This window comes from Lynx rufus, unplaced genomic scaffold, assembly GCF_022079265.1.
Source record: "Lynx rufus isolate CCGP_SWC_20201006 ecotype Redwood Valley unplaced genomic scaffold, mLynRuf1.p SCAF_19, whole genome shotgun sequence".
Classification (NCBI taxonomy): domain Eukaryota; kingdom Metazoa; phylum Chordata; class Mammalia; order Carnivora; family Felidae; genus Lynx; species Lynx rufus.
In genome coordinates, this window is record NW_025814833.1 from 36,991,701 (window position 1) to 37,063,789 (window position 72,089).

A 72,089-nucleotide genomic window follows, 5' to 3' on the forward strand; every position below is an offset into this window, starting at 1 on the left:
CAAGAAAAAAAGTCTCATTATAAAGACTCAAAAGCCACCAACCACTCTGATCATTTTACATATTGCGTATTATAAGGAAGTTTTCTAGATTTCTATGTATGGCTCTCTTTCAAATGGCTGCATTAAATAGGGATTAGCACACAAAACATCAAAAGTGATATTTCATCAAAGTTCCAGTGGAAACATCTAATGTTCTACTGAATTTTTGGCAGAATTAACAACCTTTACATCTGACATTAAAAATTCATCAGCTCTGACAATTAAATAGGAATAATTTGATCACTTAAAGCTGTCTGCACCATATGACGTGACTTTTATAATCTAAGAATAGTAAGAGACCTTCATTGAAGCACAAGCCATACATTTCAGCTGAAGTTTTCTCTTTTCTTTCTTTGCTAGTATATTGTCTCACGGAGCTTTTTCTAGTTCCTCTTTACCTAAACCTCCACTGATATTCAGTTATTAGCTGTACTCTTTCTTCTCCTCTCATCCTTGGACAGTTTTATCCACTGTTGTGTTTTGAGTAGCATAGAGGTGATGATTCCCCAATATTTATTTGTAGTACTACTCATTCCCCTGAATTCCAGACTCAAGCACTTAACTATCAGCTCTGCTTTTTATTCACGTATCCAGAAATCATCAAAATTTGTCTTTCTACTGTAATTCATCTTCACAACCATCTTAACTTTGTCCAATGGTGAAGCTCCTTAGCAACATAAATAATGTTCCTATCAAAGGAGATTATAAACCTTTCATCCTCCACTCTACATACACTTGCAGTTAGCAAACAAATTCTTCTGGGTCTCTTGATCTGTGCCTCTTTTCTTTCTTCAAAGCTGTTACTCAAATCCAGACATCTTCTCCTGGCAGGTTGCACTAACCCCCTTTCTACTTCCACTCCTTCTTTATGCCATCATTCTTTACATTTCTTTTTGATTGGCCTGCTTAAAAAACACAGATTTGATCAGGTTGCAGTTTTTGTCTTCTTTTTTTAATGCTCGTTAGTGCACATACTCTAATGCGAAACCTCATAGGATATAATACCCATGTATCTTTTCAGCTTTGTTTTTCTTCTAGTCATTGACCTATTTGCCATGCGTGGGTGGAGGAAAAAGCCTCAATTTCGATTTGGGCCCGAGCTCCAGCTCTTCCCATAACCTGGAATTCTATACTCCCACATCTGTGCTCTAACTGCTATAGCTCTCATGATCATGGAAGTTGCAATTCAGATGTTTCTACCTCCAAAAAGTCTTCCGATATCCCCAATAGTACATAATCTCTCACTCTTTCATATAATACTTTTATAACTTGCTGAGAACCTTTTTATTCTTTTTGAAACATTCATTTTGTAAGTTTCTTTGAGTTACTGCTCTGTGTGAAGCATAAAGCGTTGCCCTGGTGAACAGTACAGTCCAGCTGTCTACTCTCAGGAGCCTGGCAGTCTATCAGTGAGATAAATAAATAAGGAACTCAGTTCAGAAGATCCTGCCATGCTGCATGATCAGGGTAAGAGTAGAAGACAACTCCAGGTCAGACCATCAGGGAAAGGCTTCCTGAGGAAATGACATTGGAGCTGAGACCTGAAGGGCTAACAGAAGCTGGACATGTGCAAATAGGAATAAAAAGCATCTCAGAGACCAGAGCAAGTAAAAGCCCCTGAAGAAAGTGAGCAAAAGCATTTGAGGGCCAGAAAAGGACTACCTACCTGAAATGCAGTGAATTGATACTTGGATACGTACCTAACATTTACTATGTACATGGTGCTGAACAAAACAGAGATGTTTCTTGCTCAGATGGTGTCTGTATAACACTGGCCCAACAGTAACACAAATACATAACTAAAATGGTGACAAATGTTATAAAGGCAATGAGTAGGAAGGTACACTTATGTGCTTGCGAGGTAGCAAAATGGAGATTCGTAGCAAACTGTCACATCTGTGGAGGTCAGAGAAGAGGTCTAGACTGAAAATATTCATGTAAGTCCTCAACATATAGGTGAGTAATTGAAGTTTTGGTTTAAAAAGGGCCTCAAGGCCAAGACATGAGAGAACACAATATTAACCGTTAGATTTTTTTTTAATTGAAAAAAATTTTAATGTTTTATTTTTGAGAGAGAGAGTAAGTGGGGGAGGGGCAGAGAGAGAGGGAGACGCAGAATCTGAAGCAGGCTCCAGACTGAGCTGTCAGCACAGAGCCCGATGTGGGGCTAGAACCCACAAACGGCGAGATCCTGACCTCATGAAGTCAGACGCTTAACTGACTGAGACACCCAGGTGCCCCAACCATCAGATTATTCATCTAAAATTAATATTAAACTTCAACAATCAGATAAACCCATCAAAGAACCCAAAAAGGAAAAGCCAGAAAGCTAAGAGGAAAACCAGAGTACCAGAAGCTAAGAGAAGTAAGAGCTTCAACAAGGAGGGAGTTAAAAACTTCAGCCAAAGCTCTTGGGAGGTCAACTCACAAAAGATCTGGAAAGGATCTACCTGACCGTGGAACAAGGAAGTCGTTGGTAAAACTTAGAGAAATCCGTATTGATGGAGTGGTGGGAACAGAAGAGAAGCTGGAGTGAGTTAAGGAGAAATGGGAGGTAATGAAGTGGAGACATGATTTATAGACACTTCTTCCAGGAGCTTGGCTAGAGGCAGTAGTAGAGAATTGGCAATTAGAATAGCGTTAATTAAAGTGATCCCAATATCATTTGGGTAGTTAGTGATTTAAAACTTTTTCCTTCTCTCAATTATGTGTTGTTAGATTGCAACCATTATTTTTATTTTTAACCACTATAAAACAAATGGGTTAGACCCAATGAGTTTTTAAAGGCCTTGAACTCCTATTCAAAGGTCACACAGCTTGGAAATAGCAGAGCTGAGGCTAATGGCCACGTCTTCTGATGGCAAGTTGAGTGTCCTACATGCCACTTCTAGTCCAAACTGGATTCTACATCTGTCCTTGAAGTATAAAGACGTGGGCTGTCTTGGAGGGAAATTTTCACCAACTTCTCAATGAAAGTTAACTTTGGCCTCAGGGAAAAGCTCTTTATTTTGCAGTGATTTAAAATGAGATCCAGCAGCCAGATGAAGGCACCTACTTACACAGATCTTCACCAATCGCCTTATTCTTGGGACTTTCATTACCATCAGATATACAGAATTTGTTTCAGGATGTAAATAATGATGTTTTCCTCAAGAATTTGCTTTGTCTCACACACACACACACACACACACACACACACTTTCACATGTACAAACACAGTTTAAAAAATTATAGCAATAAGTTGTTCATAATCACATTTGTAATTGTCTCTGGTGCTATAAATCCATTATAAGTATGTCTTTGTGTCCTCACCTTGCAGAATGAAAGAGCTAGAACGGCTAGGGATCTTGTTGCCCCATGCTGTCCTTTGAAGACACCAAAGATTTTGCCTAGATCCATGCTAGAAGACATATTGCTGTTAAATACTTTAAGTCCTGTTTACTGGAAGAAAAGACTACTGTGGATTGCTTCTTTTCATAAAGAACGTCTAGCAGTTCCTCCTAAGTCTTTTCCCCAGTTCTTGGATATTATATCAGTATCACAGAATCTACAACATTCTCTGCAGTCCTACTATGCATGCTGATTAGGGAGAATTCTCCCAAGTAATTAATCTCATAATATTTATATGAAAATAAGTTCCCATTTCTGAGTATTTTTAGGGAATTATGAGGAAAAACCTTTTAGTCACAAAGCCACATTAAAATCTTAAACAGAGGAGCGCCTAGGTGGTTCAGTCGATCGAGCATCCGACTTGGGCTCAGGTCATGATCTCCCGGTTCACTTCATGAGTTCAAGCCCTGCATTGGGCTAGCCGCTGTCAGCACAGCCTGCTTGGTGGGAATCCTCTGATCCCTCTCTCTGCCCCTCCCCTGCTTGTGCTCTCTCTCAAAAATAAACAAACATTTAGAAAGTAACAAAATTAAAAGACGGGAAGAAACTCCCATCCCCTTCTGTATATCAAAGAGAGACAAATTTCCAGTGCTGATTTCTCACCGAGCCTCAGAGTGCGAGCAAAGACGAGAGGTTTGCTCCTCTGCATCCCTTTACTATCCTGAAGTCGCTTATGCATTAAGCTACTAGATATGGAGAAACATTCAGATATCTTTTATTTCTTTATATTTTCTCCTTGAGAAAGCACTTACAATGATAGCCAACTGATGTGTTCAACAGACTTTGTCCTTACTGCATTTCCAACCAATTTTTAAAAAATTGTAAGTATTTGTTGAACACTGACTACGTGACCAAAACTATTTGGGAATAGACCTAAGGCTTTTATTTTATTTTATTTTATTTTATTTTATTTTATTTTATTTTTACTTTAGAGAGAGAGCATGCAAGCAGGGGAGGGGGGAGAAGGGTGAGAGGGGGAGGGGGAGAGAGAGAGAGAATGAATATTAAGTAGGCTCTTCGTTCAGAGTGGGCCTGATGTGGGTTTGATCCCACGACCCTGGGATCATGTCCTGAGCCAAAATCAAGAGTTGGACACTCAACTGACTGAGACACCCAGGCGCCTGTAGGCATTATTTTATAATAATCTCCCACTCTTCTGGAAGACCAACACATAGTAATTAGTTCCCTTCCAGGAAGGGGGGGCAGAGATTTTTGAATGAGACAGCTCACAGCAATGCATATTTTGGAGCCTTTTTCAAAGAACATCCAAGATAAGTAGTTATGAGCATATCACATTCCCATATTATAGGTATTCACCGTTTGTCATCATTATGTTCACAGTGAGGTGAGACAGATATACAACAAGATCTTTAGATTTAGCCAACAGATGTCAAGTCTTATGATAACAACGACAAAAGTATTCAGTCACTATGCTTTATTTTACTTATTTGCTGAGGTACTAAAGATATAGTTGTTAACAGTTGTTTCAACTAATATTTTCTAGAAAAAATTTTGAGAGACAAATGGATTTTGGAGGAGACAAAATTCTGCTAACCTTTAATGAATGACACAATTAGCTTGCACAGAACTCCTCCTTCAGAGAGCATTGTGGCTCAATAAAGTTCCACAACTTCTTACCAATAAAGGTAAGATGGCAGGAACTCCAGTAGGCATACAATGCTGATATAAACTTTGGTCAGTTCAGAGAAAGAAAAAATGGAATGTATTTTTAGAAGACTCTATTTTGGAGCTGTATGGATGAATCAGACATGCGTCATATTTCCCTAAAAAAAGCAAGTAGAAGACACATACGATTGGATACCGTTTTTATGAAGTTTAAAAATGTCTTAAACAATGTGATATATGGCTTAGGAATAAATAAATAGGTGGCAGATGTATAAAGAGTAACAAGACAATAATAAACACCAAAATCAGGATAGTGGTCATTTGTGTAGGGGTTGGAGATAATTGGTGCAGGGAATTTTCTCAATTGGCTTTGAGTTCATAAACTGAGTTTGGCTACATAGGTACTTTCTATCACCAAATGTGCTATTAGAAGTTATTTTCAAATGTGAACGTAAGTAGAGGTGCTGGTAAAACGAATTCCCGTATACTCACCTTGGGTAGCAACAGTTATCAAAACGTTGCCGCATTCGCATCATCTTTGTTCTTCTTTCCTGAAATGTAATTTAAAGCCAATTCCAAGCTTGTCATTTTATTTCTGCATTCTGCAGCAACCATATATAAAAATGTGAGCTTTTAAAAAACATTACAATGCCATCACTACTATTAACCTTAGTATCGTGGATACCAAAAGACTATTAAGATACTTTCCCTAATTGTCTCCCAAATTACTATGGGCAGTTAACTTGTTCAAATCAGACCCACATTAGGTCCACACATGACATTTGGTTGTTAGATCTCTAGTCCCTCTTCTTCCGGGCGTTCCTCCCTGCCATTTATCTTTTCATGCTATTGACTTCTTGCAGTAACTGGGTCAGCTTCTCCATGCTGTTTACTCTTCATTCTTTTTTGTATGTCTTGAATATTGCATACTTCTTAATTTATTTAAGACCCTATTATGTTGAAAAGGTCAAGTATGGCATTCAAACAGTTGTTGGTCTTTTGAGGCATGGTAGGATGAGAGAAATGGAAGAAAGTCGATTGTCTGGCACAGTGCTTTGCATCTGTTTTGGATGTGTTTGGATCTTCTTTGACTAAGGAAAGCACTGTGCGGTGGGTGGGCATGCATTTTGACAGTAGTCCATGAGAGATGCCTTACCCGGAAGCGCCAAACAGTGGGAATTTGGGGGGGGGGAATGGCAATTTGTGGATGGCAGATCCCCTACCTGTCCTTCTTCTAATGATAATCTTTTGATATTGACAGGAAGATTTTTTAATTGAAATTCCACAAATATTACTTAACACCTAATATATGCAAGGTGTTGTAATATAACTGGGAGCGGGATGCCTAGAGGATGATTATTTACTAAAAATTAATATTAGGCTCCGAGAGGTGAAGCAATTTAACCAGGGTCTCACAGCTGTTGAAAAACAATTATAGCTGAAATCTGTTTGGTCTGAACCGAGTCCGTCTGATTCCACAATGGAGACTTTTAAGCATTATCCTGTGTTAGCACGAGTATAAGTGCAACTCCTATGTTGACTTGAACTAGGACCCCCTGCTTCATAGTAACCTGCTTAGTTTGGCCCAAACTTCAATTTAACGCCCAGTGCCAGTCAAAAAGCCCATTTCCTTCTTCCTATGGTTTCACATGGCTTGTTTCCACATGCCTCCCTGCTATAGATTCTCTGGTATTTGCAGTTTTAATCAACTATATTTGAATGGCTATATATCTTTTAGCGTTTCATGTACTCTATTTAGATTCTTCTATCCATTTTTGTTCCTGTGGCTACCCTGTCCCTCTTAACTTTGGGAATGCATAGATACAAACGTAGATGATATAGACATAGATTTAAATACATACATAAGCAGTTTCCATTGCGTTCCTATCATTGGGTTTCCTTTTTGTCAAAAGTAAGGAAGATTGGCCAGAGAAAGGGGGCAGGGTTTACAGAGGAAAAAGTACTTGAATGCAGTCAGAAGCTCTGGCATTTAGTCCTGAACCTGCCACTTTATGAGACCTTGGGAACTTCACCTCTCTGATTGTTGGTTTTCTTATGAATAAAGTGGGAAAATTAGAATTCCTACCAAGGCTGTTGTGAGGGTCTTTGAGGAGACAGACTTTGAAGAATTCGAAGCTGTAAAGCATTGCATAATTTTGAAGCAAGTAAATCAATACTATTTGTCACTCCTTTGACTTCCCAAACAGTGAAACGTCTGCTTCAGTAGAGCTAGAAGTAGGATTATTGTGTAAATACTATTAGCTAAGAGTACCTCTCATTAACCTTCAGACTGGGATTAGTGTATATCTCACATTCTACATTTCCCTAATACTGTACATATAAATATGTGTGTATTATATATATATAATATGTATATATTAACATACGTATGCATATATAACATATACATATGTATAAACATGTATATATATGTATATAACATATGTATATATAAACATTATACCATATAATATATATGTTTATACCATTTTTCTCAAATATATATAAATATATATATATATATAATTTCAGGTAAATTGAGAAAATGTCAAGTTAGAAAATAGAATGCACAAGAAATCATAGGCAGAAGAAGGCACTCTTTTATTTTAAATTGCCTGTAACAAAGCAATTTCAACTCATTTAAATAGACAACAGTGTACAAATGTTTTGGTCTTTATCAATTTCCTTGAGGTATAATTTAAATAAAATACAGTGGACACATTTTGAGTGCATACTGTGATGAGATTTGTCAAGAACACCTGCATAATTACCAACCCCCAGGATCAAGATTTAGAACATCTCCATCAGCCTAAAAAGTTCCCTACTGAGCCTTTGTTGTCAACTCCATCTCCTGACCCCTGGGCCAGGCAACCAGAGATTTGCTAGAGATTACTTTTGCTTTTAGAATTTCATGGAGTCGTACTGTATGCCATATTCTTGGACTGGCTTTCTGCACTTCACATAACATTTTTGAGATTGATTCATATTGTATCAATAGGTTTTTTGTCTACCACTGTTTTCCATTGTTTACACACATTGCAGGTCGTTTTCCTACTCACCTCATTTTCTTTTTATTTGGGGTGGGGGGAGTGGCATAGAGAGAGGGAGAGAGAGTCTTAAGCAGGCTCTGCACTGGGCGTGGAGCCTGACACAGGGGCTCGATCTCACCACCCTGAGATCATGACCGGAGCTGAGATCAAGAGTCTCATGCTTAACTGACTGAGCCACCCAGGTGTCCCCCTCCTTATGTAATTGATTGTTCCTGAATTCTCTCCATGTATCAGCTATTATGAATAACCCTGACATGAACAGTTATTTACAAAGATCTATATGGATATAAGTTTCATGTCTTTTGGATAAATACTCATGAGTGAAATTGCTGATTCACAAGGAAGTATGGATAATCTTTGGAGAAAATGCCGGACTTTTTAAAAGCGATTATACCGTGTTATGCTCTCATCAATCATGTTTGAGAATTCTCATCACTCTGATATCTAGCAATTTTCAGTGTTTTTAATTTTAGTCATTCTAGTGGGTATCGAATGATATCCCATCATGGTTTTTAATACATTTCCCTAGGAACAAATGACTATCTTTTCATATGCTTAGCGGCCATTCATATACTTTTTATAAAATATCTGCTTAAATAGTTACTTATTTTTATCTGGGTGTCTACTTATTAATGAATTGTTAGTTATATATTCTGTATATGTGTATATTATTAGATATAAATATTTTCCCTTTGTTTCATATTAAGTAAATTTCTGTCCATTCCAAGGTAGAATTTTGTATTTTTTTAATCTTACCCTTGGACATATAATCCATTTCGAGTTGAGTTTTGTGAGGTAAGGATCAAGGTTCATTTTTTTCATGTGGATCTCATAGTATTCCAGTACCATTTATTGAAAATGGAAGCTTGGTTTAAAATCAATTGAGCATACGTGTGTAGGTTTATTTCTAAACTTTTTATTCTGTTCCTTTTAACTATTTAGTCATCCTTACACCAAAAGTACACCCTCTTGATGACTGTGGTTTAATACTGATTCTTGAAATCAGGCAGATTAGTACTCCAATTTAGTCCTCTTTTTCAAATGTTTAGGCTGTTAGGACCCTCAAATTTTCATCTGAATTTTATAGTCGGTTTGCACATTTCTACAAAAATATTCTTTACAGAATGTTGTAAAATCCATTCAAAGTAATCAATAAACCTGCAGCTTCTTCAGGGACATCTTAGGTATGTGAAGGCCAAAGATTGCAAAGTACTTTTCTAACTTTGCATAGATTATACCCATCAGAAGGGTTTCTAAGTATTTGGCAAGGGTTTTGTAATGATCATTAGGAGACTATGAAACAGATTTTAAATGTCCAAGGGTTGTGTGTGTGTGTGTGTGTGTGTGTGTGTGCGTGTGTGTATGCCCATATGTATATATGTATAGGTAAAGAGTCAGCAGAAAGAGAGAATCTTTATTATTTCAAAGAGTACATTTGAATATAATGCTGAAAGACCAGTCCTGTAGAATTTGTACCGGATGACAAAGGGCCCATGGAAAATCCACTGAAATGTTGGACATTCAAGATTAGTAACACTTGACAGTGAAGGAAACGGTTATGCCTTTGGGCCAAATCTGTATTTCTGTGTGTGACATTGAGTTAAATTTGCCTGTGCTTCATCCTTCAGGAAAAATCACCTTAACTTACTTAAGAATTCTTCCTGAAGGAACACTAAAATTCAATCCTATCATATTAATATATTTCACATGTTCTAATTTTGATAAATTTTCTTTACATATAGGTCACTAGTATTTCTTAGAGTTTAGGCTTAAGTATCCACCATTACATGTTTTTATTCCCTCTCCTACAGGCCCCCTTCACTGACAAATTAGCCAGGAAGAGTCCAATTTGTATTTTTTATGGTTCAAGTTCTGTCAAGATATGCCATAATACTCTCTTAGATACTAGTGGTACAGTGACAGGGAAGATAAAAGCTCTATGCTTTGGATGCTGGGCTTTTTATTATTATTATTAAGAATGTGACCATTTCATGGACTTGGGAAACCTGAAAAGTCACTTCTAAAACCCCTGGATGACACATTCTCTCTGATACAGGATATGTGTATGATGTTTTGGCTCTGAGCCCAAAGACTCGGCACTGTATCACAAAGTAAAGTTACATTTTCGTAATCCTCAGTCTTTTGAAATGTAGCCATGAAACATTTTAAGTGAAGCTTCTATGGCCCTGTCTATCCTGTCATTCTTTCAAAGAGTTTATTCCTACAAGGTGATGTTAAGTCCCGCACAGCAGGTAGACCTCTGGAACAAAGTTGCTCTTGTGAGGGCCAAGGCTAGCTAAGTCACTACTTTATTATGTGAAATCAGCCATTGGCAAACTAGAGGGTGTGCAGAGACCATCACAGGGTGAGAGGCCTGTGCACTGTCGATTGAGGACTATAAGGGTAACTGGGGATGTTCAGCATAGAGAAGACGCATCGATAACATGACGATGGTCTTTACAAATAGGATGCACTTCCATGTGGAAGAATGATTTGAAAATCAATTGGTTTTCAGGCACAACTGAGAAAGATTTTGGGGGGTAATAGAATTATGGAAGGGACTATCTTATAAGGTGATGGTAAGAATTCCATGATCAATGGACAGGGTGTGCAATTTGAAGTTAGGGAAAGAGCACGTGTTATGCACGGATTTCATCATTTACTAAATCTGTGACTTTAGACAAGTCACTTAAAATGTCTGAGCCTCAGATTCCTTGTCTATAAAATGGTCTAACTGCTAGGGTTGTACTGTGAAAGTTATAGGACATAGTGTCTATGAAGCAACTAGCACAGTGTTCAGCTGATGAGGGCTTTTATCTCTGTCACTGAAGGATTTCCAACTGAGTTGAATGCCCATGGGAGGAACTGAAGCTGGAACTTTCTCAGAAAACTGAGGCAGGTCATCTCTAAGGTGTCTTCCAACCCGACCATTCTAACTGTTGTATTTTGATTTGTATTTGATTAGTTTTGTTCTCGAATCAGACAGTGTGATATAATACGGTATATATCTCTGTGCAAAAATATACTCAACTAAAAAGTATTGAATACTCATTAAATGCATAACTGAAGGGTGTCATAAAAAGCTACTCACAAACTCAGGTGATGAACAACACTGATCACATCTCCTCTGTAAATCCACTTTAATAATTTATGCTTGACTTACGAGTTTGGAATGAATGCCAGATTCCATCTGTATTCAGATCTTGCATCCAATTTCCAACTTCAGGAAGTCATAAAGTATGAGGCATGCAGTATTAGGCCTGCTTAATTGTCCATCTGACTATTCTGACAGCAAAAAGATTAGGCATGTGAAGAAAATGCAAGTTGCCCTCATAAGGTTAGGAACTGAGTTTGGGTCTCCTTATTCAGCTATTTTGCATCTTCTATCAGTGAATGGATCTACACCTTTGCTGAGCCTTTCAAAATTTTTAGTCTATAAAACATCTTCATAACCAAAGCCTCCAGTGCAAGGTAGTACTTTGTGTTTTGTTTTCTTTTTTCATCTACAAAGATGGCCTTCTTTCAGAATGTCCCTGGTTCTGATATTAGATTAATATGTGGGTTCCAGTGGGAAAGACTTCTCTTTTTCCCCCTATCTAAGCCAGTTATTGATGCATAGATTTCTGTTTGCCTTTTCAGACTGAGGATTCCAAACCATTTCCGGTCAGGCTATGATTTCTGCATTTTCATGCAACATGTGCTGGGTGGATTGTCCATGAGTTTTGCAAGATTAAGTTTGTCTATTTTTCGTCTCTGGATTTCTTGGCATTGTTCGCTATTTTCGTGGCTTCTTTGCCTGCCTCTGTTGCATTCAGTATTGGCTTCCTGAACATCTCTGCTGACACGTCCTGTAGGAATCTCAGACATCAAATTCAGCAGGCCCAAACTAAATTCAACATCTCTCTGATCTACCCAAAGTTGCTCTTCCCCCTGTATTCTCTTCATGGGTACTCAGGACAGGATGTTGGGGGTAATCTTGGACTACTCCACATATTTCCCCACATATTTATCATTTGTGATGCTCCTCCTTTCTTTTTAAGGATCCAAATTACCATCAGTGTCCTTTCGTATTTTGTGTGAGGCAGGTCTGGTAGTAGTGAATTTGATCTCATTCTTCTTCCCTCTGAAATCTGCTATTGAGACCATATAGGAGATTTTTCTTTTGTGTTATTATACTCCTTTTAACTCCATCTCCTTTTGATTGTGTCCCGCTGATTTTTTATTAATTAAAATGACTGCTGAAGGTTTTTTGGTAATTATCTGTTATTTTATTTGTCCTTACTGCTCATGATTTCTTGCCTTTTAAAAATGGTTTCCATCCCTTCCTTGATCTCTTTGGATGTCCTAAACATAAGGTTTTTTGTGGCAGTTTTGAGATTCTTCCATTTGCACCCTATTGACAGTAAATTTGCTAGACATTTATGCGTGTTGGCAGTTTTTCTCAGTATTGTTTGTGTCCTTTGGAATTCTAGTTTTCAAGATGCATCGTCAGTGGCTTTTCTTTTACGTCCCTGTGTTTAACCATCCCTATCTAGCAGCTTTGTGGTTGCCTCCACCTATGCTCTGAAAACCCAAGGCTCATGGCTCTTCCCTCCCACAGAGATAATGGGAAATTGGCAGATACCATCACTAAGACAATGGAACATTCAGGCCCTTTCTTAGACCCTGAGGATTTCTGTGGTTCCTGTGATGACATGTGTACAAGCTTTATATAAAATCGAAGACTGTGGCAGCACTTTCAGCCTACCTTAGCCTCCTTTCACAGGAAGTTCATTCTGCCGGGACCCCGATCTCATTCAGTTAAATTGACTGAGATTTCCCACAGCATATTCAATATTTTCCTTCCTATTACCCTATAGGCACTTAACTCCCAGCTTCCTTGATCTGTTTGAGGACCTGTATGTCAACAGGGCCAGGATTTCAAGACTGCTTAGTATTATATGTGTTTGTAATGTTTCTCGTCTACAGATAGTTTTATCTTTGATTTTATTTATTTATTTATTTATTTATTTATTTATTTATTTATAGTGATCTTTTCAGAAAGAAATACTCTTAAAAAGTTGTTAAAATGTGTATTTATTTTTGAGAGCACAACAGAGGGTGAGCAGGGCAGGGGCAGAGAGAGGGAGACACAGAATCCGAAACAGGCTCCGAGCTGTCAGCACAGAGCCCTAAGTGGGGCTTGAACCCACGAACCGTGAGAGCATGACCTGAGCCAAAGTTGGACGCTAAACCGACTGAGCTACACAGGGGCCCCATAATTGCATTTATTTTTTAAACCTAACATGAATTTGGACTCAACTCATAAAGCCACTGTACCGTAGAAATTTCCACCCATGGAGCCAAGTGAGGGAAGGGATGATGCTTAAAAGACATTTCTACAGTTCTCCAATGTCCATCTAACCTCCAAGGACTACTTGAACTATTGTTTCTAAAACGCAACACTGTGTTGCTTTACACATACTTGTGAGAAAAATCCAAGCACATTAGCCTGGACTACAAGTTCCTTCACTTGCTTGCCTCGCTTCTTCATGGTTTTATCTTAGTTTCATTTCCAGTGAAAACTTTCTCTATGTCTATACGATGTCTGTTGGCCCCACTGAAATGTTTATTGTCCCATAGCTTTTATGTAATTCCTTTATCCCTGTGATGATGTATCTATCTGAAATGCCCCAGGCTCCATTTCTTCATGTGGAAAAACACTTCCTCCTGGCTCAACTATAACTTATTTTGTAAAAATTTCTCCAACCTCCTCAAGCTGGGTCTTTCTCTCTATTCCTAATATTTTTCCATACCTTTGGTATGATATTTGGCACACTGCAATCTAATTATTTATTCACATGATTATTTGCTCTGCAAATAGGATTTTTTAAAATGTGACGGGAGGTTTAAAATGAACAACCGATTTCTTTCCTCATAAATTTGATAGCCCGTTTTTACCTCAGTGTTTACCTAGAAATCATTACAAGTCAAAACATGATGACAAAGGTCATTCTTTACTTTTAAACAATTGTGTAGATTTACCTTAGCTCACTCCTTGGAAAGACAACAAGATTTCAAACCAGAATGATCTTTGTCATCATTGTATACTGAAGTTGACGACACAAGGAATTCCAGAGCACCATAAAGGTGCATTCAATAAGTAAAATTTACAATTCTATTCAGGTCATTTATTTGGATAATATTTATAGGTAAGCTATGATAAACCCAACCTAGGCATTCAATTAAGGATTATATTATGTTCTGCCTTAGAATTTAAAAGCTGTCAGAAGATTGTTTACATGATTTAAGTCTTCAATGAACTCGTTGATTTTTTACAGAATGTCTATATTTCATGTCCATGGTGAAATTGATCAGAAGCTCAAAAGAATACAGTAGTCATTACCTTGTTTGGAGCCATACTCCAGTTACTTGGTGAGTAAAAAGTGTGTTCTCAGTGATGACAGTGATTACTCATTGAGAAATTGATTCATTCATTCAGCAAATCTTGAGTATGTAGCACATGTCAGAAATTGCTCCAGGTTCTGAGGTGGAAAGAGTAAACAGAAAAGTTCAAAACAAATCCCTGCCATCATGGAGCTGATAGTCTAGTCGGGGAGACAAATAATAAATGGGTATATAAATATACAATGAAAATATTAAATGAGATGGTGGTGAGTGCTATAGAAAAAAGTATAGCAAAGAAGCAGGTGAATCAAATGGAGAGTGGGGGTGAGGATTTGGCATTTTAAAAAGAAATATCAGGGATACTTGCACTGAGAAGATGACCTTAAAGCAAATATGGAAGTCTTTGAGGGTCCTAGAATGGATTTCTGGGGCAAGAACATCCAATAGAAGAAAGAATTGGTACAAAGACCTGTTTTAATTTAATTCTAGCTATTGTTGTGACATAATATACTATAGTTTGCTTATTATCTTCTTCCCACACTGGAAGGAAAATTCCATAAAGGCAGAATATTTGATGTTTCTTTTTTCACTGCTGCATCCTAAGTATCTAAAACAGTGCTTGGCACACAGTAGGCACATGATAAATATTTATTGAGTGAATAAATTAGTTCTTTGTCATCTTGCATAAAATAAAGTGTAATAAGTATTATGATAATAGTTGATATATTCTCTACTTTGTAATAATTTACATTGAATCCATGTAGGGCCTTGGGGATTGATCCTTGTACCCTTATTTTTCTTTTCTGTGACTACTGTCCAGTTGATCTCCTGAGGTCCCATTATCTTAAATGTCATGTATATGTTCTTGGGTCCCAGCTCCAACTTCCGCCCTGAACTCCTAATTCACATTTCTAATCAACTAGTAGACATTTTCGTGTGGATGTCTACCAGACAACTCAAATTTGGAATGTCTATAAGCAAACTCTTGATTCTTCTCAAACATGTTTCTCTCCTAGTAAAGTAGGAACTCCTTTTCTCAGGCCCCCCAAACTGGTAGCATCCTTGACTCTTTCTCTCCCTCCTTGCATCTAATCTAACAGCACATAATGTTGCCTCTAGTTTCAAAAATACTGCAAATCTGAGCCAACAACATTACATTCATAGTTTACTGTTAAAATGACCTGGTGGTGCCCCGAATGGTGCCCTGCTTTCACTCTTATACCCCTAGAGTTCATTCTCCTCACAGAAACTGGAGTAAAAAAAATATTTATTTTGAGAGGGTGTGTGTGTGTGTGAGCGAGCAGAGGAGGGGCAGACAAAGAAGGAGAGAGAGGATCCCAAGCAGGCTCCATGCTATCAGCATGGAGCCCAATGGGCTCGAACTCATGAATGGTGAGATCATGACCTGAGCCGAAACCAAGAGTCAGAGACCTAACAAACTGAGACACCCAGGTGCCTCTGGAGTAAAATTTCTAAAATATAAATAAGCTCATGTCATTCCCTTGCCAAAAACTTGTCAATGGCTCCTCATCTCCCTTAAAATAAAATTCAAACTCTACTCTGGCCTACAAGACCTTGCATGATCTGACCTTTGTCTCCCTTGACCCCCTTCTTACCCTGTTGCTCTGTTCCAGTCATGCTATCCTTCTAACTGCTCCCAAAACACGCCACGTATGTTACTGCCTTAGGGGAACTTTCAGTTCCTTCTGCCTGGAATATGCCTCCAGCATGAATTATTCTTCATGAATTATTCTATTCACCTCTGCAGAGAGGCATACCCTGAGTACCATATATTATAGTCACCGTTCCCCCCATATTCCCAACCCTCAATCACTATCTCCTTGTCCTACTTATTTTACTTCATGACACCTATTAATATCTGAGCTACATGATTTATTTTAGTCCTTTATTGTCTGTCTCCCCAGTTTAGAATGTCAGCTTCATGAAGACAGTTACTTTGTTTTGTTTGTTACTGTATCCCTGGCACCTGAGTCTTTGGTACATATAGTCAATAAATATTTGCTGAAGAGCTGAGTATGATATTATTTCCATATGCTTCCTAACTCACATGTGAATAAGAAACCTAATATAACAGGTATCTTTATGAGTCAGATCCATGTTGGCTAAACAGCCCTCTGTATCCTCGGCACCTCTCTAGCTCAGGGGCCAACAACAAAGATGAACCAAAGCAGTTCTCATCCTCAAATAGCTTACAGGCCAGTGAGAAGGCAAGCACATACACTCGTTGGGACTCTCTTGACTGTGTGTCTTGAGGTCAGAGACCGTGATGATTTTTCTTCTGCATGTTCAGTCCCTACCAGTCAGAATGAGCTAAACATCCTAATCCAGGAGGATACAATACTTTGGGGGGGGGCAAGAGAAGGATTGGTTCATTTGAATGAAATCAGGGCAGAAGAAGGAAACGTCCAAACTGCCTCTCCTTAAAGGCATGTATAAGCTTTTGCTAGGATCAAAGATTTTCAACGGAATTTCATATAGAAGATGAATACTAAGTGAAGGCTTGTAGAAAATGACAATCTAAAGTCTGTCTAACACCTAGGACTAGACCCTGGCTCACAGACTTTTTGCTTGTTTCCATTTCCTTGGCCTCCCATACTTGCATTGAATTTGTACCTGAAACATATCCAAAGTATTGAGTTCCTGGATCAGAACTGTACCCTGTATCACAATTCCTCCATTTCTATGCCAAATGCCCAGATCAGGACCTGTTTCCTTTATGTTGATCTGTCCATCCCTCCATCCTCTAGCTACTATCTAGTTGATGTTTACTAGTGCAGTAAGATACAGAGCAATTCAGTGTGGTAAGGACACAAATACATACACAACTATTTACTAGGTCTTGGGGATACCAAGATAAATGAGGCATAGAATTGGTGAATAAAATAGACACTATTCCTATGCTCAAGACACTCTTGGTCTAAAGGAGAAAACAAACAAGAAATTACTGTTCAATGTGGGAAGTGCTGATATGACAAACAGGGTATTCTGGGAGCACAAAGACAGGTCACCTAACCCAGCCTGCAGTCACAGCAGAGGCTTTTTAGAAGTAAGATGGCTAGAAGTTAGAAGTTAGCCAGGGAGGGGATAAATATTTCAAGAAGTAGAAGAAATATATAAAGAGCTAGAGTTAAGAGAGAATGGCATATTCAGGAAATAAAAGTAGTCCATTGCAAAGAATGCTGACACTTCCTTTGTAATGGGTTTGGGGTTTGTCAAAAGATCAAAACCATGGGCAAAAGAGCTGAAAGATAAGGAGGGAGGTACTATGTGCAGAAATCTGCAGTGACTTGGAAAGTTCCTGTACTCCATGATTCAGCTTTGTTTCAATAGTATGAGCTATTTTCAAATGAGTTAATATTTGGGGCTTATTAAACATCTCAGGTCATACTAACATCTTCTCCTTAGCTCAAAGCAAATATACTTAAAGAGAAACTTATCATTTAGATTTGAAACTGATAAGCATCATAAAAGAAATTCAATCTGTGTTTCTCCTATGTTTACTGTTTTCAAAATGCTGCTTAATGAAAGCTATTTAATATCTCCAGAAGATTTATTAGCTGCTCGTAAGCTTTGGAGAAAAGACACACTGATTTTGTGGGATCAGGCAAAATTGAGTCGGGGATTTAGAGCTCTATTCCTGATCCTACCACTGCCTCACTTCGGGCCTATCTAAACCATCTTCCTGTATGAGATCAAAATCTTTTTCTTACAAAGAGAACAAAATTTGGAGCTTCTTGAAGTGACTGCTTTGTTGATACAGATGGAAATGATCTATTAGGAAGGTTGGACATTCAAATTTCTTACGAATAGAAGTCACTTACAGACTATGAGCTAAGTTCTAACTTGGAAAACTGAGTCAGCAATAAAGGAACTCTGAATAAAGGAACAACTAAGCCCTAGGAGACACATGTGAAAGTCTGACAAACTCAGATAAATATTTATACAGTGAGTTGGCAGTGGAATTTCCAATTGTTTGAGGAGGTTTAACACCCAAGAGATCAAACTATTGTCAAAAGTCTCCATGTACTGGGTTGGGGCATGGGCCAAGGCCCAGTCTTGGAGACAAAACAAAGGAGAAAAGGCCAAACAAAATTCCAATCTTAATGAAGCAAAACTAAAAGGAAAGGAAGGAAAAAAGGAAGAAAGGATGTAAAGAAAGGAAGAAAAGAAGTGAAGAACAAAAATAAAGGGAAATTAAAAATAATAATTTTTTTAAAATGAGGCAAAACTGGGAATGAGGAAATTTGCTGAGAGCAGTGATTTGGTGACAACATAGACATACACTAATGTCCTTTAAAGAAATCAGATTCAAAAGTTTGTCAGTGAGGGAGATTTGGAGAGTAAAATGAGAAATAGTCAAAACAGCAAGGCAGGCAGTTCCTAGATCTGCTAATTTCTGACTTTTGGGCAGGGTATTAGTCAAGGTTTTCCAGAGAAAATGAAACAAGAAAGTCTAAAATCTGCAGGGTAGATCAGCAGGCTGGACACCCAGGAAGAGTCACAGCTCAAGTTCAAAGGCACTCTGCTGACAGAATTCCCTCTTCCCTCGGAGACCTCAGTCTTTCTCTTTTATCCTCTTCAACTGATTGGATAAGGTTCACCCATATTATGGAAGGCATTCTTTTTTATTCAAAGTCTACTGATTTGAATGTGAATCTCATCCAAAAAACACTTTCACAGAAACATCCAGAATAATGGTTAACCAATTATCTGGGCATCATAGCTCAGCCAAGTTGACACATAATCACAGGCAATGACTTGGATTTTAAGGCCCTTCTAAATGGTTAACTAGGACCAGGATAAAAACTTTAGAATCCCTAAACATTGGGGGCGCCTGGGTGGCTCAGTTGGTTGAGTGTCCAACTTCGGCTCAGGTCCTGATCTCACAGCTTGTGGGTCCCAGCTCCACATCGGGCTCTGTGCTGACAGCTCAGAGCCTGGAGCCTCTTCTGATTCTGTGTCTCCCTCTCTCTCTGCCCCTCCCCCGCTCACACTCTGTCTCTCTCTGTCTCTCAAAAATAAACATTAGACTCTCTAAACATTGTAAAAATTATTATGCCTTTACCATATCTAACAGATATTAAAGAATTATGTAACCTTTCTGGTTGATGTAGGTTTCTTGTTTATAGACATAATGGAGATCAAGTGTATCACCCTTTGGCCCTAATCAACCACTAGTTATCAGTCTTTATACATTTTTCTATTGTGGATTTTCATAAGAATTTAATCATATAACATTTGGTCTTTTGTGACTGGCTTCTTTCACTTAGCCTTACGTTTTCAAGGTTCATCAAAGTTGTAGCATATATTATTCATTCCTTTTTATAGTCAAGTAATATTATACTGTATGGATAGACCACTTTTTGCTTATCCATCTGCTTATCATAAGTAGATGATAGACATTTGGGTTGTTTCCAACTTTAGCTATTATGAATAATTCTGCTATAAATACTTGTGTACAAGTCTTTTTTAGGCATATATTTTCATTTTACTTGGGTGTATACCTAGGTGTAGCATTGTTGGGTCATTTGGTAATTCTATGTTTAACCATTTCAAGCATTGCCAGACTGCTTTCCAAAATTTCTGTGCCATTTTACATCCTCACCTTTAGTGTGTGAGGGCTCTAATTCCTCCACATCCTCAACAACATAACACTACTGCACTTTTTGCTTTACTATCTGTTGTTATTTCCTTAGCCCATTACAGCGTTATTCCCATCTACTTCCTTTATTCCCATCTACTTCCTTTATAGTGGTAAACATTACACATATATTGCATTTCTACATGTGACAGGCCCAAAGACACACTGCGTGCATATTATTTTATATAATTGCTTTTAAAATCAATTAAGAGAAGGAAAATGTGCATTTATATTGTCTATTGTAATCACATCATTATCTTTACCAGTGTACTTTTTTCATGTGGCTTTAAATTCCTGCCTCGGATCATTTTTTTTCAAACTAAAATTTTTAATTTTTTTAATGTTTATTTTTGAGAGAGCGAGAGTGAGAAGGGGAAGGGCAGAGAGAGAGGGAAAGACAGAATCCGAAGCAGGCTCCAGGTTCCGAGCTGTCAGCACAGAGACCGACGCAGGTAGCTGAAGTCAGATGCCCAACTGACTGAGCTGCCCAGGTGCCCCTCAAACTAAATTTCTAAGAAATTGCTTTAGAATTATTTGTAAGGCAAGTCTGATCCAACATATGTTTTTCTTTATTTTCTTTCATTTTTGATCAATATTTTTGTTGGATATAGGATTCTTGGTTGGCAGAGTTTTTTCTTAGAGCACTTTAAATACGTTATCTCACTGCCTGCTGACCTAAGTTGTTTCTGCCAGTGTTAATCTTTTCAGGGTTTCTTGGTAGATCATTCATTTATCTCTGGCTGCTTTTAAGGTGTATTCCTTGCTTTTGATGTTCTGTGTTTTTAGTACAATGTGTCTATCTGTGGGTCTCTTTGTGTTTATACTACCTATAGTTTAAGTTTCCTGAGTGTGTACATTATTGTTTTTCACTAAATTTGGAACCTCTCCAGCCATTAATTCTTTTCCTTTTACACGCTCCTTCTGGTACTCCCATTATATGTATGTTGGTATGTTTAATGATGTCTCACATTTCTCTAAGGGTCTGTTCATTTCTCTTCATTCTTTTTTTCTCCCTATCCTTTGGCTTAAAGAATCTCTATTGATCTATCTTCCTGTTTAATTCTTTTTTCTGCCAGTTCAAATGTATTGCTGAGCCCTCTAATAAATTTTTATTTCAGTTATTATCACTTTCAACTCCAAAATTTCCACTGGTTGTATTTTAAAATTTTCTAAGTATTGATATTCTTGATTTGACATCTCATCTACTTCCTTTTACTTCTTATGTTTATCTTTAGTTCTGTGAAAATATTTATAATGGCTGCATTGAAATTTTTTTGTTTAATCTGACATCTTGTGACTCCCACAGATGGTTTTTGTCGCCTCCTTTTATTTCAGTGTCTGGATCACACTTTACTGTTTCCTCGCATGCCTTTATAACTTTTGTTGGAAACTGGATATTTCAGACAATGTTGCAATTCTAAATACTGGTCCCTCACTCTGAGGGTTATTATTATGTGTTTAGTGATGGGCTAGGTTAATTTAGAAAGACCTGTTCCTCCCCCTTAACCCCAAAGACACCCAGTATTAAGCCTCTGCTGTTGCTTCTTTGGGTGGTGTAGCTTTACGTGATGACGGTGGTAGAGATGGAGTCCTCATTTATTCTTTCCTTAAACAGACTTGGTGGTTAAACTCCACTCAGCGCAGGCCAGGATTGCATCATTGTTTCTAACTATGCTCCAGAGAATAAATTTCTTTTAATTGTACATATTTCAAGTGTACCATTGGAAAACGGTTATACATTGTGAAATAACCATAATCAGGGCAAATCATAAGCTTTATAGTGTTGAATCTGTCACCGGGCAATGTATGATTCACCTGGCTTTTGTAGTGTTTTCTAAAGCCCTCCAAACCCTGCCTCCATCACAAACACATGTACAAATAGATTACAGTGAAGATTAACTAAATTTCTACACCTTCCGGAACGTGTAGTGTACTTAGTGTACAATGAGTAACAGCGTTTTGTTCTTCTCCATCTAATGCTTAACAATTACTCTTTCCCGCTCCTCCTACCACTGTTGATATTCGGCTTTTCAGAGGGTTCCACAAAGTGATTTATAAAGTATTGCATCTCAAGTTCCACTCTGACTTTGCTGGCAATTAGAAACGTCACATAAGTGACGCTTGCCCCAGGAAAACACCACGGCCATTTCATTAGCCAGTGCATTATTAAGTGTACAGATTAAAGCAGGGGTCATGGGAAGCCATCATTTCCTATTCACTCCCAAACAGAAAATTTTACCAGCAAATGTTAATCCCTGAACTGCCCTCGTTGTGGGAAGAGAATATAAATGGTGATACTTAGGCAGCTAGTTTGCATATACTTGTTCATCCTGTCTCCATGTTCCACACACCTTCAGCTTCCTCAACCTCTTTGTCAGCCAAATGCACTTTGCTCTATCTTGTAGTTTCTAGTCACTGCTGCATTCTTCCTATTGGCTTCTTTTCCTCATTGTTCAAATTAACGGACCCTCAATGTCTCTTTTGCCCCAGGATATTGGCCTTCCAAGTTGTACTTAGCTCTGCATTAGTAGTATCAGCCTCTGATGATAGCAGTAACCGCAACTAACATTGATTAAGCTCTTAGATTATCAAACTAAGTTCTGGCTCTAATCATGTGGTAGGTACCATTATTCACGCATTTTCACATAAGGAAATGAAGGCCGATGTAGGCTAAATTACTTCTCCAGTGTCTTAGTAGGAATTTGACAAAGTTGAAATTTGAAGATAGGTCTAGATAACATTACATCCTCGTTCTCTTAACAAGTAGCAATATAGACTTTTTCCACCCACCCTTGCTCTTAGGTCTCAAAGCTTCAACCCAGGTGACAATCCTGCACCTCCCGCCATCTTCCTCTCTCCACTTATTCATGACCAACATCCAGGAGAATACTTTTCATACCGTTTGCCTTCATTTGTCAACGAAGGGAATACACAGGGAATGGAAAAGGAGGTGGATATTAGAAGGATTTTCTTCAACCAACTGAGCTCTATGTTTCTAAGCTGAGGAAAGGATAGGGAGAAAGAGATTGAAGACACAGGAAAGAGGATAATTGATGGAATAAGTTACTTTTCCTCTGAAAATTATAATTCTTTGGTTCTGGGAATGTCTTGGGGGGGCTCTTATTAGCACAGTTCTAACATGAAACCAGCTGCAGGCCCAAAAGCATGGCATTCTGATGAAACAAATTTATAAGAGAAAATATATAAAGCAAACTATTTAAAGATGGCTTGTTTGAAATGATGCCAACATTAACTTAATAGCAATTTTAAATGTTAAAGTGAAAGATTGTAAGGATTGTTTTTTAGAACTATTATTGTACTTACTATAATACATCATTTTGCCAAAAATATTCTTGAAGCTGAGCAATTTAAGAAGCTATTTTGGAAACTAATTGCAAAGAGTTTCCATTAAAACAGTTTCATTTTCTTTTTTTCATTGAAATCTCAAGTAAATACATAGTCATACATAGAATATTATTTATCATAAGACACATCACGCAGTACAATAAAACCATAGATGAGACTTTGGCACACAAAATGAGTTTAGTTTCATTATTGAGGATTCTTCCACGTTTTCAAAGTAAGATATCAAGTCTTATTCATTTTGTGAATTATATTCAATGGATAGCCACAAAGCTGTCCCTTCACTGGACTAACATCAGATATGCTGGTTAACCTTTAACCTCCTTTTCTTTCATCAGATGAAGCAAATCCAACAGCCATTCATGTCATACAAAGTGTCAGGAGCCACGACCAGGAACTATTTATATTTCTTGCTCCCTCCCCCTCAACCAGTCATCAGTCTGTAACTGTGCTCTCTTGCAAGCTAATGGTCCTGTCACACCCAAGGACCGGATCCTCTGAGGATGATAAAAGAATAAAAAGTAGCTTTAGATTCTTTCTCAGGAAGAATGGAGAATATGTACATAAATACAGTATTTTGCATAAATTTCAAGGGGGATAAAAATCCATCTGCAGTTGATCCATAAATCTTCTACAAGTCACTTAGGAATTATTATAGAAGGTTCTTGTGACCCTGTCTCTCTGTTTATGTCTACAGTCCAGAATGAGAAAGCAGAAAAAAAAAGGAAGGCAATTGTGATACAACAATGTATCTCCTACTATCAAAGAATAAGTTTTTAGGTTGAAAGGGCCACCAAATGGCTAGCAAAAAGAAGGAATATGAAATTATGAGACATCATCAAGAACTTTCAGGATACTAGTGATAAGGAGAAAAGCTTCCTTGTAGCAGTCAGAATGCTTTGGCCTAGAGAAAAGAAAGGAAATTCTGATTCAAACTTGCTTAAGTAATCAAATTAATTCTCTTACTGGAACCTACCCTACTCCTATACTATATTTTATTAGGAGTATGACCAGAAGCTCAGTTGAGGTCAAGGAACCCAGTTCTGTCTGCCCCTCTCTTCTTCCTTTTGGTCTCCCTAACTCTGATTTCCTTAATGTTCACAAGATAGTTGACAGTGGCAATGAAGGCTACAATTTTTACAAATATTTTAAAGATGTTTATTTTTGAGAGAGAGAGGCGCAGAGAGAGGAAGACACAGAATCCAAAGCAGGCTCCAGGCTCTGAGCTGTCAGCACAGAGCCCGATGAAGGGCTCGAACTCATGAACTGTGAGATCATGACCTGAGCTGAAGTCAGATGCTCAACCGACTGAGTCTCCCAGGGACCCCTTTAGGCAACACCACCTGTTGCAGCTTACAAGTTAACAAAAAACAGGTAACACTGAAGGATGGGGAATCTGAACGGTGTTGGATTTCTCAACAGCAATAGAATTGAAAACGGACAATGACGGCGGAGTAGGAGGATGATCTTATGCTTGCCTTGTCTCTCAAACACAGCTAGATAATTGTCAAATCATGTTGAACATCCACGGAATCGATCTGAGGACTAAGAGAACAAACTGCACGACTCGAGAGAGAAAAGAGGCCGCATCATGGAAGGTAGGTAGTGTGGTGATATGATCTGGGGGAGAAAAGAATCACGAAGGCTGTGGACAAGACGGAGCCCTGATCACGGAGAGAGAGATAAAGCAGCATGCAGGGAAATGCACAAGGGAAACAGTTCTCCAAAACTGTTGACTAGGAAAGTAAGAGAGGGTGATTATTGCCAGTTTTTATAAGCAGTAGATCTGAAAGTCTGAAGTTTTAGAAGTCTGTGCCATCACCGGGGTCGAACCTGGTGGGCTTAGCAGTGCTCCTGTGGAGAATGAGAGGCCCAGGAGTGGACAGTGTGCTCCTTCGTGGAGTGCGTTTAGGAGAGGCAGCGATGCCTCTCAGGGGACAAAATAGCTGACAGGTGCCATAGAGCTGCCCTATTCATTTGCACACAAGCAGAGATGCCTGCTGAGGGTAGCTAACCTGGATCCTGGCTTTTTTTTAGCTTTATGATGAAATCTAAGCCCCTGTGCGGTTGTACCAGCCACAGCATGGGTCTGCACCATGCCAGGTCCCTAAAATTTGGTGTTTTGAAAGGCAGACTTCGAGAACTCAGCAACTCCACAAAGTGTAATAACATTCAAAAGAGTCCCAGAACAAGAAAGTGAAAAGGGGGCAGAAGGTTTATTTGGGCAAATTATAGTTGAAAACTTCCCTAATGTGGGAAAGGAACAGACCTCCAGATCCAGGAGGCACAGAGAACTCCCATCAAAATCAACAAAAGCCAGCCAACACCAAGACATATTGTAGTAAAGTTTGCAAAATATAGAGATAAGGAAAGAATCCTGAAAGCAGCAAAGGAAAAGAAATCCCTAACTTACAAGGGAAGACAAGTCAAGCTAGTGTCAGATGTCTCCACAGAAACCTGGCAGGCCAGAAGGAAGTGGCCTGATATGTTCAACATGCTGAATGGGAAAAATATGCAGCCAAGAATCCTTTATCCAGCAAGGCTGTCATTCAGAATAGAAAGAGAGATTAAGAGTTTCCCAGACAGGGGCGCCTGGGTGGCTCAGTCGGCTAAGCATCTGACTTCGGCTCAGGTCAGGATCTCGTGGTTTGTGAGTTCGAGCCCCACGTCGGGCTCTGTGCTGACAGCTCAGAGCCTGGAGCCTGCTTCGGATTCTGTGTCTCCCTCTCTCTCTGCCCCTCCCCCTGTCTCTCAACAATAAATAAATGTTAAAAAAATTAAAAAAAAAAAAGTTTCCCAGACAGACAAAAGCTAAAGGAGTTTGTGACCACTAAAACAGCCTGGCAAGAAATATTAAAGAGGACTCTTTGGGAAAGATGAAACACAACAAAGACTAGAAAGGAATAGAGAAAATCTCCAGAAACGACCTTACAGGTAATGCAATGGCACTGAATTCATAGCTATCAAAGTAAATAAATGTAAAAAAAAAAATTAAAAAAAAATCACTCTGAATGTAAATGGAGTAAATGCTCCAGTCAAAAGATATATAGTGTCAGATGGATAAAAATGCAACACTCATCTATATGCTGAATAGAAGAGATTCATTTTAGACCTAAAACCATCTCAACATTGAAAGTGAGGGGATGGAGAACCATCAATCATGCTAATGGATGTCAAAAGAAAGCCAGAGTAACCATACTCATATCAGACAAACTAGATTTTAAACCAAAGACTGTAACAAGACGTGAAGATCGGCATTATATCATAATTAAGGGATCTATCCCAAAAGAACATCTACCAATTGTACATATTTATGCCAATTTCAAAGCACACGAATATATACATCAGTTAAGAACAAACTAAAGAGGGGCACTTGGGTGACTCAGTCGGTTAAGTGCCTGACTCTTGATTTCAGCTCAGGTCATGATCCCAGGGTTGTGGGATCAAGTCCTGCATTGGGCTCCATGCTGAGTGTGGAATCTGCTTAAGATTCTCTCTCTCTCCCTCTAAAATATAATAAACATAAACTCATTGATAATAATACAATAATAACAGGACTCTAACATCCCACTTACAGCAATGGACCAATTATTGAAGGAGAAAAATCAACAAGGAAACAATGACTGAATGATACACTGGACCAGATGGACTTAACAGATCTATTCAGAACATTTCATCCTAAAGCAGAATACACAGTCCTTTCAAGTGCACAGGGAACAGTCTCCAGAATAGATCACATACTGGGTTACAAATCAGCCCTCAACAAGTACAAAAAGATCAAGATCATACCATTCATATTTTCAGACCACAAGGCTATGAATCTTGAAATGAGCCACAAGAAAAAATGTGGAAACACCACAAAGACATTGAGGTTAAATGGATTAACCAGGAAAATAAAGAAGAAATTTAAAAAATACCTGGAAACATGACAGTCCAAAACCTTTGGAATGCAGTAAAAGCAGTCATAAGAGGGAAGTATATAGCAATACAGGCCTACCTAAAGAAACAAGGAAAGTCTCAAATACACAACCCAACCTTAAACTTAGAGGAGCTAGAAAAAGAAAAAACAAATTATGCCTAAAGCCAGCAGAAGAAGGGAAATAAAGAGTAGAAATGAGTGTTATAGAAACAAACAGTAGAACAGATCAATGAAAATAAGAACTAGTTCTTTGAAATAATTAATAAAATTGATAAGCCCCTTGCTAGACTTCTGAAAAAGGAAAGAGAAATGACCCCAATAAATAAAATCACAAATGAGAGAGGTGAAATAACAACCAACACCCTATAAATACAAACAATAAGAGAATATCATGAAAAATTATATGCCAACAAATTGGGCAATATGGAAGAAATGGATAGATTCCTAGAAACCTATAAACTACCAAAACTGAAACAGGAAGAAATAGAAAATTTGAACAGATCCATAACCAGCAAAAAATTGAATCAGTAATCAAAAATCTCCCAGCAAACACAAGTCCAGGGCCAGCTGGCTTCCCAAGGGAATTCTACCAGCTATTTAAAGAAGAGTTAGTATCTATTCGTCCCAAACTGTTCCAAAAATATAAATGGAAGAAAAACTTCCAAACTCCTTCTACAAGACCAGCATTGCCTTGATTCCCAAACCAGAAAAAGGCCCTACTAAAAAGGAGAATTACATGCCAATACCCCTGATGAACATGGATACAAAAATTCTCAACAAGATACTAGCAAATCAAACACAACAGTCCATTAAAAGAATCATTCACCACAATCAAGTGGGATTTATTCCTGGGCTGCAAGGGTGGTTCAGTATTCGCAAATCAATAAACATGTTATACCACATTAATAAAGGAAAGATAAGAACAGTATAATCCTGTCAATAGATGCAGGAAAAGCATTTGATAAAGTATAGCGTCCATTCTTGATAAAAACTGTCAACAAAGTAGGGGTAGAGAGAACATACCTCAATGTTCGAAAGGCCATATATGAAAACCCCACAGCTAATATCTTCCTCAATGAGGGAAAAACTGAGAGCTTTTCCTCTATGGTCAGGAACAAGACAGAGATGTCCACTGTCACCCCTGATATTTAACATAGTACTGGAAGTCCTAGCCTCAACAATCAGGAAACAAAAGAAATAAGAGGCATCCAAATTAGCAAGGAAGAAGTCAAACTTCCACTATTTGCAGATGCCATGATATTATAAATAGAAAGCCCGAAAGACTCCACCAAATAATTGCTGGAACTGATACATGAATTCAGCAAAGGTGCAGGATATAAAATCAACCTACAGAAATCTGCTGCATTTTCATACACCAGTAATGAAGCAGCAGAAAGAGAAATCAAGATTCTATCCCATTTACAATTACACCAAAAACCACAGGGGACCTAGGAATAAACCTAACCAAAGAGGGTAAAAGATCTGTACCCTGAGAAACTATAAGGCACTAATGAAAGAAATTGAAGATGATGCAAAGAAATGAAAAAACATTCCATGCTCATGGATAAGAAGAACAAATATTGTTGCAATGTCTATACTACCCAAAGCAATCTACACATTTAATGCAATCCCTATCAAAATACCACCAGCATTTTTCACAGAGAACAAACAATCCTAAAACCTGTATGAAACCACAAAAGACCCCAATAGCCAAAGCAATCTTGAAAAAGGAAGGCAAAGCTACAGGCATCACAATTCTGGACTTCAAGCTATATTACAAAGCTGTAGTCATCAAGACAGTATGGTACTGACACAAAAACAGACACACAGATCAACAGAACAGAATACCAAACCCAGAAATGGACCCACAATGATCTGGTCAACTAATCCTCAAAAAGCAGAAAATAATATCCATGGCAAAAAGACAGTCTCTTCAACAAATGGTTCTGGGAAAACTAGAACACTTTTTTACACCATACACAAAAATAAATTCAAAATGGCTAAAAGACCTCAATGTGAGACAGGAAACCATCAAAATCCTAGAGAACACAGGCAGCAACTTCTTACCAGACACATCACCAGAGGCAAGGGAAACAAAAGCAAAAATAATTAGGACTTTATCAAAATAAAAAGCTTCTGAACAGTGAAGGAAATAATCAACAAAACTAAAAGACAACCTATGGAATGGGAAGAGATATGCCATTTGCAAATATCTGATAAAGCGTTAGTATCCAAAATCTATACTAAAAAAGTCTCAAACTCAACACTCCAAAAACCAAATAAACCCAGTTAAGAAATGGGCAGAGGACATGGACATTTTTCCAAAGAAGACATCCAGATGGCCAACAGACACATGAAAACATCCTCATCATCAGGGAAATACAAATCAAAACCATGATGATCTATCTCACACCTGTCAGAATGCCAAAAATTAACAACACAAGTAACAACAGATTTGGCAAGGATGAGGAGAAGGAAGCACCCTTTTGCACTGCTGGTGGGAATGCAAACTGGTGCAGCCACTCTGGAAAACAGTATGGAGGTTCCTCAGAATATTAAAAATAGAACTACCTTATGACTAGCAGTTGTACTACCCAAAGGATACAAAATACTGATTCAAAGGGGTACATGCACCTCAATGTTTATAGCAGCATTATCAACAGTAGCCAAGCTATGGAAAGAGGCCAAATGTCCACCAACTGATGAAGGGATAAAGAAGTGATATATATGACTCAGCCATAAAAAAGAATGAAATCTTGTTATTTGCGATGATGCAGATAGCGCTAGAGTGTATTGTGCTAAGTGAAATAAGTCAGAGAAAGACAAATACCATATGATTTCACTCATACGTAGAATTTAAGAAACAAAACAGATGAACATAGAGGAAGGGAAAAATAGAGGGAATCAAGTCACAAGAAACTTTTTTTTTTTTTAATTTTTTTTTCAACGTTTATTTATTTTTGGGACAGAGAGAGACAGAGCATGAACGGGGGAGGGGCAGAGAGAGAGGGAGACACAGAATCGGAAACAGGCTCCAGGCTCTGAGCCATCAGCCCAGAGCCCGACGCGGGGCTCGAACTCACGGACCGCGAGATCGTGACCTGGCTGAAGTCGGACGCTTAACCGACTGCGCCACCCAGGCGCCCCAAGAAACTCTTAAGTATAGAGAATAAACTGAGGGTTGATGGAGCAGAGGTGAGAGGGGGATGGGCTGAACTGGTGATGGTATTAAGGAGGGCACTTGCGTCAAGCACTGGGTGTAATATGTAAGTGATAAATCACGGAATTCTTATTTTTTTAGTTTATTAACTTACATTCAAGTTAAACTACAGTGTAGTATTGGTCTCAAGAATACAACCCAGTGATTGATTCATCACTTACATGAAACACCCAGTGTTCATTCCAACAAGTGCCCTCCTTAATGCCCATCACCCAATACTGACATTACACTATATGTTAACTAACTAGAATTTAAATACAAATTTGAAAAACATTTAGAATAACAGTTTCAAAATGGTTAGGGAAAATAATTTCCCATGTAAAAGTCCATCCTCACTCCATTCTGGTTAAAGAAAGATACAATAAATAAATTTTGAAGTCTAAAAAAATTTACCTTTTAGGTAGGTAAATTAAAAATGTGGAGGTTACATAAAAATGTGTTCTGCTGGGGCACCTGGGTGGCTCAGTTGGTTAAGCATCTTACTTTGGCTCAGGTCATGATCTCACAGTTTGAGTTCGAGCCCCACATCAGGCTCTCTACTGTCAGTGTAGAGCCTGTTTTGGATCCTCTGTCCCCCTCCCTGTGCACCTCCTCTGCCTCACCCATTCTTTCTGTCTCTCTCAAAAATTAACATTAAATTTTTTTAATTAAAAAAATGTGTTTTACCAAAGTAAGGATACCCCAAGAATGAGGGAGAAACAATGAGATCACAATGGACAGACCCAAAAGAAAGTTCCAAGATGACAACTGCACAATAGGTCTAGAGTGTAACCGGTCAAAATTGGAACAAAAGACTATAAGGCCCCCCGAAGGAAGACTCTAGGAAAATAAAAGGTCATATAATCACCAGACTCTACCTGGTTCTGCAGTGAATCAATTTTATGGGATGGTGATAGTTGATATTACTGATATCTTTGAGGGGGTCTAATAAATACCCCTTCTTTTTCCTACATGGAATCTAAACAAATTAAGGAATAATCCCAGGTGAGCTTGCCAACACACTCACAGTAACATTGGATAAGGCAGGCCTCTCCCTCATAGAAAAGCAAAGTACACCCCGAAGGAGCACTGGCAAACAGAACTTACCATGGCCAGCTTATTCCGAAGAGGAAGAAAGTCAAATGTGAGTAGAAAATGTTCCTTTATTTTTCTAAATTTAGCTGTCAAATAAGTCACCTCTCCTGTGTGGAGTAAACAGCAGGAAACAACGGAGAAAAAGCAGTCTACAAACAGTTTAATTAGAAATTTACATTTAACTATCTTGGGGAAAAATGACAAGGATAGAAGTGATAAATGATGAAGAGGGGCATCATCGAGGAAGCTAAACTTTGTTTTTTTTTGTAATAATAGCAGTAGAAAATGTACAAGTGTATTGTTTACAACTATACTGAGATGAGTGCCAGAATACAAAAATCTGTTGCATTTCTATGCACTAATAATGAACTATCAAATTGGAAACCAAGAAAATAATAAAATACCTAGGAATAAACAACCTGTACACTGAAAACTTAAGACATTGAAAGAAACTGAAGACACAAAGGGAAAATTTTTCATGCTCATGAATTGGGAGAATATTGCTAAAATGTCCCCTACTACCCAAAGCAATCTACATTCAATGTGATTCCTATCAAAATTCAAATCGCATTTTTACAGAACTCAAACAATTCTAAAATTTATATGGAACTACAAAAGACCCTAAATAGCCAAAACAATCTTATGAAAGAAGAACAAGGCCAAAGGTATCACACTCTGATTTCAAACTATACTACAAAGCTATAGTAATCAAAACAGTATAGTATTGGCACAAAACAAACACATAGATCAATGGAAGAATACAGAGCCCAGAAATAGACCCACAATGGTCAATTAATTTTTGACAAAAAATATACAAAGAGGAAAGAACTATCTCTTCAATAAACCAGACCACTATTTTGCACCATATATAAAAATTAACTCAATGGATTAAAGACTTAAACTCCTAGAGGAAAATATGGGAACAAAGCTCCTTAGCAATAATCTTAGCAATGTTTTTTGTTTTTTTTGCTTGTTTGGGATCTGCCTCCAAAGGCAAAGGAAAGAAAAGCAAAAATAAATGGAACTACATGAAACGAAAAGGCTTCTGCACAGCAAAGAAAACCATCAAAAAACTGAAAAGACAACTTACTAAATGGGAAAATACATTTGCAAATCATATATCTAATAAGAGGTTAGTATCCAAAATATATAAAGAACTCATATAACTCAGTAACAAAAAAGTATGATTTAGAAATGGGCATTCCCACCAACAGTTGATGGGAATGCAAACTGGTGCAGCCACTCTGGAAAACAATATGGGGTTTCCTCAAAAAATTAAAACTGGAACTACCCTACTACCCAGCAATTGCACTACTAGGTATTTATCTAAAGTATACAAAAATACTGATTTGAAGGAGTACATGCACCCCAGTGTTTATAGCAGTGTTATCAACAATAGGCAAACTATGGAAACAGCCCAAATGTCCATCAAGTGATGAATGAATAAGATGTGGTATGTGTGTGTGTGTGTGTGTGTGTTACACACAATGGATTATTGCTCAGCGATACAAAAAGAATGAAATTCTTTTCATTTGAAATTCATTGCCATTTGCAACAACGTGGATGGAACAAGAGGGTATATGCTAGGCAAAATAAATCAGAAAAGGATATCATATGATTTCACTCATGTGGAATTCGAGAAACATAACAGATGAACATAGGGGAAGGGAAGGAAAAATAAGATAAAAACAGAGAGGGAGGCAAACCATAAGAGACTCTTAAATAAAGAGAATAAACTGAGGATTGCTGGAGGAGAGGTAGGTAGGGGGATGGGCTAGATGGGTGACAGGCATTAAGGAGGGCACGTTTTGAGATGAGCGCTAGGTATCATATATAATATATGAATCACTGAATTCTACTCCTGAAGCCAAGACTACACTGTATGTTAACTAACTTGAATTTAAATAAATAAATAATAAAATAAATAAAAATGAGCAGAGGACTTGGAGAGACAGTTTTCCAAAAAAGACATACAGATGGCCAACATGTACATGAAGAGATGGTCATCAGGGAAATGCGAATCAAAGTCAGAATGAGATGACAGCTCACACCTCTCAGAAAAGCTATTGTCAAAAGATAAGACATAATAAGTGTTGATGAGAATGTGGAGAAACACTGTCGGTGTGATTTTAAATTGGCACAGCCACTATGGAAAAATAGAAATATCACATGATCCAGGAATTCCACTACTGGAGTATCTGAAGAAAATAAAAACAATAATTCAGAAAGAAACATGCACCCTTAGGTTCACTGCAGCATTATTTATAACAGCCAAGATATGGAAACAACCTAAGGGTCCATCAATATATGAATGGGTAAAGATGTGATGTTATATATATATGTATGTAAATAAGAGAATATATAATATACATATATATGTACACATATATAATATATATATAATGGAATACTACTCAGCCATAAAAAATAAAATCTTGCCATCTGCTACAACGTGGGTGGACCTTGAGGGTATTATACTAAGTGAAATAAGTCCAAGACAAGTACTACATGATTTCACTTATATAGGGAATCTTACAAAAACAAAACACATTCTCGTAGATACAGAGGACAGATCAGTGGCTGCCAAGTGGTGTTGGGAGCAAAATGGGTGAAGCAGATCAAGAGGTATAATCTTCCTATAATAAGATAAACAAGTCATGGGGATGTAACATTCAGCTTAGGGAATATAGTCAACAATATTGTGTTAACCTTATATGGTGACATATGGTAACTAGACTTACTGTGGTGACTATTTTGCAGTGTACAAAAGGGCAAATCGCTGTTGTGTACCTGAAACTGATATGTCAGTCATACCTCAAAAAAATTATGCCAGCCTTTATGTCAAAGAGAATAGTTCATTATTTACGTATGGTCATGTCTACATAGGCAGAACTCCACGTTATGAAATACCATAAAAATTTGTCATAGCGTAAAATTAGTGCCTCATTGATCTATTAGGTTCCTTTACTAAGTGGAAATGCCAATATAAGTGATGAATATGTCAGTGAGGTATTGAAAGTTTTTGGGTGTTTGTTTTTTTCAGTTTGCCAATTTTGAATACTCATGTTTCTAAAGGCAAAAGAACTAGGGCCAGGACAGTGGTTGGTGAATATTCCCGGACTCTCTTTGATGGGAAGGAAGAACTGAGAGTTTATAGGAACAGGGGAGGAGGAAGGCCAGGACTCAAAGAGAGAGAGGTGAAAGGCAGTATGTCTAGAGCGAGATACCACGTGCCTGTTTGATTGATGGCTCTCACATCAAAAATTCTAATTAGAGAGATAAGACACGTTGCTTATTGTGTTCATCTTGATGGCTAACACAGATTCTGTGTGAGCTGTTACAACAGGTATTGATTATTAATGCAGCAGAATCTCATTAATTTCCACCTGATTTCTGCATTTACAAAACTAAAACTGTGAGGCTTTTTTTTTTTTTTTTTTTTTTGCCTGAGAAGGCAATTGGCAGTGCTTGATTATGAAATATCAGGAGTGACCTACCGGGTACCATCCCGCAATCTTGCTATTTGCGGCAACTTCCGCATGCCGTGTAGAAGCCCCTCCTGCACTCCTGTCCGGTACCGCAGCAGAGACACAGAAAAGATAGATATGATTGATGTAAAGTATAGGCAGCTTTGGTAATAACTAGATAGATCACTGTGATAAAAAAAACGTGAGGCCGAAAAAGTAGTGAAAGTTCTCTTTACAGAATTTTATGGTACGTTTACTAAAAAACAAAAAAAATTACTCTGTGTATTTCACACTTGAAAATGCTTATAGAGAAGCACCTTCAAAGAAATCTATCCTTGATGAACTGCAATCCCCTTTTGTCTTTTCTTTGGTCTTGGGGATATGGCCTCCCCAGACCTTTAATTTTGGTATATGAAAGCAGAGGATGGCAAGGGAAAGCCTCTTTCATATATATCTGCATGAATATAAATATATAGAAGATAAACCACATATACGTATTATAGAATATTTTTAGTCGTGACAACATAATCATCTTTACCTAGAGTACTAAGATGGTCCCCAACTCCGAAAAATTATGTGGCTATTACAGAAATATTTGATGCTGTTTGCCTTCAACCAGATAACGTGATAAGAAAAATAGTGTTCGATAAACTTTGCCAGACTTTTGAGAGAAATACAATTATTTGCATCCTCCGTTTACAAATTAAAAAAAAAAATCCTAGGAACAGAGGAGAAACCTGATGGGCAGTTAATGTAATGGTAATAACCACACTATACAGTCAATTACTCAGTCTACTCTTTTCTGGTGTTACTTTCTCTAGCCTCGTGAATTTTTACCCAACACACATACAGTTTAGTCCTTAACCATAAACCATAAAAAAGAGAAGGGGTCTCTTCTGCAGAGCTGTAGAGGTTTCTCTCTGTGCATCTCATTCCTCTCCAATACCCTACCTATAAATTCTCGCCACCATGGTTTCCTCAAACTCTGACCACTATCTCCCCAACTCAGCAGAGCCACAGGACTTTGCTTGGTTTCCTTCTTCTGCACTGTGACCTTGAACATGCATTTAGGAAACAGGCTGGGCCAATTGTAGGACCCGTTTTGTTTGATTTCCTTTTCTCGAAGATCACAGTCCTGTACTGTTGTGCAAGGTCTTAAAACCACTGTTTCACGTATTTTTGGCCGGCTTTTTAGTGGCTACGGCAGAATAGCAATTCCTATGTCAATTAACATTGAATGGATAGAGGTGGAAATTTTGGCATCCTATATATTCTTTAAAAATTCTACTTCAGGTTTTACAGACATTTCTTATATAAAATTGCTAATTTGGAGATGTTTTCCCTGTAATTCATGTTGATTGCAAATATTGTTTTTTAAATGCATGGTCATAAGTGGAAATTGTGGAAAATGTGTTTTCTTTTGCAATAGCTTCCCATGATAGTTATTCCACTTACTTTAATCAACATTATAAGCATTTTCACACACTATAAATGTTTTCATAAAGATCTTCAAGGCTACATAATATTCAATCATATGGTTGTACCACAATTTTCTGAAATATATAAACACTGAAGGCCATATTTAATTTTGTATTTAAAGAAAGGAATATAACCAAAGGCTCTGAATCTTAGCTTCTCGTCTTACTAGCAGTATGAATTTAGGCATCTTTTAAAATCTGTTTCCTGGGGCGCCTGGGTGGCTCAGTCGGTTAAGTGTCCGACTTTGGCTCAGGTCATGATCCCACAGTTTGTGAGTTCAAGCCCCGCATCAGGTTCTGTGCTGACAGCTCAGAACCTGGAGTCTGCTTCAGATTCTGTGTCTCATTCTCTCTCTGCCCCTCCCCCACTCGTTCTCTGTCTCTCTGTCTCTCAAAAATAAATAAATGTAAAAAAAAATTTAAGAAAATAAATTTTATTGTTTATGCTCCCAATGTATAGTAGGTACTACACAGGTTTAGCTAAATTGCATTATTTGGTAACGAACATGTTTGTGCCTGAGGAAAGGAGAGGTGAATTAAATTAGATGGAGGCAAATCACTAAGGCCTTTGTTTACCATAGTGAAGAATTACTGATAGACTTGGGGTTGATTTATTTTTCACATGTTCATATACATCAGTCTGATATTGTTAGAAGTACATTGAATCTTTAATTGGGAAAAATCCAAATGTACATCAATTTGTTCATGGACATCTTTTCAGTCTAACAAATTTTCATCTAATAAAATAGAATGTTTTATGGCTTGATCTTCACGTATTCATAGTTCTCTTCAAAATATTTTCTTTTCTAAGACGTTCACATTTGCTCTTAATTTTATTCGTCTCTAGTTTATATATTCTATTGGTAGTCTGGGTGGCTTATTTTGGAATTCTATAGGGCTGTTATACAGTGTAACTATTAATTTTCATATTATTTTATAGCCATTTTATTGAACTTTTTTAGTTTTAATAGCTTATCTCTTCATTCTACTTAGCATAAGAAAACATATCATTCATAAGTACTTCATTTATTTTTTACCATTTTAATAATTCTACCTTCTAATCTTGTATCTAATTCATTCCAAAAGACATACTAGTAATGACATGCCTATCATACTCCTCCTGTGATATTGCCTATGGATTTGAGATGTACCGTTACCCCTAAAACGCCAACATTATAAAAATATGTAATAGGGAAACTGAAAATCCCTGATAATACTATCCTCAGAGGAAAACAGTGTGCTGCATATTAATCACATTTTATGAAAATTGCTTTTAAATTTACATTCTTTGGTATACTTTTACCTATCACATCTACTCATTCTTTCTAATTGCTGGATGTTATTGCATTCTATGGATATGTTACTTACAAATTTATGGCTATTTTAATCGATTCCATTATTTAGTTATCAAAAACAATGCTGCAATCAACATCCTTATAAATTTACTTTTTGCATGTGTGTATACATATTTTTAAATATTATCAATGTGATTTTAATATTTTAAAAATATTACCTCTCACATTGTTCATTTTCTGAAAGTCTTGTACAGTCAAGTTTCCTCACCTACTGAGTTGATGGAATTCGTTGCTTCTGGTGGATACTGGACGCTGCCTTGAAAAAGAAGCCATTGCTCAGGTAGAGGTTAAAATTTTGAGTTTCTAGGATGCACATGGAGATAATATAGTTTTAACCGTGTTTTTGAGAGAAAGAGTTTCAAATCTTGAAAACTTTCCTCTCCAAATGAAGAACAAATCTGGGATCTGAGTACAGAGATTTACTATAATCTACAGTGTAGAGAAGACAGAATATAATTTAAGGTAAGTTCCTGTTACACAAGAATGGGGAAAATGTTTTACAATGCTGGAAGGAACATGAAAAGAGTCAAAAGGATGAGACTATGCCGAAGATGGTGTCTGCATCACTGAAATAATACTCAGTCCCCCCACCCCTTAAACCGTGGCCCTATTTTAAGTGGAAGAGGTAGGTGAATAGGCAAGGACAAAGTAGTGTTAATAATTTTAAAGGGGGGAAGCGAAAAGCGTATGATGCTTTTCATCTTTTCCCCGGGCGGGGGGGGGGGGGGAATAGCTTCACAACTTCTCAATGCAAAGCGAGGGTGGCTGTAATAGAGAAGGAATGCTGATTTTATGCATTCCATAAGGGAGTCTGAGCTGTTCCTCTCCATTTTCCCACAATTTTCACCAGACAGAAGAGAGATCCAGAGGACGCCAAGAGACCCTGTGGAGACAGTGGAAGTGTATGTAAGACTTAAGTCAGTATGGTGCTCTGAAGTCTAGGTAGAGGGTACCAACAAGTATCAGAGCATAAATCATAACTGCCAAGAACCAAGAGGGAAAGCTTAGTAAGCAAGGAGAATTTGGCTGATTGTCCTTCAACAGCAAATGAAGACCCAGGAGAGAAACTCTATGCCAACCAGAGGTCACTAGGTATTCAGAGAGAAAGATCTCTCTTGACCCAGATAGCCTTCCCCTGCTGCTTCCATAATGACATATAAAATTTCCCTATGTCTGGATGTCATCTATGGAAATGGGAAGAAGAGGAAGTGAAATGAACCTGAAAAGTTTGGCCATTTAACTACAAAGAACCTGAGGTCACCCTAAAGAGTTTTTAAACTTTGGGGGATGTTAATTTACTTGGAATTGGCAGGTTTCATAGATGTCACCAGACGCTGCCACCATTAAGAGGGCTTAAGAGTTCAGAGCAAGTTATATCTTTGAGTGGTCATATATAAATTTTCCCCACCATTGCAAAAAGTATTTTTAAATTGCCTTCCAAAAGGTTGTGCCACTTAAACATTGTCACACTTTCCTGCAAGAATGTGATTTCTCTAGCTATACTGGAGGGGAGGTAAAATGGTAGGGAGGCTGCTAACTCCCCACTTGATATAAAAAGTGCAAAATGCAGCTAATTATCTTATGACACAGCGCAGTTGTATTCGGCTTTTCAGAGGGTTCCACAAAGTGATTTATAAAGTATTGCATCTCAAGTTCCATGGCTCACTTTTAATTTATGAGTTCACTAAAACGATTGAAATTAGTAGCAACCTGGTGTGTTCTTTTCCCTACATGATATATAACATCAGTGACTGATGTCAGAGAGATTTTAGAAAGTGTTTAATTTGGGTAAAAATGGATACCTGTCTTTGTTTTCCATTTTAAAACATTATTTTAATTAATTGCAGTCAGTATAGGAAGAGAGTATTGTTAAATAGAAATGTGAGTATTGAAAATTCATTCAATATGTTTTCTTTTTAAATGTAGGGAAATATGAATTACAAAAGCCTCTGTTCGTTTCAATTCTATTTGCTTCAGAAAATCTTTATAACATGCTTCATATATTTTATATTATGAAGGCTAACAATGCATCCTTCATGATATAAGACATTCACATCTTTACAATGCAAGTAATAGAAGTAAATGACATCAAAAATCTTTGCTGAAAATACGAAGTTTGGGATCTTTTGCTTTAGGATTTCCATGTACTAAACTAAAATAGGCCTAAGACCAAGGGTGTCAATTAATATGTAATAAGTGGAACGAACTTTTGATTAGGTTTTCAAACACAGAATAACAACTTGAGTATTTTCTGGTTTTTTATTCTTTTTAGCCGTGTCTCCTCAAGAAAGTATTTGCCTTTCCTTCTGTCTTATTCAATTGTGACCACTTATTTTATAAAAGTTGACAACTGTAAAAGTTTAGGCAAAGCTTTGATTGCAATTTCCAATTAAACTTGTCAATCAATGAGTAAAATCAAGAGGGCGAGTGCATCATAAAACTTGTTTGACCACCTTTACAAACTTTCGTTATTATCTTGAAAAAGTCCAGTATTTTACTACTCAAACAAGCCCTCTTTTTAAGAGGCCCCTAGGGAAAAAAAAAAAAAAAGAAGAGCTGTTAAAAGGAGGCTGATTTGAATAGATAATTTCGACTTGAATTCTCAATAGCCCTCATGTTCCATGTTGCAATTTTCTTTGTGACAGCTAAACTTCTCTCAGGTTATTCTGCCCGCTTAAAGTCAGAAGGGGTATATTTTAAATGCCCTTGGGGTATTAGAAATATGTACTGTTAATCATAAAAGGCAAGATAAATGTGAAGCTATTTGAGTAACTAGAAAGACTCAAAGCTCAAGTCCTGTGGTAGGTCAGGGGTATCTGATTAAAGGAGAGATGATATACTTTGAACTTTGTCCAGGGTCTTTTAACGTATAGCAGTTTGTCTATTCTCATTAAATTTTTGGATCGAAGGAAGTACATGATCAGAAGAAGCTGGTGTGGTCATGGAAAACATCAGAAGACTTATAATTAAGTGTCACCATTCCTCTTTCTATGTGATCTTGAACAACTTAATCCCTCTGAGCCTCATTTTGGTAACATACCAAACAATAATGTTTCTGCCTCCTAAACTTGACAGCATATAGAACAGGGTTCTCACAGATATTTGTTACATTGTTATAGCTGAAATTGATGCAAGGGAGAATTTTACAAAACGTTAAAAATTGTTCTAATAGGAATTCTTCACTCTTATAAAAAATAGTTGGCGCTGTTCACTCACGTCTTAAAGTTTTTTCTTCACTATAGCTCAAGAAGTAGGTGGCACGAAGTTTAGTGTTACTGTGGATTCAGTGATGCCAAGTTCACCATCCCTGCCTTACGTGGCTCTGAAATACTCCAAACGGTGCATTTCTGAGAAGAGAGGCATTTTTGCTTTCGCTTCACTTGAACGATGTCACTAAAAGGTAAACATCTCCCCAGGTGTTGACTTATTTTTATTTGAGTGGCTAGTTCAATATGCACAATCATAAAGCTAAAAATACACTATACACCTATAAAACTGAAACATACTTACAAATTAAAAACATTTATATAGCCGATAAAATTCAAATTCACAATATTAGTTTCATATGAAAGGGTGAGGCTTTCCAAAAAATAGATCGCTCCTCACAGTGTGAACACAGTAATGACTAATCCTAATGTCTAGCCTTTTCTGAGTATTCAGCAGGCCTAGATCACTTTATATCTTGTGGTGATTTGATTTTTTGCTACTTTTTTTCCAAAGCAGTGAGAAACTTTCATTTAGACTATGTGACACAATAATTTGGCTCTCGCTTCGTTCAAATGAATATTTAATCTGTGTCTCTTTTTTTTCCATCAGCCCGCAATTAAAATATCATACAGGAGGAATGACATCGAGACGGCGACGTAGGTTATTCCTGACTTTACTCTCCCTACAAAAAAAAAGGACAACGGATATCTATTCAAGGACAAGACTCCGTGAGAGACTCCTAGAACGTGGGAGTAAGGCTAAAGCATCCCCTTGTACCACAGATGCCTAGACAGACTGCATTAGCAGGGCAAGAGAAGGGGCTACGCACTGAGCACATTGTCTCTCCCTCAGGACAGCACCTGGAAGAGGTCTCCCCCATGGCCCCTGTTACCAGACCTCGCACCACAGGGGATGTGGGAAGCCCAGCCCCTGGGAGTCCCAAGATAATAAAGGGCCCGCAACAACCAACCCATGGACCTTGACAGACCAAATTCTTACCTGTGGGGACGAAAGAGCAATCCCAACCCAACCAGCAGCTTTGCTTTTCGGCACAACCAAGTCAGGGGTACACTCCAGCCGGGGAACTTGGCAGGGTGCAGATCTTCAAATGAAGAGTTTTGCTAGCACTGCAGCCTGGTAGACCCAGGCCCAGACAAGGTGCTGAGTCACAGCCCAACCAGCTGAGGAGAGTGGCTTCCTGTCCCATCTGACCTGAAGGGCTAGTGGAGAACTGAAAGCTGTACAGCCCAGTGGAGAAGGGCAGACAGAATCAACGGTTTGCAGAGCGAAGCCAGTGGCCCTATCTGCCGGGGAACCGGGGGCATGGGTCAGCCTGAGTTAAGAAAACATCCTCATGGGTCTTAGAGCGGCTTCTCCCACTGCGCCTGGGCCAGAAGTCGAATTTGTAGCCTCACTCGTGGCTGAATGTAGGCTTGAGCCTGTTTAACCGGCAAACCTAACCAGGGCTCAAAGGAAGCCGTAAAGTGTATTCAACAACCTTAGGTACAGTAGCATCTGAACAGAGAGAGTGGTCCGCGATTTCCCCCATCTGCGGAGTAAATAGGTGGCCTATCCCGACGAGGAAATTTAATATACACATTCAGGCCTGATTTGGACTCCCAAACAACAAGCCATGCAGGGCCCTGGTAGGCTGCCCCGTCAGGGCAGGGAAGCTAATTCATGGCATCATCTTCTTCTGAATATAGCACCAAGTCTCGACCATTTAGGAAGCCTCGCCAGAAAACTCCTACAACCGTGGAGCCCATCCTATAGCCTCAAGTGCATAGGGAACCAAGCCACAGTCGTCTCCAGTAGTTCTCATCCCGTGGCACGTACTCCCATCCTCTGAGCTTAAACAGTTGCTGCGCCCTAAAACAGACAATGCTAGCAGGCCTCAACTGCCTAGAACCCTTACAAGCATACCTCGGAGATAATGCAGGTTCAGTTCCAGACCACCACAATAAAGTGACTATTGCAATAAAGTGAGTCAAATGAATTTTTGCGTGTTTCCTACTGCATAAAAATCTATTACTTGTGCAATAGTATCACGTCTTAAGGTAACAGCTTAATTTCAAAATACTACTGAAAATGCTAACCATCTGAGCTATCAGTGAGTGGTAGTCACTGGTCACCATCACAAATACAATATTTCAAACTGTCTCATTTTCATAAGACTCAGCAAAATGTGACCCAGAGATACAAGGTAAGGAAATGCTGGAAAAAATACTGTCAATATACTTACTCAATACAGGGTTGCCACAAACCTTCAATTGGTAAGTATGTGGGGAGCACAATAAAACAAGTTATGCCTGCATTAGCAGATACCCAGAAAACTGAGCCGACTGGTGAGGAACTGTCCCTGTAAAAGCAAACCTGTAAAGTCTGGAAGGGGAGCCTCATTACTCAAATATTCAGATACAAATACGAGGAATCAAGGATCATAAAAATTGAGATAAATACTACCAAAGGAAACTAATAAAGGTCAACAAATGGCTCTAATGAAATGGAGATCTATGAACTGTCAAAAAATTCAGAATAATTCTGAACTACAAGAAAACAGACAACTACAGGAAATTAGGAAAGTGATGCATGAACAAAATGAGAAGTTTGACAAGGGAATAGAAACCATCAAAAAAAAAACACCCCGGAAATCTTAGAGTTGAAAAATATAATAACGATACTGAAGAATTCAATAGTGGGTTTCAAAAGTGGACTGGATCACGCAGAAGAATCAATCCGTGAACTGGTGGATAGGACATTGGAAATTACTGAGCCGGAGAAGCAAAAAGAATGAAAAGGAGTGAATAAAATCTACAGAATTATGGGACTCACAAAAAGAAACAATATTTGCATTTGGGGAATTCAAGAAGGAGAAGAAAAAAAGAGGAACAGAAAGTATATTTAAAGCAATAATGGCTGAAAACTCCCCAAACTTGGAGAAAGAAATGGACATGTAGATGCATGAGGCCCCAGAATAGATGAAACCCCAATATAATATTTGTCAAAAGTCAAAGACAAAGAATTTTAAGAGCAGCAAGAGAAAAGAGACAAGTTACATCTAAGGGGACACTCTTAAGACTATGAGTAGATCTCTCAAGAGAAACTTTTCAGGCCATGAGAGAATGGAATGGCATATTCAAAATATTAAAAGAAACTGCCAATCTGAGGTTCAGGGGAAATGGCAGAGTAGAAGGATCCCGAGCTCACCTCATTCCATAGACATACTGATCCAAGAGCTACATCTATGCAACTAACTCCGAAAACAATCTGAAGACTGGCAAAACAGATCTTTCACAGTTAATTTTAGAGAGAAAGTCTCATCAAAAAGGACTAGTTTGGGAACCAAACCCACAAATGGGAGGGACACCACAAGCATGGAGAACCAAGAGGACCAGACCCCACACGTGGTACCACAGGCATGGGGCACTCACACTGGGAAGACAATTCCTGGTAACATCTGGCCTTGAAAACCAGTGAGGCTTATCTCTGGGAGAGTCAGAGAGCAATAGGAAACTGATCCCCCATCCTTAAAAGCCAGCATAAGAAGTAACTTGGCCAAAGATGCAACACAGAAGCAACAATTTGAAAAACACCTGGGATATACATGGAAGATTTATTTACTGGTCTCAAAATGTGCACTGGGTGGGGGCAGAGATTTCCAGATTTCTCCAGAAACAAGAGCCATGGCAGGCACAATTTCTCTTCCCGTCCCCAGCCTAGATAGCACGGCACTTGCAGGAGCCAGCACTAACACTCTCTACCTAACTTGCTAGCACCACATGCCCTGCTCCACGTTCCCCTGTGGACCCATCCAACCAGTGTGCCTGGACAGGGAAGGCATTTCTCCAAAGGAGCTCCTGTCCCACCACACCCCGCAAGCAGCCCAGGCAGGGACAGGATCTCTCCAAAGCAATACCTGCCCTGAAGAGAGGAGGAAATAACCCCACACACCAGCATACCCACAGTTCCTGCAACAGAGCCTCTGTTGGCTGTGCAGGGAGGCTAAGTGCAGACATTTAGTATGACTGCCGCCCCAACCCACGTATGAGCCTGCGGTAGCCTTGGAGAGACCTCTCAATAGCATAGGGACCAAACCCTGCCCAGTGTGCTCACAGCAGACAAAGTAATTGCAGACAGTTGGACCAAAGGTAAACAAGGCACAGCGGGGTGCACAGAGCCCACACTGGAGATGCCCCTAGAGAGCCTGGTGCTGGTGACCGGGGGGAATGGCAATAAACGATACCACAGAACCTCTTCTACACAAGACTACTACTTTCATGACCAGGAAATATAACTGACCTCCATGTAAAAACACAGAGTTAGACAAAATAAGAAGAATATGTCCCAAATGAAAGAACAAGACAAAATCATAGCAAAAGAACTAAATGAAACTGTGATAAGCAATATTCCTGACAGCATTCAAAGCAATCATCATAAAGATACTCACTGGAGTGGAGAAAAGAGCGGATGAACCCACTGAGAACTTCAACAAAGTAATAAAAATATTAAAAAGAAAACAAAGATAAAGAATTCATGAACTGCAGGTACCTGGGTGGCTCAGGTAAGCGTCTGACTTCAGCTCAGGTCATGATCTCATGGTTTGTGGGTTTGAGCCTGCTTTGGATTCTGTGTCTCCTCTCTCTCTGCCCCTCCCCCACTTGTGCTCTGTTTCTGTCTCTCAGAAATAAATAAATGTTAAAAAAAAGAAGGAAAAGAAAAAGAATTCGCTAATTGAAGTAAAAAATACACTAGAGAGACTCAAGAGCAGATTAGAAGATGCAGAAAAATGGATCAGCAGTCAGGAAGACAGGGTAATAGAAAACAACCAAACTGAAGAGAAAAAAGAAAAAACACTAAAAATGAGACTAAGAGAAGTAAGCAAAATTATCAAGCCTAAGAACATTCACACTATAGGAATCCCAGAAGGAAAAAAGACAGAAGGCAGCAGAAAATGTATTTGAAAAATTATACTTCAAAACTTCTGTCCTCTGGGAAAGGATAGAGACATCTAGGTCCAGGAAGCACAGAGCCACTAACAATATGAATCCAAGAAGGTCTACACCAAGACACATACTCAAATTGGCAAAAAGTAATGACAAATATTTTTTTAAAGCAGCTAGAAAAAAGAAAACAGTTACATACAAGGGAGACCCCATAAGGATATCAGCAGATTTCAGCATAAGTCTGCAGGCCAGAAGGGAGCAGCACAGTATATTGAAAATGCAGAAAGAAAAAAAAAATGCAAGCAAGAATACCCAGCAAGATTATCATTCAGAATAGAAGTAGAGATCAAGAATTTCCTGGACACACAAAAGTTAAAGGAATTCATGACCACTACACCTGCCTTACAAGAAATGTTTAAGGGGACTCTGAGTGGAAAGGAAAGAACATAATTAGGAGTAAGAAAGCTAGGAAGCACAAAAGCAGTAAAAATAAGTATCTATAGAAATCAGCCGAGGGATTCACAAAAGACTGTAAAGTATGACACCATATACCTAAAGCATGGGGGAGAGGAGTAAACTATGCTTTCAGAATGGGTTCAAACTTAAGCAACCATCAGATTAATATAGACTGCTATATGTAGATGTTATATAGAAACCTAATGGTAACCACAAATCAAAAACTAGCAACAGATAAAAAATAAACAGAAAGGAATCCAGGTATGTATATCACTAAATAAAGCCAGCAAATGGTGAGAGAAGAGAGCAAGGGAGGAACGGAGAAGAACTATAAAACAACCATGGAACAAGTAACAAAATGGTAATAAATACATACCTATCAATAATTACTTTGAGGGGCACCCGGGTGGTTCCATCAGTTAAGCATCCAACTTCGGCTCAGATCATGGTCCCACAGTCCATGAGTTCAAGCCCCACGTCAGGCTCTGTGCTGGCAGCTTAGAACCTGAGGTCTGCTTCAGATTCTCTCTCTCTCTCTCTCTCTCTCTCTCTCTCCTTGCCTCTCCCCCACTCACACTCTTTCTCTGTCTCTCTCTCTCTCTGTCTCAAAAAAAACATTAAAAATTTTTTTAATTACATAAAAAAATAATTACTTTGAATGTAAACGGACTAAAATATCAAAGGACACAGAGTGACAGAATGGATGAAAAAAGCAAGACCCATGTCTTTGCTGCGTATACGAGACTTACTTCAAACCTAAAGACACATGCAGATTCAAACTGAAGGAATGGAAAAGCATTTATTATGCAAAAGAAACTGAAAAAATTTCAAAGTAGCAATACTTATATCTGACAAAATAGACTTTAAAACAAAACTGTAACAAGGGACAAAGAAGGATACTACATAATCATAAAGGCAACAATCCAACAAAAAGTAAGGCAACAGTAATAATTTATGCACCCAATATGGAAGCACCCAAATACATAAAGAAGCTAATAAGAAAGATAAATGAAGTAATTGGTAGTAATACAATAGTAGGGGATTTTAACACCCCATTTACATCAATGGATAGATAATCCAAACAGAAAATCAACAAGGAAACAGTGGCTTTGACTATCACCCTGTACCAGATGGATCTAACAGATACATTCAGAATATTCCATCATAAAACAGTGGTATATACATTCTTTTCAAGTGCACAAGGAAAATTCTCCAGAATAGATCACATATTAAGCCACAATACAAGTCTCAACAAATTAAAGGTTGAAGTCATACCATGCGTCTTTTCTGAACACAATGCTATGAAACAAGAAAATAACCACATGGAAATATGCAGAAAGAACACAAATACACAGAGGTTAAATAACATCCTACTAAACAATAAATGAGTCAGCCAGGAAATCAGAGAAAAAAATCAAAATGTACATGGAGAGAAATGAAAATGAAAATACAATGTTCCAAAACCTTTGGGCTGCAGCAAAAGCTGTTCTAAGAAGGAAGTTTATAGAAATACAAGACCTACCTCAAGAAATAAGAAAAATCTCAAATAAATAACCTAACCTTATAGCTAAAGGAGCTAGTAACATACCAACAAAGAGGACCAGCAGAAGGAAGGAAATAATAAAGATTTGAGTAGAAATAAAGAAAATAGAAGCTGAAAATACAATAGAACAGGTCATACACACCAGGAGCTTATTCTTTAAAAAGATCAACAAAATTGATAAGCCTTTAACCAGACTCATCCCCCTCCTCAAAAGACTCAAAATCAGAAAAGAAGAGAAATAACAACCAATACTACAGAAATACAAAGGATTATGAGAATTTATGAAAAATAATACGACAAAAAATTGGACAACCTACAAGAAATGATTAAATTCCTAGAAACATATAACCTTCCCAAAATTGAATGATGAAGAAATAGAAAATGTGAACAGACTGATTACCAGCAATGGAATTAAATCAGAGGAATTCTATCAAACATTTAAAGATGAGTTAATACTTCTTCTCAAACCATTTTTAAAAAATAGAAAAAGAAGAAAAGCTTCCAAATTCATTCTATTAGGCCAGCATTACCCTGATACCAAAACCAGATAAAGAAACTACCAAAAAAGAGAACTACAGGCTGATATCTCTAATGAACACAGATGAAAACTCCTCAAGATATTAGTAAACAGAATCTAACAATATATTCAAAAAATCATTCATCTAGAGGCAGGGTAATTGAAATCACCCAAGGTGAACGGTAAAATAAGCATTTTAAAAAATGATAATGGACCTTAGTGACAACATCAAGAATACTAACATTTGCACTATAGGGGTCCCAGAAGGAGAAGAGACATTAAAGGGGCAGAGAACTTATTTGAATAAATAATATCTGAAAACCTCCCTAAGCTGGAAAAAGAAACAGATATCCAGGTCCATGAAGCAGACACAGCCCTAAACAAGATGAACCCAAGGAAGTCTACACCATAATACATAATTTAAATGTCAAAACAAGATGAACACAAGATGAACCCAAGGAGGTCTACACCATAATACATAATTTAAATGTCAAAAATTAAAGCTAATGAGAGAATCTTACATGCAGCAAGAAGCAACTAGCTTTCTAGAAGGGAACACCCATAAGATTATTAGCTGATTTTTCGGCTGAAACTTTGTATACTGGCTATTCCCTTGTAGTCTGCAAAGTACTGAAAGGGGGAAAAACAAACCCTACAACCAGGATATCTACCTAGCAAGATATCGTTCAGAATTGAAGGAGAGATTAAAACAAAAGTTCCCCAAGTAAAACTTAAAGGAGTTCATCACTATTAAAATGACTTTACAAAAAAGGTTACAGGGACTTCTTCAAGCAGAAAAGAAAAGGCTGTAACTAGAAGAAAACTGTAAAGGAAAAAAATCTCACTGGTAAAAGCGAACATGTAGTAAAGGTAGTGCATCAACCACTTATGAAGATTAAAGACAAAAGTAGCAAAATCAACTATATGATAATCATCTTGGGATACACAAAATAAAAAGATGTGAAACATGTCAAAAAACAAAATGTGTGTTTAAGCTAGGCTAAACATGCAGTGCTTTTAGAATGTGTTTGAATTTAAGAGACCATCAACTTAGAACAGACTGCTCTACATAGGTGTTACATTTGACCTAATGGTAACCACAAACTTAGATACACAAAAAGAGAAACGAATCCAACCATAACACTAAAGAAAGTGATCAAATCGCAAGGGAAGAGAGCAAGAGAAGAATAAAGGACAGAGAAGACCTACAAAAACAACCAGAAAACAACAAAATGGCAATGAGTATGTGCCTATCAATACTTTTTAAAAAAAAATTTTTTTTTTCAACGTTTTTATTTATTTTTGGGACAGAGAGAGACAGAGCATGAACGGGGGAGGGGCAGAGAGAGAGGGAGACACAGAATCGGAAACAGGCTCCAGGCTCCGAGCCATCAGCCCAGAGCCCGACGCGGGGCTCGAACTCATGGACCGCGAGATCGTGACCTGGCTGAAGTCGGACGCCCAACCGACTGCGCCACCCAGGCGCCCCCAATACTTTTAATATAAGTGGTCTAAATGCTCCAAAGACACAGGGTAACTTAATTAAAAAACAAGACCCATCTATATGCTGCCTACAAGAGACTCACGTCAGACCTAAAGACACATACAGACTGAAAGTGAAGGGATGGAAAAAGATATTCTATGCAAATGGAAATGAAAAGAAATCTGGGGCAGCAATAGTTAGACAAAACAGATTTTAAAATGAAGACTGTGACAAAAGACAAAGAAGGGCATGACATAATGATAAAAGGATCAATCTGACAAGAGGATATAACAATTGGAAACACCTATTCATCCAACATAGCACCTAAATATATAAAGCAATTATTAACAGACATAAAGGTATAAGCTAATAGTAATACTTTTAATAATGTTAGTCCCCTAATAAATAATAGTATGGGACTTTAACACCCCATTACATCAATGGATAGATCATCCAGATGGAAAATCAATAAGGAAATAGTGGCCTTAAATGATACATTAGAGCAGACGGACTTAATAGATATATAGAGAACATTCCATCCAAAAACAGCAGAATGCAGATTCTTTTCAAGTGCACACAGACTGTTCTCCATGATAGAGCACTTGTTAGGCCACAAAACAAATCTCAGCAACTTCAAAAAGACTGAAACCACATCAAGAATCTTTTCTGACCACAATGGAAATGCAACTACATTAGAAGAAAAAAACCTGGAAAACACGCAAACATATGGAGGCTAAACAACATGCTGAATGAGAAATAAAATGAGAAAATAAAATACATGGAGACAAATGAAAATGGAAATAAAACATTCCAAAATCCATGGGAGGCAGCAAAAGTGGTTTTAAGAGGGACATTTATAGTGATACAAGCCTACCTCAAGAAACAAGAAAAATATCAGATAGAAAATCTAAAAAGAAACTAGAAAAATAACAAATAAATTGAAAGTTAATAGAAGCAAAGAAATTATAAAGATCACAGTGGAAATAAATGAAATAGAGACTGAAAACCAGAAATGATCGATGAAACTAAGAGCTGCTTCTCAGAAAAGATTTTTAAAAAGTGGACAAACCTTTAGTTAGACTCATCAAATAAAAGGAGAAAGGACCCAAAATATAAAATCAGAAATAAACAGAAGTTACAACCGACACTACAGAAACACAAAGGATAGTGAGACTACTATGAAAAATCTGCCAACAAATTAAACAACTTAGAAAAAAATGGATCCATTTTTAAAAATGTACAGTCTTTTAAGACTAACAGGAAGAAATTGAAAAATCTGAACAGACCAATTAATAGTAATAAATGTTATCAGTAATCAAAATTCTTCCAATAAACAAAATTCCAGGGCCAGATAGCTTCACGGCTGAACTATACCAAAGTATTAAAAAAAAATTGAAGAAGAACACTTTTAAATGCATTCTATAAGGCCAGCCTTACCCTGATACCAAAATGAAATAGATACTACAAAAAACAACCCAGAAAATTATAGACCAATATCTCTGATGAAAACATGCATGCAAAAATCCTCACTGAAATACTAGCAAACTGAATTCAATACATTAAAATGATCACACATCGGGGCGCCTGGGTGGCGCAGTCGGTTAAGCGTCCGACTTCAGCCAGGTCACGATCTCGCGGTCCGTGAGTTCGAGCCCCGCGTCGGGCTCTGGGCTGATGGCTCGGAGCCTGGAGCCTGTTTCCGATTCTGTGTCTCCCTCTCTCTCTGCCCCTCCCCGTTCATGCTCTGTCTCTCTCTGTCCCAAAATAAATAAAAAACGTTGAAAAAAAAATTAAAAAAAAAATAAATAAAATGATCACACACCATGATCAAGGGGGGTTTATTCCAAGGATGCATGGATGGTTCAGCATTCACAAGTCAATGTCATACACCCCATTTACAAAATGAAGGGTAAGAATTATATGAACATCTCATTAGATGCAGAAAAAGAATTTGACAAAATTGCACATCTACTTACATAAAAACTCTCAACAAAGTGTGCATAGAGGAAACATACCTCAACATGATAAAGGCCATGTATGACAAACCCACAGCTAACACTCTATGCATGGTGAAAAACAGAGCTTTTCCTCTACAATCAGCAACAAGACAAGGATGCCCATTTGCACCACTTTTATTTAACATGGTACTGGAAGTCCTAGCCACAGTAACCAGACAAAAAACAAAAGGCATCCAAACTGGTAAGGAAGGAAGGAAAACTTCTCCATTTGCAGATAACATTATACTATATACAGAAAAACCTGTTATACTTTCTACAGAGTACATATTATTATAGTATATACAGAAAAACTCCACAAGAAAACTATTAGAGCTATTAATTCAGTAAAGTTGTAGGATACAAAATTAATATAGAAAGATATGTTGTGTTTCTATAAATTAATAACTATCGGAGAAACTGAGAAAAATCCCATTTGCAACTGTGTCAAAATAATAAAATACTTGGGAATAAATTTAACCAAGGAGGTGAAAGACCTGTACTTTGAAAACTATTGAAAAAACTTGAAGATGACACTAATAAATGAAAGAACTGATATTGTTAAAATGTCTACATTATCCAAATGAATCTATAGATTGAATACAATCTAAATACCAATGGCACTTTTCACAGAACTAGAATAATGCTAAAATCAACATGGAACCACAAAAGACCCCAAACAGCCAAAGCAATCTTGAAAAAGAGAAAAAATTAAGGTATCACAGGCTTCGATTTCAAACTATACCACAAAACTATAATAATCAAAACAGTATGGTGGTGGCACAAGAACAAGCACAGATCAAGGGAACAGAATATGGAGCCCAGAAATAAACTGACATGCAGTCAATACACAACAAAGGAGGCAAGAATATACAACAAGTAAAATACAGTCTCTTCTATAAATGGTGCTGGGAAAACTGGATAGCTACATGCAAAAGAATGAAACTAGACCACTTTCTTATATCATATATAAAAGTAAACTCAAATGGATCAAAGATCTAAATGTGAGTCATATAACCACAAAACTCCTAAAAGAAAACTTAGGCAGTAACTCTTAGGTATCAGTCTTAGCAATAATTGTTTTGGATCTGTGTCTTCAAGCAAGGGGGAAAATAAACAATTGGGACTGCATCAAACTAAAAAGTTTTTGCACAGCAAAGGAAACCACCGACAGAATGAAAGGCAATCTACTGAATGGGAGAATATATTTTCAAACATATATCTGATGAGTGGTTAATATCCCAAATATATAAAGAACCCATACAACTCAATAACAAAAAAAATCCCATTACAAAATGGGCAGAGGACCCGAATAGGCAACTTTCCAAAGAAGACATACAGGTCGCCGAATAGCCAACAGACACATGAAAAGGTGCTCAACACTACTAATTAACAGGGAAATGCGAGTCAAAACCACAATGAAATATTATCTCAGACCAGTCACAATGGCTAATATCAAAAGACCAGAAATAACAAGTGTTGGTGAGGATGTGGAGAGAAAGAACTCTTGTGCACTGTTGGTGGACATGTAAATTAATACAGCCAATATGAAAAACAGTATAGATGTTCCACAAAAAATTCTAAAAATAGAACTACCATATAATCAGCAATTCTACTTTTAGGTATTTGTAAAGAAAACAAAAACATTGATTCAAAAAGAAATATGTAGCCCTATGTTTGCTACAGCATTATTTATAATACCCAACATATGGAAGCAACCCAAACGTCCACTGATAAATGAATAAAGAACAGGTGGCGTGTGTGTGTGTGTATGTGTGTGTATGTATACATACACACACATACAATGGAATATTACTCAGCCTTAAAAAAGAATGAGACCTCGCCATTTGCAACAATATGGAGGACCTAGCAGGTGTTATACTAATTGAAATAAGTCAGAGAAAGACAAATACCATATGATTTCACTCATATGTAGAATCTGAAAAACACAACAGATGAACAAAGAAACACAAAAATAAACAGACCCTTGAGTACAGAGAACAAACTGGTGGTTTCCAGAGGGGAGGTAAGTGGAGGGATGGGCAAATAGATGAAAAGAATTAAGAGGTACAAATTTCTAGTTGTGAAGTAAATAAGTCACAGACATGTAAAGTACAGCACGGGAGTGTAGTCAGTAATATTGCAATAAGATTGCATGGTGACAGGTTGTAGCTACGCTTATCACAGTGGGCATTGAGCAATGTATATAATTGTCAAACCACTATGTCAAACACCTGAAACTAATACTGTATGTCAACTATACTTCCATTAAAAAAAAATCTAACTCAAATTAAAAAAAAAATCAGCATTATTTTGCTTTCTATGTTTTAATAATTTGGCCTATCACGACAACAGAGAACAAACTGATTCCTATTCCTTCCTCTGTCTCATGGTTTGCAGCCACCTTATCAGTAAAGCCTTTTCTCTCCACCTTGAGTTACACTTTGCACTGTAACACATTAAGAGATTTAAATTACACATATTTTTGGCTTTTAATTGAAGCTCTCCTCTCTCAGTAGCTGGTTGACCATATAAAACATGTAAAACTGGGTCAAGAAAATGAGAAACAGAGAACTATGCCCCTTTGATGACTAAGGAATAAAGAAGTAAAACCTTGTGGGCCTGGTATCCCCTTCACTCAAATTGAGTTCTCTTTTCCAGCAGGTGATTCAGTCTATCCTGCAAGTAGACCCTGTGGGCTTGCCTCACCAGTCTTCTAATTGTGCTTAGGCATATTTAAATCTAAGGAAGAACACAATATTGATTCATGATCTCTCCTAGAAACTTGTATAAGTGGAAAATTGCAATGGGAATATTAAAAAATACCCTGGGGCGCCTGGGTGGCTCAGTCAGTTAAGCATCTGACCCTTGGTTTCAGCTCAGGTCATGATCTCATGGGATCGAGCTTCTTATTGGGCTCTGTGCTGACAGTGCAGAGCCTGCTTGGGATTCTCTCTCTCCCTCTCTCTCTCTGCCCCTACCCTGCTCATTCATTCTCTCCCTCTCTCCCTCTCTCCAAATAAATGAACATTAAAAAATTCCCTGACTATACCAATATTCCATGAGCATCCATAAGCTAGTTTCCTGCACATAAGAGTCTATGATTTTGGATCTGGCATGCAGCATGTTAGACACATCATATATAATCGGTGTTTTCTCTAATCAATTCATGTGTGCTGCCGGGTAACTCCTCCTTTCGACCACCAGCTCTCTTTTTATGCCTTAAACACTAAGTAGATTTACTTGCTATTCTGCAATATACCCCATACTATGGTTTGAATTTCTATGTTCCCCCTAAAAATCCTATGTTGAAATTCTAACCTCCAAAAGGTGATGGTATTAGTAGGTGGAACTTTTGGGAGGTGCTCAAGTCATGAAGGTGGAACCCTCATGAATGGCATTAGTACCTTATAAAAGAGGCTTCAGAGAGATCCCTAGCCCCTCTGCCACGTGAAGACACGAGAAGTCTAGGATCGAGAAGGCCCTCATCTGACCATGCTGGCACCCTGGTCTTGGACTTCTGGTCTCCCAGAGCTGTGAGAAACCAATAGCTACCCAGTATGTGGTATTTTATTATAGTAACCCAAATAGATTAAGACACCCCATGACATTCTGATTCCTCACTGTTCTCTATCTGGGCCACACTTCATAACCCATCCACTTTTGTGACTTACGTCCTGTGACATGCCTAGACATCATTCTCCACACCATAGTTATTTCCTAACATGCTGATCATATAATAACAGATTCTCTCATACTCTTATTCCTGTTCCCTTACTCCTTCCTTCCATCCCTATTTAACTGCTTGAGGAAACAAATACAAATACTCCTGTATCTCCTATTTTCAATTACGAAAGGTGTTACTTAAATTAAGCAACAACTGTTCATGATTTATCCCACTAAAAATCTGTTTTAGAAAGTATTAAAATTTTATTAAGATAAAATGAACTTGTCTTTGAGAATTTAAACGGACATAAAATATAAAGGAGTCAAGTTGTTCCATAAGATACTTGGAAATGTGTTGTTGTGTTCCCGAAAGGAAGAAGAGTTGTGATCTTCAAATTAAATTCATCAAGGGTGGGAAGGGGGTCTCCCTGTATATGTATAATATACAGCCCCTTCCTCCCTGCAGATGCCGTAGCTCGTGTTTAGTTTTCCTCTCCCCTCTGTTGGCCATCACAAAGAAATGGCTTCACTTGCTGCTTAATGACATTGCAATTTTGTAGATCTGTGGGCAATTGAAGTCCACACAGTAAGGTACAAAATTGCCAGAATCAAGTTGACAGATGATAAAGATCAAAAACCAGAAAAATCAAGTGGGATCTATAACAGCAGTCTTACAGGCCCGGGATGATATAATTATAATGTGTTATCTGTTTCTTTTCAAAAACAAGCAGTGACTACACAGTTTAACATTTATTCTATACTTCAAAATATTGTTCTTTGTCTTGCTTTAAACATTTTTGTGTGTTGGAATAAAGGAGAAGGATGACGTTGAGGGAGTAGCCTTTTCATAATACCACATTTTTGGTCCAAGTGCTTCTGTGCTGGAAGCCAAATATTTGAGATAAAATATTGCCAGTATCTCTCTTAAAGTGTCATTTAAGCAAAGAAATTGTGGATTCCGATATTATTAGCCTTGCCATAACACTGTTAAAGCCAGAATTCCAAGTGAAAACAGTCACATTAAGAAAAAAAATTTTGAGAACACGAAGTCTCAGAAATGTGGCTATACTAGAATTTCCTCCTAAAAGAATACTACTCCTACTAGTCAAAGGAAATGATTCAACTAATTAAAACAAGAATAAAATAGGTCGTAAGTGCCCCTGGCTAGAAGAAGGTTTTCTAACTAAGTCTATGACTATTCAATTATAATCATTGACTTTGATGTACACAAAGCAATCAACATTTGCAGTTGGAGGAGCAGTGAGCACTTGTATGAAAAATAATGCTATTTTAGAGGAGTGTTAGTCCCAAATCTTCTTTCGATTCATATCTCTATGCCTGCTTCATATATATGTATATAAATTATAAAAAATAAATATAAATATTTATATATTTATAAATATTAAAGAAAATATAAATATTAAATTTTTATAAATATTTTAATTATATACATACATTTATAAATATAAAATAAAAATACAAAAAATACATAATATATATAAAATAGAGTAGATATATAATTGCAGCTACAAGCATGTCATTTCTGCTTTTGATGATACTAGACATAAAATACGTCACAGGCTACGCCCAAATTTTGACATCACTGATCCATGTACTCGAGAGTAAATTTTAGATTAAATGAAAAATTCACAGGACTCTTTTTGCCTCACTACTTACACTTGGTCTGATCAGTCGTGCCCATACAGACATCTACACACATTGTGTAGATTTACCTGTAGCTCACTCCTTGGAAAGACAACAAGATTTCAAACAAAGGGAAACTGTTGAGAGCTGGGAAAAAAACCAATACTTGCTAAAGATAATACGGAACTTCGGTACAGAGTTGATTTGCTGAGAGAGGTGGAATGAGTACCGAGCTAGGGCACAGGACGACTGCACCATCTGAGAGGCAGCAGCCAAGCAGGCCACAGTGCATTGTCCATAAAACTGAGCGATGGCCTTGAAAATTAACATTCATTTAGCTGCGAAAAGCTACAACACCGCTAGGAGGTAGGCATTATTACATAAATTTTGCAGGTAAGGAACATAGGACTCAAAATTTAAGTCCTTTGCCCCTGCTAGGAAGTGAAAGGAAACTAATGCCAACGTCTGTCTGATGCCAATGCCTGTTTGCTGTACTCTGCCGCATAGAAGGCATCAAGGTCAGATGAGACTCAGTGAAGTGCAAATAAGAGAATGTCCATTCAGAAAATCCTAGTGGTGACAGAATCTAAGAATAATGATCGAAGAGGCTGGTGGAACCGAACTTCTGTGTTTCCAGATCTGTTTATTCTCATAGACCATTTAGTTAATGCTTATGAATAAAGGAAGCAGAATCCAGACCCAAAGGTTAAACACGACGTTAAGCATAGTCCTAATGCTAATGTTTGTCATTTGATAAGCACCACTATTGGTCGTAATGTACACTAGGTACCTGTTACAAGTCAAGACCTGTTCCTAGGATACTGTAAAATACGGCAGAGTAATTGTAGAGTCTTACTTCCTTAGTTTGATTTTAAAGGCTATCTACAGTCTATTCCCGATCTTGCTAGTTGCATCTATCCATGCTCTTTTTACACAAATACACAAATGTTCAACCAAGTCAGATTTATCACCATTTGCTGAACATGCCATGTTCTTCCAATGGTTTAAACACAACCATGTCTTTCATTGCACCCCCTTTCTATAACCAGGACACTGCTCCCTCCATTTCTGCTGTGTAAGTTTCCATTATCTTTGAAGATCCGCATCATTTCCTGTCAAGACTGATCTGAAAGTACTTCCCCCCCAGAGGCGAGTGCTACTCACCATGCAATATTTGTAATAATCTGTATAAATCCATAAGCCGCATTAAACTGTGAACACCTTGAGGGCAGGAAAAAGGAATTATTTTCTATCCATTGGCAGAATCCAATTATCACTACATTGCCTGGTCAAACACCACCAAAAGCTTATCTCTCACTCCTCAGAGCCTTGTTTTTCACATCACGAAATTTCAACTTGTCATTTTGAAAATCTGTATGGTCTACAATGGTTCCTCACAATTTCTGCATTCTGATTCGCATACAATCACAGTCACTTACCTTTCTCTGAAAGACGTGTCTAAAAAATATGGGTTAACTGAAATCATGATATTCATGGGACTAAAAGCATTTTTCATATCATAGTTACTAGTTACTGTCACTGGCTTCACATTTGTGTTTTCTCCTACACTCAATGTATTAACTCTTTGCTTATAGCTGGGTCAATTAACCCTACTTGGCTTAAAGAACTTTCTTCTTTAACACATTATTTTCCAATTTAAGGGATACCAAGTCCATTTACTAATCAATGTGGAAAAACTGGACTTATGATTTAAATTGGTATTCACAATTTTTTCTTTCATTTCTATAATACTGCAGCACCTTCTCTGGAGCATGTTAGGGGACTTTGAAAATGAGAGAACTGGAAGATATCACTGCCTTGGTAAATCTTGGAGTGTGCGTTTTGTTATCCTACCTTCATCAAGCATTTCCAAGTGTGAGATTTTAGGCACTGTTGTATCCAATGGTACGTTCTCCGTTGATACACATGCTGTATGCAAGAAAATATTAGAAAATATATATGTATTAATCTTATGAAAAAAAGAAGCACTATTTATATTTAATATATTCATTGAAGCTAGTCTACATTGACAAAGAGACATCTTCATTTTGTCTCTTTATGGAAGTTCAAGGTATCCTTAGGGAAAAGTGGGAATTCCACAAACTTTACCCTTTGGTTTGCTTTGAGCACAATGTTACACATTGCGTTTTACTTATGCACAGTTATTTATATTTTCAAATTATTTTATCTAATAATTGTCACAAAGTGGACAAGTAGCTTAAAGATATTGATGGAAATAAACCGCAGATCATAGATAACAGTCATGACTCAAGCACAATTAAAAACAAACTGCCAAACTGATGCTTCTTTTTCCTTAGGCTTATCTGAACCTCCAAAGTAAAGGGGACACATTAATATTTTAGCTATGACTAAAAAGTGAAGACCTGTGATACGAACTTGTACTACTGAAAGAGCATTTCAAAGATGAATGCTTGGATAAAGAAGATGTGGTATATATATTTATACAATGGAGTATTACTCGGCAATCAAAAAGAATGAAATCTTACCATTTGCAACTACGTAGATGGAACTGGAGGAGATTACGCTAAGTGAAATTAGTCAGAGAAACACAAATATCATATGACTTCACTCAGATGAGGACTTTAAGAGACAAAACAGGATGAACATATGGGAAGGGAAACAAAAATAATATAAAAACAGGGAGGGGGCAAAACATAAGAGACTCTTAAATATGGAGAACAAACAGAGGGTTACTGGAGGGGTTGTGGGAGGGGGGATGGGCTAAATGGGTAAGGGCATTAAGGAATCTACTCCTGAAATCATTGTTGCACTAGATGCTAACTAATTTGGATGGAAATTTTAAAAAATTAAATTAAAAAACAAAAGATGAATGCTTGGAACGTTTTCATCACCAGGTCTTGAATTGCTATATTGTACACCTGAAACTAATATAACAGTGTTAACTAACTAGAATTAAAATAAAAACTTTAAAAGAAAGTAGTAATAATTAAGCCTATTTAATCACATCAATAATTCATTAAAACAGTTTAGTCTATTAATAATTTTCTGAATGGTGTATTTTTCTTCAGCTCATAAAGTCCATTTCTTTGTTTTTCAGCTTTACTGAAATGTAAATGACAAAAAAATACTAGATATGTGAGGTGTTGAGAATGATGATTTAATACACACACACACAGTGAAATGATTACTACAATCAAGCTAATTAACACATTCATCATATAAATAAATTGTTACCACTTATTTTTAATGTGGTGACAACACTTAAGATTTACTGTCTTGGTAAATTTCAAGTATGTTATACAATATTATTAAATATAGTCACCATGTTAGGCATTAGATCCCCGAAACACATTCATCTTACTACTGAAGGGTGTGCTCTTTGATTAACATCTCTCCGTTTTCAAAGTTTATTTCCATATATGTTTAATGAGATATACGCTTCATTTGTAGTTCATGCATATAAGTTATCAACATACATATAACGGTATTGGGTGTGTCCTCAATTGTTTCAACTGCTAAATGGAAGCAAGCAAAGTAAAAGAATACATGGAGAATACTGTACTCATTGAACAATAGCTCTCCAAGTTTTAGTTGTGCAAGATGAATAAATTCTAGAGATCTGCAGTGCAACATAGTGCCTATGGTTAACAATATGGTAATACTGCATTTAAGATTTTGAAGGTGGTAGATTACATGTTAAGCCTTCTTATCACCAAGTAGGAAAACAAGGCATGACTGTGGTGAGTGTATCTCAGGTGTATGTGCACGTCCAGACTCATCAAATTACACACATTTAATATGCGTAGATTTTTTGGTACATCAATTATACCTCAGTCAAGCTGCTTAATAAAGTATGTGGAGGCAATTGATGCAGAAGATAAAGTTCACATTCATTAGCAAGGGATTTAATCCCTCCATTCTTGAGCTTACCTATTTCGTCACCTCTCCTCTTCCATCCCTTCAGTCACTCTATATCCCTCGCGTTAACCCACACTCCTTGGCCTACACAATTTACTTCGTCTCCACACTTCTGCATAACATAACGTAATCCATTTTGTCTGTTCTTTCACCCATGCTTATTTTCTCCATCATATCAAAATCCTGCGCAGACCTCAAAAGCTAGCTTGTGACGTTTTGTCATATCTTCCTTCTTTATGCTTCCATATGACTCTTTATACCTCCATTAGAGCTCCGTTCATAGTTGTCCTTGAACAGCTTCCATAAATGACTCTCTCCTCTTTTGAGTTCCTCAAGGTCAAGGATCGCATTCATGTGTTGTCCCAATGCCTAGAATAGTGACTTGCACAGTATAAGCACCAATGCCTGGGCTAGAGTACAACGCTTCCTCCTCACGGGAAAAGAGAAATTAAATAAATGGCTATGCGGTGATGAGAACAATGGGCTAGTCTGAGATGCCACAAATGCTTCTACTGTGATAATGTTTTGCTTACATATCACTTTCCAGTTTAATCTTTACATCATATTCTTATACGTAAATTTTTACAAGGATTCTGGGAATTGCTGTGACTGCAACTGGAAATATTCCAAGGATTTTATTGAAACAGAAGACAGCACAAGAAAATGACCAGATGTTAAACACTATGCACATGTACCTTGGGCATCTCATTTTAGTTCTGGTAGAATATGGACAAGGGAGCAATTTTTCAAAATTGCATGTGGGATTCACATGCACAGAGCCCATAATTTTCCCACATGTACCTGAAATAATGGAGGTAGGGACAACTATGCTTCTATGTTCCCTACACACATCTAAGTAAGAATGAGACCACAGGGACACATGAGAAGTGCTCAATGGCTTTGCAGTGGTTTGTAATTCTTTCCTCAACAAATAATGTCATTCTCAGCATGAAAATACCGGTAACGTATGCAGTGAGGATAGAGTCAGCAACGAGGTTCAAATAGGAAACAAAGATATCTATTTTCTTTTATATATTTAGTCCAACATGGGATTTAAGAAAATATAAGTCTAATATTTACCAAAGGAGAGTAAATTAGGAGACACTGGTTTAATGGCTGTTCATCCTGTTGTGGCCAGACATTATTTAGAATGCTGCATCAGCCGCTTGACAGATGTACTATTTGTGGCGAAATTATAGAACCTTTTTGCACCCATGTCTCTTTTTTCTTCAGTGGAGTAGCAGTAAATGCTTCAAAAGGCTATTGTGTTAATTGAAATAATGGATGGCCTACTTAGCACATAGATGTTTAAAATTATAAATGCAGTAGTAGTGATATTTAAACCTGCAAATGGTAAAGATAATTTTCTTTACTAAAACATAGTTTTAATTACTCTGAATATAGTGTATTGCACAAACCTAAGAAAGCTAGTTTTCCCAAGTGAATAAATCTATTTCCTAATACAATAAAGAGAGACGTCTCACATCCCCAGTACTTTACCCCCTGCTGTGTCCATGCCCTCTGCCATGTATGAAACTTTACAACGCCCTTTCATACTGAGTGAGTCTCCTCGCCCATTCCTTGACACTGACCTTGGCCATATGACTTTCCTTGGTAAACAGAATAAAGGGGAACTGATGACGTGCCAGTTCCAAACTTAGGCTTCGTGCGTATTTCTACAACTCTCGCATCTGCAAGTACCATGGGAAAGGTACATTGAGGCTCACCTCTTGGCCTCCAGAGCAATAACGAGACAAAGTTGGAGCAGGTTCACCTTAGCCAGGTCCAGCATATATCAAGTGATTTCTTGACAAACCACAAACTGGAGAGGTAACAAATAATAGTTACGTAGACACTGAGTTTGGGCAGTCTGATTATGCATCAATAGTTAAACTGATACGGATACAATAGTTGAGAATGGGGAAAGTATATGGTATTCAAAGACAAGGGTGCCAACATCATATATGGCCCCAAAGCATTTGACTCTAGTCAAAACATATCACAGGTCCTAAAATCCTCACAATTTCAGCTAATACTTAGTGACTATGTGTTCGTTCTGGAAGTTCCTTGCTAAACTCCAACTCTGTCACATGGTTAAAGTAAATATATTATCTTCATCATTTCTAATATGTGAGCATTTATGAGGGTTAAGAATAAGGAAAATGGAAAGGCAAGGACTGTAACTGAACAGGTTCAGGGATCTCAAAAGCGGGAAAATGATCGCCAAAAACAAATGTTACATCCTGACAAGTTATTCTTCCTTCAAAATTCTGACAAGGAAAAACATTTTTATTAATTTATATTTTTTCTGACCATGAGGGCAATTTCTAGTCATGATGCAACAATTTGGAAAACACCTAAAAAGTATGAGGCATATAAATACCAATAACACTATAATGCAGATAAAGTCTTTATTTTAAAATTAAGAAGTGCATTATTTCATATTTCTCACTATGTTTATATAAAGGTTGTAGGTTGACATCAAACTTTAAGCCATTTTCTTAGAAACTTTTCCCACATAATGTAAGTATTTTATAAAAAACATTATGTCATCAGTAAATATTTTGGAAACATTGTTTGATTTCAGCATTTGATTCCATCATATCCTTGCTGATTATTTGTGAGAGATGTTTGGACTCTTGGTCCATTGTGTATTTAAATATTTCAAAGCCTTCCCTAGGCTTTTTCAAAAAAACTTTAAGTCAGATGTAGTAAAATTCTGAAATTATACATAATCATTTCTACTACTTTTTTCCCCACTAGGCTTTGCTCCATGGTGACAACACAGAGTTGGTTAAGAATACATGTATTACCTCATTTAATCAACTAAAACCCCTAAGAAGACAGTACTTACTTATATCACACATTTATAGATGAAGAGTGAAGCTCACAGAAGTTAAATAAACCGCTTAAAGCCATGAACCGAATAAGTAGTCTGATCTCATTAGGCTAAAGGTTACCAAAGTCGACACTCACACTTTGGCTACATAACAAGCCATCCTGAATATAAGTGCCTAAAATTACAATCATTGATTATTTCCCATGATTTCTTAGGTTGATTGGGAATTTCTTCCACTGAGCTCACCTGAGGTCACTCATGCAAATGCAGACAGCTGAGCTGGGGTGGTCTAAGATGCCCTCTCACATGGACCAGGTCCCAGCTGCAATGGCAGGACATTAGACTGGCTGAACCTCTCCCTCCATTGGGTCACTCATTCCCAAATTCTTCAGAGCACGGACAGCTCAAGGTTCCTAAAGGGCAAACGCAGAAATCACAAAGTATCTTAAGGCTTAGCCTTGGAAGGTAAGCAATGTCACATCTGAAACATCCTGTTGGTAGAAACAAGTTACTTGGGACACCTGTACTTGGGACACCTTGGGTGGCTCAGTTGGTTAAGCGTTCGACTCTGGATTTCCACTCAGGTCATGGTCTCGTGGTTCATGGGATTGAGCCCCACATCAGGCTCTGTGCTGACAGTACAGAGCCTGATTGTGATTCTCTCTCTTCCTCTCTCTCTTCCCCTCCCTGGCACGCACTCTCTCTCTCTCTCTCAAAATAAATAAATAAACTTAAAGAGAAAAGAAACAAGTTAAAAGCCAGCCCAGGATCAGGGGATATAAATCCAACCCTTGAAGGGAGAAGAAAAAGACCCATTACAAAAGGTGTGTTCACAGAGACACGGGATTCATTGGCCATCACTATTGTAACTGTCCACCAAACTCCTTACTATGCAAAATTTCAATATCCATTTGCCTTGTATGCCTTTGTCATTGTTTGTAAAGTGCAACCACACAGGTTACAGTATTAGAAGGTGATGGCTCTCTGATCAACAGATATCATTAAGATGTGTTGTGCCTGGAATGGAGCACCTTTAATGACTTCACAGTGCCTGGCATAGGTTGTATACTTTGCTTCATTAATTGTACTTTCTGCTTAGAGTTGGAGGGAGCCTAGGTGACCAAATATTGCTAGATTTCTCACATTCTTTCCAGTTGACTGCTTGCAAATACTGAGTTATTAGTTCACGTGTCACCATTTTGGCCAAGGGAGGAAGTTATTTGTGCTGTGAATCATCTAGTCCAACCCCTCCTTGTCTTCCATGACCATCATTGGTGATAAGGACCAAAGCAACTAGCACTCACGAAATTGACCACCATAGCAGGTTTCCTTGTGTTGACAAGGTTTGGCGTTGGGATGGTTTGAGGACAGGAGCTTGAGCCGGCTGGCTAGAACCCCACAGCAACTACTTGGCAACTTTGAGATGTCCTCTCTTGGCATCCTGCATCAGAGGGGTATGTTTGAGAACAGAGACTTCAGGGAATGGCAAGGGAGGAAATAAAGACAGTGAGGACTGAGAAATCACAGAAAGCTGCTGCCTGGCTAGCCATGGGAATCAGGAGAACACAGGACACCAGGGCTACCATACCTGCTCTTCACCCCCCACCCCAACCCACACAAAGCCACTCTCATCCCTGGACTTCCCCTCCGGGGAAGGGCACAAGAACACAGAGGGTGGCAAGTTTCCTGTGCCTCATTCTCGACCCACCCTCACTCCTCTCATCAGCTGCCTCGGCAAATCAACTGAAGGGGGAGGGGATCAAGGATCACTGCCAAGACCATGGAAATGCCCTGTCATTCTCCCTGGAGGGTTGCAAGATGGCTTTGGGAACCAGAAGATGAAATAAGCATCAGAGGAAAACTGGCCAATCAGAGCCCACCACCAACCACCCCCTTCCTCCTGAGAAGTCCTTTGCTCTTCCCAGCTGTTCTTCCACCTTGTCCATGTTGAGGCCCCATCTCTCGTTTTACCTGTTGTCATTCTTCCAGTGCTGCCCTTCTCATGTCCATGTAGAACGGGGCGGGTCCCTCCCACGGCTGCCCTCGGATATCCATTTCTCACCACAACTCAAACACCCTTTTCTACAAGACACGCCATCTTTACCACTGAGAAGGAGGGAACATTCTACTGAAGAGCAAGCCCCGTGTCCGCTGTGTCCTGGGAGGGAGAAAACAGACAAGCTTTGATCATGTGGGACGAGGCAATCGAGGGCAGTGGCTTCACTTTGCCTGGCTGAGAATCCAGAGACTGAAGCCCAGGGGTCCTCACTCCCATGCGCCCTCATGAGTGGGGAGGGAGGGGGCTCTTACCTCCATCTTTCTCACGCCCTCCTTTCATTTTGCCTGTTTGCGTATGGTCCTCTTGTTCCCCTATTTGTGCCTTGAAGGGAAAGTGCCTTGAATGCAGGTCCTGCTGTCCATCAGCCGTCCATCTGCATTATGGCCACAGTTCCTGCAAGTCAGAGGCAAGGATCCGATCGTCATGAAGGAGTAAAGACACCTATAGGGGACATGGATGTCTGTCACATCTCAGCCACAGCTGGAACCTAGGCCCTGATCTGATGTTCCTCATAAATATGAACAACCTGTGTGGGGCTTGTGGAACACGTAAACATACCGACGCGTGATCCAGGCATCCCCCTAAGGAAGACCTTCCACATACACAACAAAAGTGTAAATAAAGCCCATAGGGATTGTCTGCGCCTCCCAAGTACTTGTATAGCCTCTGAGGGAAACGAGTCTTGAAGGCCTTCAAAAATGCTCAGGGGTTATCTCCTCCACTCCCCACACACAATCTTAAGAATTCGTAAGTCACAACTCTCATGGAGAAATGGAGCATTTCTAATGGCAGAAAATTACACGAATGCTATTGTGAATGCTATGGCAAACCAGTGATTGTGGTGGAGGGATACTCTGTCCATGTTACTTGTGAGGACCATGAAATACCCGGGAATGTGGAAAGGGAAGCTAGTCCTACTATTATGACAAGGCCACACATCCACCCTAAATGTCTTAAGAAGCAATTACCGAAAAGTCCATCGACTTTATGAATGGACAAAGAAGAGGTGATATAGGGGCACCTGGGTGGCTCAGTCAGCTTAGCACCTGACTTTGACTCATGTCATGGTCTCACAGTTCATGAGTTCAAGCCCCACATCAGGCTTTGTACTGACAGCTCAGAGCCCAGAGCCTGCTTCGGATTCTACCTCTCCCTCTCCCTGCCCTTTCTTTGCTTGCACTCTCTCGCTCTCTCAAAAGTAAACATTAAACAATTTTTTAAAAAAAGAAGATGTGGTATACACATACAATGGAGTATTACTAGGCCATTAAAAAAGAACGAAATATTGCCATTTGCAACAACGTGGATGGAACTAGAGTGTATTATGCTAAGTGAAATAAGGCAGTCAGACAAAGACGAATACACGATTTCACTCATGTGTGGAATTTAAGAAATGAGACAGATGATCCTAGGGGAAGGGAAGGAAAAATAAAGGTAAGATAAAAATAGAGAGGAGACAAACCATAAGAGACTCTTAAATACAGAGCACAAACTGAGGGTTGCCGGAGGGGAGGTGGGGTGGTGGATGGGGTAAATGGGTGATGGGCATTCAGGAGGGCACTTGTGGGGAGAAGCGCTGGGTGTTGTATGTCAGTGAAAAACCACGGAATTCTACTCTTGAACCAATACTGCCCTGCACTTTAACTAACATTTCTTGTCGGAAGAGCAGCAAAGTCCTTTCCCAGTGCCCTTCACAGTAGGGTTACATGCTCACTTAAATGTGCCTTCTTTGCCTATGTCTTCATTCAATCGGTATTAAGCATGCTCAAAAGACAGGACACTCCAAGCTATGCCCTGTCCCAGAATCACTTGCCTGAATTTGGAACCATAGAATAGCAACCAAGCTTCTCTTAGGAACCAGGAAGTAGGGAAGGCAGAGGGCAGAGAGTGTCCTGGGATAGAGAGTTCAGGAAGCTGGCTCCTACTTGGCCCCTGGAAGGAAAAGAGCCCGGCGGAACTGGCCCTGCCCCAGCCCCCAGAATGATCAGTGTGGGAGTGGCCATAAGCACCTGGCCTTCACCCTCCCTCCCTCGCAGCCTCCTCCCTCCCTCCCTGCCTGAGTGAGTATCCCTTTCACCTGCTGCCCTTTACCACACTGGCTTTTTTGAGGGAATGTGGACCCTCAGTCTCACCCACCGCAGCCCTCTGTGCCACACACCTCCCAGACCCTCTCTAAGAGATATTCCCCTCACCCTTGGATCCAGAGAATAATCTGTGAATATGCGCAGGAACCAGGAGACAGAGGGCAAAATGACTCAGGGGGCGTTCCAGCCTCTAATTAGAGTCTCACAGACAAATCAGCCCAACTAATCAACCATAAATGGTTAATGAGAGACATGAGTCTACACTGGATGGTTTTCTCAGGGAATTCACCTGAACCCTCTTAACATCCATAAGGAATTTAAGTGTTGCCTTAGGTAGCATAGTTCTGAGGGTCTGGAAGCCAAGGAGCCCCTCCCTTCCCACCAATGTGGAGTTTTCCAGATGCTGCTGTTTCTCAGCAGTCCCTTTATGAAGAGACTTTTTGTACTTTTTTCCTTCCACGTACCCATCCCCTTCCCTGGATCGTAGAACAAGATATCTAGCTAATATGTCAGAGACAGGGAAGAAGTGCTGAGGAGACACCTGCCAGGACCTCCAGGAGGCTTGCTGTAGGAACCTCTTCATTGTAGCCTACGCCTGCAGGGGCTGACCCACATAGGGCCAGACAGTCCACAAGTAGGGGTTGCCACGGCCACCTCAACCCTTGAGAGGGTGTGTCCAGGTACCCGTACCTTCCCCACGTGCCCACTGTCTCCTTCTTCCCCACCCTTCTTGTCCTACATGTGGGGATTGACTGCTCACCTGGGACCATGTCCTCCCTTTTGGCTCTCAGTCTTCGACCTCAGGCTTCTCTACCTTCTGTGGAGTTTGCATCACAAACCTGGGGAGCTGAGGGAACTATGGGGGCGGGGCTGGGAGATTAAAGCCAAGCTGGAATGCTCAGGGCATTTAGCAATTGATGGAGCACCCAGTTTTCTGGGACAGGGGCTGTGCTAGGCACGGGGCAGATACATGAATTCACTCTCATGGGTCGGCATGCCCCTTAGGGGTGGTCAGAACATAAGGAAAGGGAGAACCAGAATATTTGTGAGGGTCACCAATATTATGGCAAAATGTAACTAGTTAATATAAAATGGGGGACCGGTTGGGAAAGAGCGCATCCTGAAAGGTCTTGTCTTTATATTTTCTTCTATTAACCATACCTATACCAATACACATAATCCTTTATTGTAATTATGTATAAATCTGCCATTTGTTTCACAATGTAGAATATTTCCAACATGAATGCTCTTTCATGTTCCTCCCAGGCAACACCTCCCTAAAATAATGACTATTCTGAATTCTATCATAATAGATCAGTTTTGCTTCCATAAAATGGAACCAGACACTGTGTGCTCCTTTGTATCCGGTACCTTTCTCTCCACATTAAGTTTGTGAGATCTATCTGTGCTATTATGTGTAAAAGTATTTTTCTTTCATATTGCTCAGTGGTATTTTATCACATGAATATAGCAGAAGTTATTCATTCATTCAAAACTTGATGCACTTTTGGTTAGTCTGTGCTTCCGACTGACCAGAGATAATCTGAGGTTTCCGTGACCTCATCATTAGATTTGATTAATTTGCCACAGTGCCTCACAGAACTCGGGGCATCATTGTATTTACTGTATTACCAGTTTGTTGTCAAATGATATAACTCAGGAAAAGTCAGAGAGATGACATAAATAGTGTTCATTAACCCAGAAGCTCTCCCAGTTCCATCTTTTCTGGATTTTATAGGCTTTATTGCATAGGTCTGAGTAATTAAATCATTTACCATCTGTGACTAATTCAACCTCCAGCCCCCTCACCCCCCCCTTCTCCTCCCTAGGGGATAGTGGGTGGAGCTGAAAGCTCCAAGTATCAAATCAGGTGGTTAGATCTCCTGGCAACCAGCCCCCACCCTCCAAAAGTTTTTTCAAATGTCACCTCATTAATATAAATGCAAGTGTAGCTGAGAGGGGCTTGTTAAGCATAACAAAAAACAACTATTTCACCTTTATTAATCTGCAGGTATCTTAGGAACAGGAAACAGAACTAAATATTATAACAAAAGATGCCTCTCTGTCACTTACATAGGAATTACAGTGTTTTAAGAACTATGTTCCAGGAACCCTGGATAAAAACCAAATACATATTTATTATAAATCACAATATCATATTTCTATATCAAAATACAAAGCTTCCTAAATAAATGAATAATTGATGTATAAGAGAGCAAATAATAACCACCACCAAAATTTTAAAAAGAATAGTTCAAATACATTTAATTATAAATATTTGGAAAATTGTAGACCAAATATATCAGTTGGATCAATAAATATGAATACGTTCAGCTCCTCCCTAAAAACAAAAATATTTTTTCAATTTTGCCCACAAATTAACACCCAATTATATGATTTATCCAAGAGAAACACCTAGAAAAAAAGAACAAACCACAACCTCCTCTTTTCAAGAAAGAAGGTAGAAAGAGCAAATACACGGAATAATAATGGCAAAGGAGAAATAACATTCATAAGGGAAAGATGTTTTTAAGAAAATCATAAAACAACCTAGAAGAAATGGATAAATTCTTAGAAACATAAAATCTTTCAAGACTAAATTAGGAAGTAGAAAATCTGAACACACCAATTACTAGTAATGAAATTAAGTCAGTAATTAAAAAATTCCCAACAAACAAAAGTCCAGAACAGATGGCATCACAGACAAATTCTACCAAACTTTTATTTTATTTTATTATGTTTATTTATTTTTGAGAGAGAGAAAGAGAGAGAGAGCACACTAGCATGGAAGGGGCAGAGAGAGAGGGAGACACAGAATCCGAAGCAGGCTCCAGGCTCTAAGCTGTCATCAAACTCACAAACCATGAGATCAGGACCTGAGCCGAAGTTGGATGCTTAACTGAGCCACCCAGGCACTCCTCTACCAAACATTTAAATAAGAGTTAATTCCTGTTTTTCTCAAACTATTCCAAAAATTAGAGGAGGAAAATTCCTTCCAAATTCATTTTACAAGGCCAGCATTATTCTGATACCCAAACCAGACAAACTACAAAAGAAACTACAAAAACTAAAACAAAACAAAAAAAAAACAAACCCCAAAACAGCAATATCCCTGATGCACACAGATATAAAAATATTCAGCAAAATATTATCCAGCTGAATTAAAAAATACATTAAAAGGATCATTTATCACAAAGAAGTAGGATTTACTCAAAGGATGAAAGAATGATTCAATATATGCAAATCAATGAACATGAAACACCAAATTAGCAAAATAAAGGATAAAAAATTACATGATTATTTCAAAAAAGTGCAGAAAAAACATTTGACAAAATTCAACATCCATTCATGATACAAACGCTCACCAAAGCCTGTGTCAAGAGAACACAAACTTCAACATAATAAAGGCCATATATAACAAGCCCACAATTAACATCATACTCAATGGTGAAAAGCTGAAAGCTTTTCCATCAATATCAGCAACAAGAAAAGAATGCCCGCTCTCACCACTATTATTCAACATAGTACTGGAAATCCTAGCCATAGTAATCAAACATAAAAAAGAAATAAAAGTCATTGAAATTGGTAAGAAAGAAGAAAAAGTCCTTCTTTATAGACAACATGATACTAGATGTAGAAAACCCTAAAGACTTCACCAAAAAACTATTAGGACTAACAAATTAATTCAGCAAAGTTGTGGAATACAACATCAATACACAGAAAT